The 72,089-nt window shown below is 43.7% G+C and overlaps 3 protein-coding genes across 4 annotated transcripts; 1 reads left to right on the top strand and 2 right to left on the bottom strand.

Moving 5' to 3' along the window:
* The first annotated feature begins 32,713 nt into the window (after window positions 1-32,713).
* LOC133418370 (uncharacterized) lies at window positions 32,714-38,364 on the top strand. Of its 2 annotated transcripts, XM_061706989.1 has the most exons (4): window positions 32,714-32,764; window positions 33,077-33,388; window positions 33,696-34,001; window positions 37,692-38,364. In XM_061706989.1, the coding sequence occupies exons 1-4, from the start codon at window positions 32,716-32,718 to the stop codon at window positions 37,700-37,702; spliced, it is 678 nt and encodes a 225-aa protein (XP_061562973.1). In that variant the 5' UTR covers window positions 32,714-32,715; the 3' UTR covers window positions 37,703-38,364. The 2 variants fall into 2 exon arrangements, with proteins under 2 accessions (XP_061562973.1, XP_061562972.1); XM_061706988.1 differs by lacking the exon at window positions 37,692-38,364 and having other exon boundaries at window positions 33,696-34,323.
* A 6,891-nt stretch (window positions 38,365-45,255) lies between these two features.
* LOC133418457 (uncharacterized) lies at window positions 45,256-49,804 on the bottom strand. Its single transcript, XM_061707148.1, has 5 exons — window positions 49,539-49,804; window positions 48,544-48,837; window positions 48,083-48,205; window positions 46,545-46,570; window positions 45,256-46,107 (listed from the first exon to the last, which is right to left on the bottom strand). The coding sequence occupies exons 1-5, from the start codon at window positions 49,651-49,653 to the stop codon at window positions 46,021-46,023; spliced, it is 645 nt and encodes a 214-aa protein (XP_061563132.1). The 5' UTR covers window positions 49,654-49,804; the 3' UTR covers window positions 45,256-46,020.
* A 1,559-nt stretch (window positions 49,805-51,363) lies between these two features.
* LOC133418584 (uncharacterized) lies at window positions 51,364-53,160 on the bottom strand (the record flags this gene model as incomplete). The annotated part of the gene is made up of 4 exons (XM_061707352.1): window positions 53,110-53,160; window positions 52,499-52,807; window positions 51,895-52,215; window positions 51,364-51,626 (listed from the first exon to the last, which is right to left on the bottom strand). Coding segments are annotated over exons 1-4 (942 nt in total), but the record flags the coding sequence as incomplete, so codon positions are not given.
* Window positions 53,161-72,089: the final 18,929 nt, after the last annotated feature.

The following is a 72,089-nucleotide window of genomic DNA, read 5'->3' as shown; positions in this document are numbered from 1 at the left end:
GAAATAAACTATTTTAAAGGGACAGTTCTTGTATTAAAAGGGTATCATTATAGAGCCAGGGCTACACTGGTATTGCATTGTTATTTCACTGGTGTTGCAGTAGCACTGAACTGGTATTGAACTGGTGTTCCCTAAACTGGTAATGCACTGGTATTTCACTGGTGTTGCACTGGTATTGAACTGGTAATGCACTGGTGTTCCCTAAACTGGTATTTCACTGGTATTTCACTGGTGTTGCACTGGTATTGAACTGGTATAGGCCTATGCTGCAGGGGGGACTGACATGATCCACTGGGCGATTCCTCTCACCTTTCTTCTCCTCTCCTCTTCCCTTCCTCTCTTCTCCATTTCCATTTTTATTTATTATAAGTATCTCATAACTATCATTTTTGTCCATCGCTCCTGTAGTTTTTGTGCTGGCCCCCCTTTTCTTTTCTTTTTTTCTCTTTTGTACATGGTGCAGCATCCTCTGCCGGTGGCGAAGAGCATCTCTGAATGCACAACACCGGATCCTGCAGCGTGGGAGTGAGAGAAGCAGGGTAACGGCCCGGTCAGGCGGGGGAGAGCTTTGTCCGTCAAGACTCCTCTCCCTTGCCCTGCCCCTTCTCAACCTTTCCCCGACCCTGAACCCCAACCTGGGGCTTGCTGATTGGGCCGGAGTTTCGGGAGCTGCGTGCTGGCCTGCGGTCCCCACCCCCGGTCATCCCGCTGCAGCTTCCACCTGCCTGCGGTCCCCACCCCTGGTCATCCCGCTGCTGCTTCCACCTGCCTGCGGTCCCCACCCCCGGTCATCCCACTGCAGCTTCCACCTGCCTGCGGTCCCCACCCCCGGCCATCCCGTTGCTGCTTCCACCTGCCTGCTGTGTGCTGCTGACGTCCCTGACCCCCCAGTCTGGCCCTCGGCAGGAGGATCCCCCCTTATGATCCAGGTCCTGGTCCAGGTTTTTTCCTCCTAAAGGGGAGTTTTTCTTGCCACTGTTTGGCTTAAGGCTTTTCTCCCACTAGGGGAGCTTTTACCTGCCATTGTTTATGTAATAATTGCTCGGGGGTTTATGTTCATGTTCTGGGTCTCTGGAAAGCATCTGGAGGCAACTTTTGTTGTATTAGATGCTATATAAATAAAATTGAATTGAAATTAATTGAATTCAATTGAATTCAATATAAATACAATAATGTGCTCTGTTGCTACTTTGTTACAAGGGTTACAGAATTGGCGAGCAAGCCAGGAGCCAGTTAGTTACAATATCAATACTGAAATGACGTCCAATATGGATTTTGTACAAAGGTCGGCTGTTAAAATCCCGATTGGAGTCATTGTTAGTGGGTTACCTGCTAGTGCAGGTGCGTTGTGTTAATTGGCTCTGATGGTAATCAGCGCCAATTTACACAAATATTAGCTGCCTTACAGTCAACTTAACAGGTTTTTACAATGTTTTCATTCACCGCTGAGTCGATGTATGAGTGAGCTTTACAGCTCTTCACCTCGGCAGACCCGCGAAAATAATCTGCTCTTTCAAACTGTTCCAGCGGATGGTAGGACATTTTAGCTCTGCAATGCACATGAGACTTTTTTTTCTTCTTTATTGAACACGATAAAACAACATAGAACAGTTATTAAACATCTTCTCGTAAGGATGATAGTATAGTTAGTTGACATAATATGAGATGCTGTCAAATATAGAGCTATATAGAAAAAAACAATTAACTATATGTTGAAATAAAACAAAAACAGGGGGTTTTATAAAGTGCAAACTATAAAAGTATCACAGTATTTAAAATCAGCCAAACAAAAGTGCCAAAAAGAGGAGCAAGGACTGAGGCATCAAAAAAGCAAAAAACAAGATATATCATCCCAAATCTTTTTAGCCATTTTGTTGGAGTCTATTTTTCTTAGGGATAAAAAGAATAATTTTAAATAATTTTAAAACCAGCCAAAGGAGGGTTTGCTATTCCTCCACTTACTACAATAAATATGATATTTACCCATGAGAATAACTATATTTATCATGTCAGATATATTCGACTTCAAGTTATCTATATAGAAATAAATATGAGAGCTATCAAAGACTGGTATGTCCTCTATTCTAAGTAGTAACCAGTTTCTTAATTCTAACCAGACGTTTCTGAACACAGGACACATAAACGCACATGAGTCGACCGTTTCGTGACACGCAGCGTTGTGACAGGAAGTGGAAACGAGGGCTGATCAGATGAGGCTCATGGAGATTACTGATTGATTTAACAGATGGACGACATGTACTCCAAATGATTTTTTTAGATACACAATTAACAGTTTTTAGTGCTTATAAATTAAAATGAATTATTTATTTACTTTCAAATAAAATTAGTCGTAGTGTCCTTGGGCAAGACACCTTACCCACCTTGCCCTGTGTGAATGTGTTTGAATGTGTATGAATGTTTGGTGGTGGTCGGAGGGGCCGTTAGGCGCTATATTGCAGCCACCCTTCCGTCAGTCTGCCCCAGGGCAGCTGTGGCTACAAATGTAGCTTACCACCACCGGAGAGAATGTGTATGAATGAATAATGATTTCTGTAAATCGCTCTGGGTGCCTAGAAGGGCGCTATATAAATCCAAGTCATCATTATTATTATTAAAATTAATTGTTTTAAGGATTTGAATGACTAGTTTACTGTGCAAATGAAATAAACTATTTTAAAGGGACAGTTCTTATATTAAAAGGGTATCATTATACAGCCTGGGCTACACTGGCATTGCATTGGTATTTCACTGGTGTTGCAGTAACACTGCACTGGTGTTGCTCTGCCCAGGGACTACAGGCGGAAATTAGCAATTGTTGCTATAACCTGGCTCAAAGCATCTCTTCTTGTTTTACAAGATTAATGTTTTTTTTTGTGCATTGTCCCTGTTTTAAATAAATAAATTCAATCAATTCAATCAATGGTATTCCCTAAACTGGTATGCACTGGTATTCCACTGGTGTTGCACTGGTATTGAACTGGTATAGGCCTATGCTGCAGCGGGGACCGACATGATCCACTGGGCGGTGCCTCTCACCTTTCTTCTCCTCCCTTCCTCTCTTCTCCATTTCCATTTTTATTTATTATAAGTATCTCATAGCTATCATTTTTCTTCATCGCTGCCGTAGTTTCTTGTGCTGGCTCCCCTTTTCTTTTCTTTTTTCTCTTTTGTACATGGTGCAGCATCCTCTGCCGGTGGCGAAGAGCATCTCTGACTGCACAACACAGGAACCTGCAGCGTGGGAGTCAGAGAGGCAGGGTAACAGCCCGGTCAGGCAGGGGGGGAGATTTGTCCGTCAAGACTCCTCTCCCTGGCCCTGCCCCTTCTCAACCTTTCCCCAACCCTGCACCCCAACCTGGGTCTTGATGGTTGGGCCAGAGCTTCTGGAGCTGCGTGCTGGCCTGCGGTCCCCACCCCCGGTCATCCCGCTGCAGCTTCCACCTGCCTGCGGTCCCCACCCCTGGTCATCCCGCTGCTGCTTCCACCTGCCTGCGGTCCCCACCCCTGGTCATCCCGCTGCTGCTTCCACCTGCCTGCGGTCCCCACCCCCTGTCATCCCGCTGCAGCTTCCACCTGCCTGCGGTCCCCACCCCCGGTCATCCCGTTGCTGCTTCCAACTGCCTGCTGTGCTGTTGACGTCCCCGACCCCCCAGTCTGGCCCTCGGCAGGAGGATCCCCCCTTATGAGCCGTGTCCTGCTCATGGTCTCTTCCCCCCTAAAGGGGAGTTTTTCTTGCCACTGTTTGGCTTAAGGTTTTTCTCCCACTAGGGGAGTTTTTACCTGCCATTGTTTATGTAATAACTGCTCGGGGGTTTAGGTTCATGTTCTGGGTCTCTGGAAAGCATCTGGAGACAACTTTTGTTGTATTAGACGCTATATAAGTAAAATTGAATTCAATTGAATTCAATTGAATTCAATATAAATACAATACTGTGCTCTGTTGCTACTTTGTTTCAAGGGTTACAGAATTGGCGAGCAAGCCAGGAGCCAGTTAGTTACAATATCAATAGGCGGGTGACGTCAGACGCCGGTGAACACGCGTGAGCGAGCGGCGAGCTGAATCAAACAAAAAACTACTAAATAAGGATTAAATAAATAAGGATTAAATTATACTGCAGATTAATTACAAACGGGAAAAGAAAATTGCTATTTATAAGGAAGATTGGAGTTTGGGCAAGTTTTGGGAAAAGTGTGGTTGCTGTATCTAACAAATCTGGAAAATATGTCGGGACCTCGGACAAGACAAACCAGTGACATTAATCTACAAGAGGAGTTTAAAGCTATCCATGAGAGAATGGCTTCAATGCAAGCTGCTCTTGAAATGCAGCTGGATAAAAAAGTGGACACATTACGTGACACAATGAAGAAGCTGGCGCATGAAAATATGGAATCAATGAAAAAGCAAATGGAGAAAATGGGCAAAGAAATCAGGGACAATCTGGATGTGGAAGTTGGAGTTTTGTGTGCAAGAATGGAGACGATCGAACAGAAAATGTTGGACAAAACATCTAAGAAACCCAGATTTGACCCTGAAGTTTCCATTATTGTGGCGGGCCTGTCATCTGATAACAACGAGGATGCGACGGAGAAAGTACGAGAGCTGCTCGCTGCTGGATTGCGGTGTGACCCGATGCCAGAGCTGGTAGCCGTGGAGCTCCTGAGGCCGCGCGGCTCCAGACCCGAACCCGGTATCATTAAGGTGGAGTTCCGTACGGTGGAAGAGAAGGTCGCGGTTCTGCGGCTGAAACATCTGCTGCGGGAGAACCGGAGCTTTGAAAGGGTCTACATAAGATCAGCTAAATCCCACGCCGAGCGTCTCATCGAGCTGAATTTTCGCACCCTGCTGCGTGAGATACCGGCTGTCGGGAAGGATTTCTACATTGCCGGTAACGGCAGAATGATCAAACGCTCTCCTGTTGATACTTCTTTAAAGAAGAAACGAGCAGCCCCGTCCCAGTCTGTAAGTAAAACGACTTTTTCTCTTGTCCACTGGAACATTAATGGATGGACAGCTGCCAATTGTGAATTGAGATCTCAAATACTGATATCAAAAAACCCTGACTTTATTTCTCTCAATGAAACTCATTTATCATGCCCCGTCATCTGCTTGGAGGGTTACACCTGGTTTGGCCACAATAGGAGCTCTCATGTTAGAGCCCCCAGAGCTTCTGGAGGGGTCGGGTTTTTCGTTAGAAACACTATTTTTGAAGACTATAAAGTGGACATTGTGGATAAAACCATAGATGGGGTTATTGGTTTGCGTTTTGAGCATCGTGTCACGGAATATGTTTTTGTTATCTTCTCCTGTTATTTGCCTCCAGAGGGGTCGACACGGGGGAGGGACTCTGTGGCTTTTTTCAGTCACCTGTTGGCACAGTTATATTCTATAAATTATGACGCTGTTTATGTGTGTGGTGACCTGAATGGTCGCATCTCTGATAAAGAGGACTGTATTCCAGACATTGATGGTATTGGGCCAAGAACTGTCTTAGATACAGGGTTTAATAATCATGGAGAAAGTTTACTTGAATTTTTGAAAGACTCCAAATGCTGTGTCTTAAATGGCAGACTGTCTCCTTCAAAAGACAACTTCACATCTATTTCAACAAGGGGGTTGGCAGTTGTGGACTATATTATAACAGCTCATGACTGTTTTGATACTTGTGTTGATTTTGAGGTGTTAACGTCCAGTGAGCTGGCTGAAAGCATAGGATCTGATTGTATAGGTTTGATTAATGATAAAAGTAGATTACCGGATCACTCTTTGCTTTCCTTAAAATTTTCAGCAAATATTAGTTATTATTATGAAGAGCATATCCCTCTTTTAGACCCAGCCCAGCGTACAAGACCTCGGAATTTCCCCCCAACTTTTCTGTCTTCTGAATTGTGCTGTTTAGCTCTGAAACGGCTGATAGATGATCTCTTGTCCTGTCAGAAATCCCAGGATAATATTGACAAATTATATGGACGGTTTTGTGATTTATTATATAAGGAGTTGGATACGGTATGTATTAAAAAATCATCCAAATCTAACAACTGTAAGAAAAAGAACAATGTCTGTAGGAAAAATAAACCTTTTTGGAATGCTGAACTTGACAATTTGTGGAAAAATCGAAAATCTGCTGAGAGGAGATACCTTAAAAGTAGAAATCCTTTACAGAGAGCTTCTCTTAAAGCTGAATTTAAACATTGCCAGTTCCTTTTTGATAAAAAGATACGATTTTACAGAAGACAATATGATCGCGGATTGGCTCTTAATCTGGAGCACCTCCAAATTAAAAATCCTCAGCTTTTTTGGAAAGAAATAAATAAACTGGGACCCAAAAAAGACTTGAAAATCCCTATGGAAATTGTACTAGAAAATGGTGACCTTGAGCATAAGGCTGACCTGGTGCTCAATAAATGGGAAAATGATTTTACTACTCTATTTTCTGGTATTAATAGTACAGACGGTTTTGATGAGTCTTTTTTGGAAGACATTCGTATGAAAAAAAAGTCCCTAGAAGAGAAATTTGAACAAGAAAACTATGAGCCCAATCAGCTTTTAAACTCTGATATTACACTAGAGGAGGTTCGTAAAGCTGTTGAAGGTGCTAAAATGAGAAAAGCTTCTGGCATTGAGGGTCTCTCTAATGAAGTTTTGAAAGCACCTAAACTGTTACAGTTTCTGACTTCTTTCCTACAAGTATGTTTTAAATCTGCTACTGTTCCCTCTGATTGGTATAAATCAATTATCAAACCGATTCCAAAGTCAACTAAAAACGACCCTAGGGTCCCTCTTAATTATAGAGGAATCAGCCTTTTAAGTACAGTTTATAAACTGTTTTCTAATATTTTAAACTCTAGGCTGTATCAGTACCTAGAGGATGAAAACATTTTAGTGGAGGAGCAGAATGGATTCAGAAAACATAGATCTTGTCTTGATCATATTTATACTCTTTGTACTGTAATAAGAGCTAGAATTTTTGAAGGAAAGTCTACTTTTGTTTGTTTTATTGATTTTCAAAAAGCTTTTGATTGTGTGCACAGAGATTTGTTGGAGTTTAAACTTGTGACGGCTGGGGTTGATGGTTTATTTTACAAAGCGGTTAAGGCATTATATAAAAATCCAGTGGCATGTGTTCAGGTAAACAGTATGAGAACAGGATGGTTTTCTACTCCACTGGGAGTCAAACAGGGAGATGTTCTCTCTCCTACCCTCTTTTCTTTGTTTATAAATGATTTAGCGCAACAAATTAAGAATGAAGACATCGGAGTAAAAATAGATGACATGAAATTGAATTTACTTTTGTATGCGGATGACATTGTTATCTTGGCAGAGAGGGAGGATGAGTTACAGTCCCTGTTAGACATTGTGGATAACTGGTGTCGGAAATGGAGATTGTTAATCAATCAAGGAAAAACCCAAGTTATACACTTTAGAAAACCTGGAGTAAGTAGAAGCACTTTTAATTTTAATGTTGGAGTTGAACCTTTATGTTACACGAACATTTACAAATATCTTGGCTTCACCCTGGATGAACACTTACAGTTCAAAGAAGGTATTAATATCCTCGCTGATACGGCAGGCAGAGCATTAGGTTCTATTGTCAGTAAAATGAAGAATTGTAAAAATCTTAGTTATACCACCTTTTCAAAGCTTTATGAGGCCTGTGTTTCTCCAATTCTTTTTTATGCAGCGGGGGTATGGGGGGGTAAGGAATTGTCCAGAGTGAATGCCATTCAAAATCGGGCTATTCGATGTTTCTTAGGTGTGCACAAATTTACTCCTGTGCTGGCTTTCCAGGGTGATATGGGTTGGGAGCCATGTTTGATTAAGCAGAAGGGGGAAGTGCTTAGACTTTGGAACCGTCTGTCGTCTATGCCAGAGGCTAGAATAGCCAAAAAGGTTTTTCATTGGGACAAAGCACATAACTATCCTTGGTGTCAGGGAATAAATGCCATCTTTAGTGAAACTGATCTACAACATGTTTTCATAGATGGTCAGCGGTGTAATGTTCGGTTTGTGAAGCGTATGTTATTCTCTGAATATAAAGAAAAATGGGCCAACGACATCTGGCATAAACCCAAACTCAGAACTTACCGGTTGATGAAGAGTACTTATTGTCCTGAACCGTATGCGACCTTACCCCTTGATAGATCCAAAAGATCATTGTGTGCTCAGTTGCGAACTGGGATTCTCCCTCTGGCCATAGAAACAGGTAGGTATAATTCTGTTCCTGAAGAGGAAAGATTGTGTAGTGTTTGTGACCTGAATGTTGTTGAGGATGAACTTCATTTTTTGTTTTATTGTCCATTGTATGATGAAGCCAGGAAGTTTTTATTTCAAAGAATGCAAGATTGTAAACCTGAGTTGTTTTGGAGTGAAGATGATGTTAAATTGGAGTGTTTTTTTAAAGAGGAGGTTTTCTCTGTGGCTACTTTTGTAAAGAAAGCCTGGAAACAGAGAAAGGACAAATTATATGAAAATTGAGAAAAGATCTGATCTGTAATGTATAAGTGGATATTATAATTTTGTGTTTGTGTTTTTGTTTGTACGTAGTTGATGTTTGTTTGCTGGCGTAGGGTATCTGTGTCTTGTAAGCCCTTATGGGCTGGGCACCTTAAAGGTGTATGACACATAAATAAAAATAATTCATTCATTCATCAATACTGAAATTACGTCCAATATGGATTTTGTACAAAGGTCGGCTGTTAAAATCCCGAATGGAGTCATTGTTAGTGGGTTACCTGCTAGTGCAGGTGCGTTGTGTTAATTGGCGCTGATGGTAATCAGCGCAAATTAACACAAATATTAGCTGCCTTACAGTCAACTTGACAGGTTTTTACAATGTTTTCATTCACCGCTGAGTCGATGTATGAGTGAGCTTTACAGCTCTTCACCTCGGCAGACCCGCGAAAATAATCTGCTCTTTCAAACTGTTCCAGCGGATGGTATGAGATTTTAGCTCTGCAATGCACATGAGTCTTTTTTTTCTTCTTTATTGAACACAATAAAACAACATATATATTGAAATAAAAGACAAACAGGGGTTTTTATAAAGTGCAAACTAAGGGTTTGCTATTCCTCCACTTACTACAATGAATATGATATTTACCCATGAGAATAACTATATTCATTATGTCAGGTACATTCGACTTCAAGTTATCTATATAGAAATAAATATGAGAGCTATCAAAGACTGGTATGTCCTCTATTCTAAGTAGTAACCATTTTCTTAATTCCAACCAGTTTCTGAACACAGGACACTGTGACGGGGTTCTTTCCAGAAAAAAAACTCTCCAATCAAAAAAAAACTGGCAGTCGGATAATATTAAGTACAATATTATATTTTATTGTTGCCGGCCTTCAAGATGCAAAGGTGCATCTTTTACAATAATGCAAAAAAATATATATACTGCAGTGGAAAAACGAAATTAATTGAAAATGCAAAAAAAATAAAACATTCGAACAGGAAGTTTTTCAAAAAGTAAAAGTTTATACTTCTGAGATGCTGCCTTCTGTACAGCTGATTTTACCCTGTCCAAGCCAAACCGGCTTCATTTATACTTTTAACCCCTCCCACTACACATGTAGCCCCTCCCACTACACGTTTAACCCCTCCCACTACACCTGTAGCCCATCCCACTACACCTGTAGCCCCTCCCACTACACCTGTAGCCCCTCCCACTACACCTGGATTCAATCACTGATCCCTCTGTTTGGCAATCAGACTGAATGGGCCACAGCTGACAACCATGCGGTGTGTGTGTGTGTGTGTGTGTGTGTGTGTGTGTGTGTGTGTGTGTTTGTGTGTGTGTGTGTGTGTGTGTGTGTGTGTGTGTGTGTGTGTGTGTGTGTGTGTGTGTGTGTGTGTGTGTGTGTGTGTTTTGGCGGGCTTGGCTCGCAGGGTGTAATGATGCGTCTAGTGCAGCATGCTAGAGAGACGTTGCATGTAGGGATGCATGTGACCACACTCCCTTAGTTCCTGCCGCTGACCAACTCAGTCTGGGTAAAGGGAGCCGAGTGCGTAAGCCTCCCGAGGTCAGTACATAGCCTCTCCTTCACCAAGACCCCTCCCTTGCCTCCTCGTGGCAGCACACGGTAACTGGAGTCTCGCGACTCCAGGCTAAAAGGTAGGGGATCGACCCGCTGCCTTGTGGGTAAGTCCAGGAATACAAAGGCTAGGGGAGCACACACTAAGAGAAAAGCACTGTGACGGAGGCACACATAGGCGGGCCACGACAGACAGGGGTTCCGGCAGCTTCCTGCAGTCATGAAGAGGTGCTGGTTGTCCTGGGTTTTCCCCCTTGCCACTAGGTCCCATCTCTCTGTGGTGAAGACAGTGCAACTGGGAATTGTGCATCCCCAGTGGCACTCTAAACAAATCATGCACAGGTCTCTACTTATGACCTGGTGGATCCAGAACAGCAATGGATTCTGAACTACAAAGTCTGGCGGCGCCAGGATATCTGATGACGGGGGCAGGTTAGGATGAAAGTGGGAGCCTCTAGTTAGATGCCTGCACGTCAGCGATACAGGGCTATAATGGTCGGATCAGCTGGGATCTGAGTGGCAGCTGATTTCGGCAGACCCCTGTATGTCTGAGCAGCCCTATTTAGGAGCCACACTGCTCACCCCAAGTGTAGGGGAAGGCCTAGAAAAGGTGGCCTAAACATTGCCCACTCTACACTTCCCGGGTAGGATACCGCACCTACCGGGACATTCCAATACTGCGGTCGAAAAACAATGAAGAAAAAAGTTCCCCTGAAATTGGCTACATGGAACATCAGAACCCTTCTGGACAACAACCCTGACAGGCCACAGAGAAGGACTGCGCTTGTTGCCTCTGAGCTCAGACGCTATGGCATTGACATCGCTGCCTTGAGTGAGACCAGACTTCTGGACGAGGGATCCCTGATCGAAGAGGGCCAGGGATATACCTTTTTCTGGAAGGGATACCCTACAGGAGGTCCGCATCACCATGGTGTCGGTCTTGCCATAAAAAACAGCCTGCTACCCAGTCTCACTGAAACACCTACCGGCATAAGTGAAAGACTTATGTCTGTCCGTATTCCCCTGGCAAAACAACGCTTTGCGACTCTTCTCAGCGCATATGCCCCAACTCTACCATCTGAGAATGAGGCAAAGGACCGCTTCTACCAGGAACTAGATGAGGCCCTACAGCGCATCCCCAGCAGTGACAAAATCCTTCTGCTTGGTGATTTTAATGCCAGGGTAGGGAAAAACCACCTAATATGGAAAGGAGTGATTGGGAGGCATGGCATCGGGAAGGTCAACGGCAATGGCATGAGATTACTCAGTCTCTGTGCAAAGCATGACCTGACAATCACCAACACAATCTTCCAACAGAAAAATAAATACAAGGCTTCCTGGATGCACCCACGCTCCAAGCAATGGCATCTGCTGGATTACATCATCGTGAGGACATCAAGGACGTGCATATCACCCGTGCAATGCCAGGTGCTGACTGCTGGACTGATTACCGCATGATCATCGCCAAGCTGCGAGTGACAGTACGACCCCCTGTTCGTCTTCGTAAAGCTGGCAAGAAGAGGTTGGACTGTGCCCGACTTGAAGAAGCCGAGGCCCGGAACAGCCTGCGATCTTCCATTGCAGGGAAGCTGCAGGAAATCGACTCCTTCCTGACCCCTGAAGGCAGTATGGATGACAGCTGGACCCGTCTGAGCTCGAAGCTTTACGAGGCCGCAGCTCAGTCTATTGGATACCGCCGGAGGAGGCATCAGGACTGGTTCGATGAAAACTCAGAATCAATCAAAAGCATACTGGACACCATGCACAAGGCACATAATGCAGTCTTGAACAACCCTACATCTGGCCGGCTAAAGCAGCAGTGGAGAACATCTAGGAAAGAGGTGCAGTCCGTTCTACGGAAACTGAAGAATGACTGGTGGACTGACAAGGTTCAAGAAATCGAACATTTTGCAGTGAAGAACGACATGCACAACTTTTATAATGCTGTAAAAACACCAACCTTCTCTGAAGTCCGGCCTGCAGTTAGGTCACTGAAGAACAACAAGACCCCTGGCCCTGATGGCATCCCTGCAGAGATCCTCAAACAGGGAGGCTATTTCTGCACCAGAGCAATCTTCCACTACATCGCTGGCGTATGGAAGCATGGAGCGGTCCCCCAACAATGGCGGGACGCAAATGTTGTGACCATATATAAAGGGAAAGGTGAGAAGTCTGTCTGCGGTAATAGTAGGGGAATATCCCTCCTGTCTGTCGCTGGCAAGGTCCTTGCCAAAGTGATGCTGTCAAGACTCATAAGGAGCATAACGGAACACCTATTTCCCGAGTCTCAATGTGGCTTCAGGAAAAACCGCAGCACTGTGGACATGATTTTTACAACTCACCAACTACAAGAGAAGTTTAGAGAGCAACACCAAGACCTACACATGGCATTTGTGGATCTATCGAAGGCTTTTGATACGGTCAACAGAGACCTGCTCTGGGCGGTCCTTCTCAGGGTTGGTTGCCCGAAGAAGTTCGTAAACATCCTGCAAAGTTTTCACAAGGGGATGATGGCTCAGGTGACAACAGGAGGACAGGAGTCGAGGCCTTTCAAGGTATGCACTGGTGTTAGGCAAGGATGTGTACTTGCACCAGTACTATTCAACATCTTCCTCATGTGCGTCACCTGGCTGCTGCACAAGGAGGTTGAAGGAAGCAGTGGTGTGTTGGTGGACTACAGGTTGGACGGGAACCTATTTAACATCAGAAGGCTGCAGGCTGCTACCAAGGTCAAAACTGTCAACATAGTGGAGCTACAGTATGCAGACGATTGTGCCTTCGTGGCACATACATCGGAGGCTCAGCAGACAACACTAACAGCTGCTGTAAAGGCCTATAGCAGACTAGGTCTCACTGTGAACACTGTGAAGACAGGGGTACTCTGCCAGTGGAACTCCCCTCCCCCAACTCGACCACCATCACCTGTCTTTAACATCGATGACAAGCCTCTTGCAGTAGTCCCAGACTTGAAATACCTTGGGAGCATCCTATCCGAAAACTGCAGCATGGACAATCTGCCTCAGCCTCCTTTGGTAGACTCCGTAAGAGGGTGTATATGAACAAAGACCTCAACATTCACACCAAAGTAGCAGTCTACCAAGCCATTTGTGTCTCCACACTCCTGTACGGCTGTGAAGCCTGGACCCTGTATCGCCGACATGTACAACAGCTGGAGAACTTCTACATCAAGTGTCTCCAACATTTACATTTTCCCCTGAAGCCGAGGTGTGGCGACTGCCCCTGATCTAAATAACAATAAAATTTAATTCAATACCATTCCGTTTTCATCTGTAATATTATAAGACAGTGTGCTTAAATGTTAAATGAATACTGCATTCAAACTTACACATTGACTGCAGCAACTTTCTCCCACGCCTTTGCTTCTGCAGCTGTTTTTTTTTCTCCGAAATATGCTCTCATACTCGCCATACGCACGTATTAACACTTCTAACTACAGTGGCGTGAAGTATGTGGATCTTTTGTTGTCGCCGGTTGCCATGGTGAATCGTTGTATCAGGGCTCCATTGATGATGGCTTTTTATTTTCTTCATGCACGCGCTTAACTCAAGGTTAACAAACTCAGCGTTGATTAAACTAACTCATATCCTGTTCTGGAACCGAAAACTCTGAGTTTCCTATCTCAGGGTAAGTTAACTCAGAGTTCAGGTTTAGACTCAGAGTTTGATGAACCTGCTTTCTGGAATACCCCTCTGATCACTGATTTCAGTACGTTCAAATAAGCAGAAGTTTCTGTTTCTGTTTCTGAGAAATAAATCAAAAACAAGAATGTTTTGCTCTTTTTTATTATTATTATTTTATTGGAAACCAAATCTATTGCTATTATACAACAAATCCACCTTAAGGGTCAACTGAAATGTAACAACAGTAAATCTTCAACAGAAACACCTTTGCATGTTCACTTTTAAACAATTCAGGGTTGTTTCCTGTAACTTTGACTTGTTGTCATATATTTCAGGAAACAAAGACACATTGGGGGTTGGAGGTTTTACTTTACCCAGAAACAGGAAGTTCCACCTTAAGAAACAGGAAATTCCACCTTCACGAACAGGAAGTTCCTTCATCACGTACAGACCTGCAGCAGAGAGAAGCATCATTTCATCCAGCAGAGACAGAATGACACCACGACTGCAGCTCTTCATCACTTTACTGCTTCACTTTGAAGGTAAACATCAACTCTGACTCATGTTTTAGGGTTTAATATGATTTAAAAAGACTGTAAAAACCACTCTGAAGTTGTTGTGTACCGTTGAACGTTGCTGTTTCACTAAATGTGTTTTCTTTAATGAAACTCACCTCTGTTAAAATCAGACCACTTAAAGACGACGTTACATAACTCTGAATGTTTCACCAGAGATTATTTGTGTTGAAGTCTCTTCGCTGTGCTGATAAACATAAATATGTAGGTTAAATATGTTTCTTGAGTCAGGTTGATGTGTGAAGTGTAAAACTTTTCTCAGAGTGTTTTTCTCTGCAGCAGGAATCAGTGGTGGACGAATCGTTCTCTATCACAGAGCTGGAGATGACGTCGTTTTACCGTCTGATGTTTATTCTTCACATTACCAATGTTCTGGTGTTGACTGGAGTCATTACAACGATGGAGATGTAAAGGACATCGTTCGTCATGGAACTATTGATAAGACGTCACCTGGAGCTGACAGGATGAGTTTGAGCAGTAACTGCTCTCTGATCATCAACAGCATCACTGCTGAAGATGCTGGTCGTTACAGGTGTTGGATTAGAAAAGTTTTTGGTTCCACACATGTGTATCTGAGTGTTTTAACAGGTGAGTGTTTTGACTTAATAACATCCTGACTGTCAGTTTGAATCCTCCTCATCAACTCTGAGTGAAACTCTGTTAAAAGCGTGTGTGGATTTGTCAGTGACATGAACGTCTGGTGTGTTTGGGATCGTCCCCAACATGATGGATCCTCTCAGAGGAACTGGATCACAAACACCTGAGGTTTATTTACACGTTGAAATATTTGATGTTTCCATCAGAGAATCACTCAGTAAAACTAGATCAGTAAAATGAGGAGTTTCTCATATTCAAGTGGCTGAAATAACAGTTTTTTGTGTTCTTCCAGTCTCTCCATATCCACCAGATGTTGATCCAGGAAGGGATGGAGATGTGACATTACACTGTTCTCTGATGAGATACTATCGTCTGAGTTCCTGTGAGCAGAACAGCATCATCTGGGTGGATGAGACAGGAAGTGTGCTGCTTGGTGAAGGTGATGGGTTTGTGTCTGGAGGACAGAACAACTGTGTTTCTGATCTGATGGTGAAACATCAGAGACGCTCCAAGAGAAGATTCACCTGCCAGGTTGTTGAAGGAGACAGAGTGGAGATAGATGCTGAATACACGCTGGACTTTACAGGTAAGACCCTGAAATCAAGGAGGTAATAAAAACTGGATGTCATCATTCAGACTTTACACTTTTAATCAGTTAAAGTGTTAATATTGACTTTGTGACCATTTTGTTGAATCCTTTGATTCCAGATGAAACCGGATTGATTATTGGATGGGTGGTCGGGGGGCTGATGGTAGTTCTGGTCAGCATCGTTATGTTTACCATTTACAGGATCAAAGTTAAAAGGAACAATCCCAGAAATCAAACAGGTGTGTTTGACTGGCCAGTCAGGTTGTTATTGAGTTTCTGAATTTAGATTGAGTTGAAATCTGAAACAAAATCAACAAACAGCATTTTATCAAACTGGAATAAAGCAGTTAATGTCAAGAAGGTTGTAGTGAGGACCGAGATGCAGGAGAGCAGGATACAAAACCCAGGCCAACACATAGTCCAAGTTCGGGAGGCCGTCCTCGGGGCCGGGCCGACCGGGGAGAAAGTTCAGGAGGCCGTCCTCAGGACCTTATCTTGGGCTGTGGTGTGGAACTTGGCTTGAAGGGACAAAGAGTCCGAGGGGCTGGTTTCAGGGGACAAATAATCCAAGTGGCTGGTTTGGGGGGACAAAGAGTCCGAGGAGCCGGCTGAGGGGGATGCCGGGTCCTCGGCAGAGGCCTGGGCGTCGGCCGAAGTGCATCCGGGACCATCATTGGAACAGCAACAGGAACTGATGCGTCCGGGACCACCACTGGAACAGGAACTGATGCGTCCGGGACCACCGCCGAAACAGGAACTGGTGCGTCCGGGACCACCGCCGAAACAGGAACTGTTGCGTCCGGGACCACCGCCGGAACAGGAACTGGTGCATCCGGGACCACCGCCGGAACAGGAACTGGTGCGTCGGGACCACCACTGGAACAGGAACTGGTGCGTCCGGGAACACTGCCGGAACAGGAACTGGTGCGTCCGGGAACACTGCCGGAACAGGAACTGATGTGTCCGGGACCACCACTGGAACAGGAACTGATGTGTCCGGGACAACCGCCTAAACAGGAACAGGAACTGATGTGTCCGGGACCACCGCCTACACAGGAACAGGAACTGATGTGTCCGGGACCACCACTGGAACAGGAACAGGAACTGATGTGTCCGGGACCACCGCTGAAACAGGAACTGGTGCGTCCGGGATCACCGCCGGAACAGGAACAGGAACTGATGCCTCCGGGACCACCACCGAAACAAGAACTGGTGCGTCCTGGACCACCGCCAGAGCAGGCTGGCGTTGTCGTCATCGTCTCGCCCGGAGCTGAGAACCTCTGGTTCCCCCTCCAGCCCGGCGTGTTCCCCAGATGAGGATTCCTCTTCCTCCACCTCCTGCCAACCAGGAATCCAGAGTTCTGCCTCCCGGTACACGTATTGCCAGATGGCAAAACTTTCTCCCGCTGGGTCCATGCTGGCTGCTCCGTTCTGTCACGAAGGTTGTAGTGAGGACCCAGATGCAGGAGAGCAGGATACAAAACACAAAACATTAACAAGAATCCAAAAATTACAAAAAACCTGGCTGTGGAAACATGGAGGTAGAAACATTCTGGACCAGCAGGGAGCAGAGGAAAGACAAGACCAGATCTACACAAGGGTTAACGAGACACAGATTCAGACGATCAGGGCAGATGGAAACAGGAAGGTCAAAACAGAACTCAAACACAAAGACATGGGGTTCAAAATAAAACAGGAAAGTGTCAAATCTTGACAGTTAAAGATGTGATTGTTTGTGAAAGTTAATCAGAAGTTAGATTATTATTAATAATAATGACAGGATAAAGATAATAAATGTGTAATCTTGTCAACTAACTCTAAGAATTTAACATTCTTTTTTCCAGATGTTGAGTTGCCAATGCAGCAGTATGTGAGTAACTTCACTAATATTTAATATTTTATATATATCTACCTTTAAAATATAAATATGTATGAAATATCCAGTTTCATCAATCGCTTTCTGTTTGTTGATTTCTATCAACATTTGCTGGTGATTATTCTTGATTTTCTGTTAATAAACCTAAACACAAGAGAGTCAATCATTATTGTTGTCTTAGTTGACTAACAAGACGTTAAATAAACATTTATAGCTGCTAACTTCGATAAATGTTATTAATGGATGATTTTCTGGTCTTTATTCAGATATTGATAGTAAAAGAGTTTATAATTGCAGATCAATTTCATAGGAATCATTAGGAACGGTCCATTATCATGTAAATATGATCTTGATCTCCCTTTGGTGGTGAAAACATGAATTACAAGAACATTGTACGTTTCCACAGGTTAACAAGGATGAAGATGATAATGATGTGGTGATCTATGAAAACGATGAAGACCTGCCTGCTTCTGTCCGATCCACAGATCAATAAATCAGCTGTGTGTGATGAAAACATTAGCGTTAGCCTGGCTACAGAGCAGCAGACGGATGTTTGGTCTCTGAAAGCTCAGCTCTGTTTATGACAATCCTAGTGTTTAGTCTTCGTCATTTTGTGATCTTCAAGAATCCTCTGCAGCTTTTCCTCGGTGTCTCTCCTGCATCGAGGAGCCTGATGGATGTTTGAGCCGCTAGCATGCTAACGATGTATTAAATCTCCTGAACTGGGATCATCTCTCTTTATTCCAGATAGTCTCATGCAGATATTATTCATGTTTGTAAAATACAATTTTTCCATCTCCGTAATGTCACAAAGATTAGGAACATCCTCTTGCAGAGTGACGCGTGTTCTGACCTAGTTGGAACCATTTTAGTTAAATATTTAGCCACTAGGGGGCACTTGTCTCATTCGTGAGCCTCGTGGTCTGTTTTGCACCATCTTGCGGCCATCTTGGGTTTTCTTTATTGACTGTGAGCAATTGTAGAGCTGAGCGGGCAGTGGATCACATCCATCATTTTTTGGAGAATCAGTTAATGAAAGCATTGTCTATAAGTACGGTTTTAAGATACATATATTATATTATTGAAGTTACATTTGTTTTAATCTGAGCTTGTATTTTGTTTCATGCTGTTTATCAGTTGTAGTTCAGTCAACTAAAATAATTTGTAGTGCTCTGTCAGCTATATTGCAGCTTTATATTTGTAGCCTCACGTGCTTTATACCTTTTAAGGTGCCGTCAAATATGTTGATCGATGGGATTTATCCAATAGGTGATCATTGTTGTATTATTTTTATTTCAGTTTTAACCAATTCATATGCTGTACACAATAAAGCCATCATTATTCGCTACAGTGTGTGGAAGGAGTTATCTGTCTGCCTAGTTGAGGAAGGGGGTGTTACGGGGTGAGGTTTTGGACCCAAATGCAGCACACGGAGCACACGGTGATAGTTTGTCTGGTTTGCTTTATTACCCTCAACGGGGACGAGGAGCAGGCAGGAATGCAGGACAAGGATCAGGCAGCAATCAGTGTCAAGTTCGGAAAACAAGGTCGGGCAACGGAGAGCAGGAGACAAGGCAGGATCCAGGAACAGGCAGGGTCCGGGAACAGGCAGGGTCCAGGAACAGGCAGGGTCCGGGAACAGGCAGGGTTCGGGAACAGGCAGGGTCTGGGAACAGGCAGGGTCCGGGAACAGGCAGGGTCCGGGAACAGGCAGGGTGTCACCAAGGCAGAACAAAAAACAGGAATCCAAAAAACTAGAGGAGTACATGGAGGGAGCAAACAGTACGGACCAACAAGGATCATGCCCTGTAGTGGACATATACATTATTGCATTAAAATGACTTATTTGCCCTCTAGTAGACATAAGTTACTGCATTTAAAGGAATTTATTTGCCGTCTAGTGGACATATCAGTTACTGCATTTAAATGTATTTATTATCCCTCTAGTGGACACATAAATTACTGCATTAAAAATACTTTTTTTGAACCCTAGTTGACATATAAGTTACTGCATTTAAATGCTTTTATTTGCCCTCTAGTGGACATATAAGTTACTGCATTTAAATGCATTTATTATCGCTCTAGTGGACACATAAATAACTGCATTAAACTTTATATAATTGCCCTCTAGTGGACCCATAAATAACTGCATTAAAATAATTTATTTGCCGTCTAGTGGACATATAAGTTACTGCATTTAAATGCATTTATTATCCCTTTAATGGACACATAAATAACTGCATTAAACTTAAATAATTGCCCTCTAGTGCCTTGATTCTTAACCATAGGGCCGCGGCCCAAGTGTGGGCCGCGGCCCTTGTGGAATTACTCAAGACTGACATGCGTTGTGCATGAGTGAATGTATTTTATTACATTTCGTTAAGGCAAAGACCATATTTGTTCATGTTAATTGTTTAGTTACTATGTATGTAGCAGTTTTTGTATTAAAAAGGTGAATTTCCCTGAGATAAAGTTAATTTTCACAAGACTTATTGAAGGTAATGAGCTAATAAGAAATTGTTTGTTGCTTGTAGGCTATATTATTTTGTAGCTTTATTAAGATTTTGGTTTGAATGTATTTTACCATTTGTGTACTGCAGGTTAAAGCTAAAGTAACTTAAGTGTGCAGTTTACAGATATGATTTAAAATATGGTTTAAACTTAACAGTTTGCAAAGAAGTGTTGTGTAAAATGTGATTTAAAAAGATAACTAAAAGCTCTGGTTTGAGGAAACACTGTATCACTGGCCTGATCATTTATCCTTTATTGTTCCAGTGCAACATACGCCAACACGATGGAGAAATACCTAAAACGGAAAAATGAAGACGACAACCCCACCAAAAGTAAATTCATGCGCAGGTACAACTTCATCAAGTACGGCTTCGTAAGCCCGAAACAGACTCAGAGCAACGCTGGAGGCTACTCTGAGAGTGAGCCTTTCCCCCATTCTACCCAGACTGGACCTGATTGTGTCTCAGAGGCCCAAGTGTCTCATTAAGAGCTGCAGATAAAAAGGGAATTGTATTTTTTTGTTAATATGTATATGAAAGAAAATAAAGATTATTCTGGTTCTGCTATGCACAAATATAGTTTCATTTGCACTTTATTTCAATTTTATTTACAGTTTATTTAATTTAAAAACATTATTTTGAATGTATTTATTTTACTTTTTATTAATAATAATGGCTTGGTTTTATATAGCGCCCTTCAAGGCAACCAAAGCGCTTTTTACAGAGACCATTATTCATTCATACACATCCTCACCGGTGGTGGTAGCTACGTTTGTAGCCACAGCTGCCCTGCAGAGTGACAGAAGCGTCAGTCGGCCCCTTCCAACCACCACCAAACATTCAAAAACATTCACACGGGGCAAGGTGGGTATGGTGTCTTGCCCAAGGACACTACGACAGCCACTGGGACGGAGCGGGATTTGAACTGCCGACCTTCCGATCATTGTACGACCCGCTCTACTGCCATCCATTGATTGATTTATATGTATATATATTTTTTATTCTGAGTCCTTCCTTTTTTATTTAAGTAAAATCTAATTATTGATCTTTTTTTATTAATACGCTAGATTTGTCCTAGTATAAATCAAGCTTGACGTGTGCATGTTAACATTGACATGTTTCATAAAAGTCCATGAAGATCATTTTATTTGACAAGGTTTTTGCTTGCCCTCTAGTGGACATATAAGTTACTGCATTTAAATGCATTTATTATCGCTCTAGTGGACACATAAATAACTGCATTTAACTTTATATAATTGCCCTCTATTGGACACATAAATTAATATATTAAAATAACTTATTTGCCCTCTAGTGGACACATATATAACTGCATTAAAATTACTTATTTGCCCTCTAGTGGACACATATATAACTGCATTAAAATGGCTTGTATGCCCTCTATTGGACATTTAAAATACTGCATTTAAATGCATTTATTTGCCCTCTATTGGACACATAAATAACTGCATTAAAATACTTATTTGCACTCTAGTGGACATATACATTACTGCATTAAAATTACTTATTTGCCCTCTAGTGGACATATAAGTTACTGCATTTAAAGGCATTTATTTGCGCTATAGTGGACACATAAATAACTGCATTAAACTTTATATAATTGCCCTGTAGTGGACACATAAATAATTGCATTTAAATAATGTATTTGCCCTCTAGTGCACATGTAAGTTACTGCATTTAAATGCTTTTATTTGCCCTCTAGTGGACATATAAGTTACTGCATTTAAATGCATTTATTATCCCTCTAGTGGACACATATATATCTGCATTAAAATGACTTTTTTGCCCTCTAGTGGACATATAATTTACTGCATTTAAATGCATTTATTATCCCTCTAATGGACACATAAATAACTGCATTAAACTTAAATAATTGCCCTCTAGTGGACACCTAAATTACTGCATTAAAATGACTTATTTGCCCTCTAGTGGACATTTAAATAACTACAATAAAATGCATTTATTTTCCCTTTAGTGGACATATAATTTATTGCATTAAAATGACTTTTTTGCCCTCTAGTGGACATATAAGTTACTGCATTTAAATGCATTTATTATCCCTTTAATGGACACATAAATAACTGCATTTAACTTAAATAATTGCCCTCTAGTGGACACATATATAACTGCATTAAAATGGCTTATATGCCCTCTTGTGGACATTTAAATTACTGCATTTAAATGCATTTATTTGCCCTCTTTTGGACATATAAGTTACTGCATGTAAATTACTTTTTTGCCCTCTAGTGGACATTTAAATAACTGCATTAATATTAATTATTTGCCCTCTAGTGGACATTTAAATAACTGCATTAAAATGACTTATTTGCCCTCTAGTGGACACATAAATGACTGCATTGAAATGCATTTATTTGCCCTCTAGTGGACACATGAATTACTGCATTAAAATTACTTATTTTCCATATAGTGGACATAAATTACTACAATAACCCTGGACAGCTCCATCTGCGACCGGCTTCGTCACCCGCGATGCCTCACTGAGAGGCATCGCAGGTCCTTCCTCCCGCTGCCATCAGACTTTACAACCAGGCCTGCTCTCACTAGCTAACAGACAATAAATAACATGTGCAATAACAAGATGTGCAATAACCATATGTGCAATATCTGTCTGTCTAACTCACACTCACTCTACCTACTTTTTTGCACTGTTTTTTTTCCCTTCGCACTACTTTTATTTCCATCGCAATATATATACTGTCTATATCTTGTATTTATATATATTTTTTACTTTTTACTTTTTTACCCCCTTCCCTGCATGTGTGTGTTAAATTACTGCTGCTAACATTTGAGTTTCCCCATTGAGGGAGAAATAAAGGACTATCTTATCTTATCTCTTATCAAGCCACAGACATTTCCGTGTTATCCAACTGTGTCCGTATTTATTTTCCTCCAACGCCGAACAAACAGTCAAAAGCAAGAAAAGATATTCACTCTCAGTTTGTAGATATTTCAAGCGGTCAACAAAAAATGACACTCTCCCTCCTCCCCCGCTCTCCATGCAGCCGCCGCGGTGAACAGGTGAATATTCATCCATTCATTTATTACTCCAATCACCCGCTTGTAGACGTCAACAAAGTCGGGGGCTGCGTGACGTCATCATATCACAATTAACCGTTAAATCTTCAAAACTAAAGCAGATCAAACAAAATGTCTTTCTGCACAAACCAGCACTAACGCAGCACAAACAAACAAGACCATTTTGGTTAATTTTGAACAAAGTCGGGAGGCTGCGTGAACTTAGAATGACCTTTGAAATATAACGTGATATCTTAAAAATTAAAGCATCACAAATGGAAATTCCTTCTGCACAAACCAGCCCCCCCTCCTTACCGCCACCTTACTGTGGTGGAGGGGTTTGTGTGCCCGAGTGATCCTAGGAGCTATGTTGTCGGGGGCGTTACGCCCCCGGTAGGGACTCCCATGGCAAACAGGTCCTGGGTGACGGGCCAGACTAAGAACGGTTCACAAACGCCAATCATGAGGAGGAATAAACCATGGACCGCTACATCGCCCGGATCGGCATCACCGGGGCCCCGCCCTGGAGCCAGGCCTGGGGTTGGGGCTCTATGGCGAGCGCCTGGTGGCCGGGTCTTTGCCCGTGGGACCCGGCCGGGCTCAGCCCGAAACGGCGACGTGGGCCCGCCTTCCTGTAGGCCCACCACCCGCAGGAAGGACCGTTAGAGGCTGGTGCCTTGTGGACTGGGTAGCAGTCGTGGCGGGGCCTCGACGACCCAATCCCTGGACCAAAACCCTCACAGTGGGGACATGGAATGTCACCTCGCTGGGGGGGAAGGAGCCGGAGCTTGTGCGTGAGGTTGAGAGATACCGGCTAGAGATAGTCGGGCTCACCTCCACACATAGCTTGGGCTCTGGAACCCAGCTCCTTGAAGGGGGCTGGACCCTCCACTACTCTGGAGTTGCCCAGGGTGAGAGGCGGCGGGCTGGTGTGGGCTTGGTTATAGCCCCCCAGCTCAGTCGCCATGTGTTGGAGTTCACCCCGGTGAACGAGAGGGTCGCTTCCCTGCGCCTTCGGGTCGGGAAAAGGTCCCTCACTGTTGTTTGTGCCTACGGGCCGAACAGCAGTGCGGAGTACCCGGCCTTCTTGGAGTCCCTGGGAGGAGTACTTGATAGTGCTCCAACGGGGGACTCCATTGTTCTACTGGGGGACTTCAACGCTCACGTGGGTAATGACAGTGATACCTGGAGAGGCGTGATTGGGAGGAACGGCCTCCCCGATCTGAACCCGAGCAGTGTTTTGTTGTTGGACTTCTGTGCGAGTCGCAGTTTGTCCATCACGAACACCATGTTCAGCCATAAGGGTGTCCATCAGTGCACGTGGCACCAGGACACCCTGGGCCGGAGGTCAATGATCGACTTTGTTGTCGTTTCATCTGACCTTCGGCCGCATGTCTTGGACACTCGGGTGAAGAGAGGGGCTGAGCTGTCAACTGATCACCACCTGGTGGTGAGTTGGATGCGCTGGCGGAGGAGGAGGTTGGACAGACCGGGCAGACCCAAATGGATTGTGAGGGTCTGTTGGGAATGTCTGGCTGAGCCCTCTGTCAGGGACATCTTCATCTCCCACCTCCGAGAGAGCTTCTCTCGGATCCCGGGGGAGGCGGGGGACATCGAGTCCGAGTGGACCATGTTCTCTGCCTCCATTGTCGACGCGGTGGCTCGAAGTTTTGGACGCAAGGTCTCCGGTGCCTGTCGTGGCGGCAATCCTAGAACCCGGTGGTGGACACCGGAAGTACAGGATGCCGTCAGACTGAAGAAGGAGTCTTACCGGGCTATGTTGACCGGTGGGACTCCTGACGCAGTAGATAGGTACCGGCAGGCCAAGCGAGCCGCGGCTCGGGCGGTCCTGGAGGCAAAAAACTCGGGGCTGGGAGGAGTTCGGGGAGGCCATGGAGGAAGACTTTCGGTCGGCGTCGAGGAAATTCTGGAGGACCGTTCGGCGCCTCAGAAGGGGGAAGCAGTACTCTGCCGGCACCGTTTATGGTGTTGGTGGGGAGCTGTTGACCTCGACTGGGGACATCGTCAGACGGTGGAAGGAATACTTCGAGGATCTCCTCAACCCGACTGACATGCCTTCCACTGAGGAAGCAGAGGGTTGGGGCTCGGAGGCGTGCTCATCCATCACCCAAGCCGAGGTCACTGAGGTGGTTCATAAGCTCCTCAGTGGCATCGGGGGTGGATGAGATTCGCCCTGAGTACCTCAAGTCTCTGGATGTCGTAGGGCTGTCTTGGTTGACACGCCTCTGCGACATTGCATGGAGGAAGGGGACAGTACCACTGGGGTGGCAAACCGGGGTGGTGGTCCCTCTGTTTAAAAAGGGGGACCGTAGAGTGTGTTCCAACTACAGGGGGATCACACTTCTCAGCCTCCCCGGGAAAGTCTACGCCAGGGTACTGGAGAGGAGATTACGGCCGATAGTGGAACCTCGGATTCAGGAGGAACAATGCGTTTTTCGTCCCGTACTGGAGCAGCTCTATACCCTCCGCAGGGTGCTCGAGGGTTCGTGGGAATTTGCCCAACCAGTCTATGTGTGTTTTGTGGATCTGGAGAAGGCATTTGACCATGTCCCTCGTGCCATTGTGTGGGGGGTGCTCAGTGAGTCCGGGGCCCTCTATTAAGGGCTGTCCGGTCTCTGTATGATCGGAGCAGGAGTCTGGTTCGCATTGCCGGCAGTAAGTCAGACTTGTTCCCGGTGCATGATGGACTCCGGCAGGGCTGCCCTTTGTCACCGGTCCTGTTCATAATTTTTATGGACAGGATTTCTAGGCGCAGCCAGGGGCCGGAGGGGATCCGGTTTGGGAACTTCAGGATTTCATCTCTGCTTTTTGCAGATGATGTTGTCCTGTTGGCTTCATCAGACCGGGACCTCCAGCATGTGCTGGGGCGGTTTGAGGCCGAGTGCGACGCGGCAGGGATGAGAATCAGCACCTCCAAAGCCGAGGCCATGGTTCTTCATCGGGAAAGGGTGGCGTGCCTTCTCCGGGTGGGTGGAGAAGTCCTGCCTCTGGTGGAGGAGTTCAAGTATCTCGGGGTCTTGTTCACGAGTGAGGGAACAATGGAGCGTGAGATTGACAGACGGATCGGTGCAGCGTCCGCAGTTATGCGGTCGATGTACCGGACCGTCGTGGTGAAGAAGGAGCTGAGTCGAAAGGCGAAGCTCTCGATTTACCGGTCAATCTATGCATCTACCCTCACCTATGGTCATGAACTTTGGGTAGTGACCGAAAGGACAAGATCACGGATACAAGCAACTGAGATGAGTTTCCTCCGCAGGGTGGCTGGATGCTCCTTTAGAGATAGGGGGAGGAGTTTGGTTACCCGGGAGGAGCTCGGAACCGAGCCGCTACTCCTTCATATTGAGAGGAGTCAGCTGAGGTGGCTTGAGCATCTGTACCGGATCCTCCTGGATCCTCCCTAGGGAGGTGTTCCAGGCATGTCCCTCCTCCCTAGGGAGGTGTTCCAGGCATGTCCCTCCTCCCTAGGGAGGTGTAGCCAGGCATGTCCCTCTGCCCTAGGGAGGTGTTCCAGGCATGTCCCTCCTCCCTAGGGAGGTGTTCCAGGCATGTCCCACCGGGAGGAGACCCCGGGGAAGACCCAGGACACGCTGGAGAGACTATGTCTCTCGGCTGGCCTGGGAACGCCTTGGACTCCCCCAGGAAGAGCTGGAGGAAGTGTCTGGGGTGAGGGAAGTCTGGGCATCTCTGTTGAGACTGCTGCCCCCACGACCTGGTTCCGGATAAGCGGAAGAAAATGGATGGATGAATGGATAAATAACCTTGCGACCCGGGAACGGATAAAGCGGAAGAAGATGAGTGAGTGATGAGATGAGTGAGACAAACCAGCACTAACAAAGCACAAACGATTGAGAATATTTTCACTGAGTTTTGCAGCTTCACGCAGGTGTTAGCCCACTGTGTCATCTTTATAATCCTGCAAAGTCTCACCTGTTGCTTATTTGTTTTGCAGCCAACTCTGCAGAGATGTGCTTCCTTTAGCTGCCTCCTTGAATTGTCCGTCTCTCTCCCGGATGCGTCTCTCTTCCGTAGGCATTTCGAATTGTCTTCATTTTAATTAAACATACAAGATTAGATGCTGTCTAATCACATTGAGTGAATGATTTGAATGCTGCATTATTTCCATCATCCATCTTGCTTGATAAAACAAAATCAGCAGCTGGCAGTCGGATTATTTAGGCTCACGAAACGTCCCAATCTCGAGATTGGATTTTAGAGAAGTTGATTGTGATCATTTGTTTTTTTGTGTAGGCTGTGTGTGTGTGTCTGCTGTGTGTGTGTCTGCTGTGTGTGTGTCTGCTGTGTGTGTGTGTGTGTGTGTGTGTGTGTGTGTGTGTGTGTGTGTGTGTGTGTGTGTGTGTGTGTGTGTGTGTGTCTGCTGTGTGGATGTCTGCTGTGTGTGTGTCTGCTGTGTGTGTGTGTGTGTCTGCTGTGTGTGTGTCTGCTGTGTGTGTGTGTGTGTGTGTGTGTGTGTGTGTCTGCTGTGTGTGTGTGTGTGTGTGTGTGTGTGTGTGTGTGTGTGTGTGTGTGTGTGTGTGTGTGTGTGTCTGCTGTGTTTATGTCTGCTGTGTGTGTGTGTGTGTGCTGTGTGTGTGTCTGCTGCTAACGTCCCTGATGATCCAGGTCCTGGTCCAGGTTTCTACCCCCCCCCAACCCCCCCCCCCCCCCCCTCCCCCGTTGTTGGGGGATAATGTTGTGGGTCTCTGGAAAGCGCCCAGAGACAACTTTTGTTGTATTAGACGCTATATAAATAAAATTGAATTGAATTGAATTGAATTGAATTGAATTGAATTGAATTGAATTGAATTGAATTGAATTGAAGCCTCAGCTCCCTGATTTCAATCCATGAACAAAAACAGAAGCTGGTTATTCTCCTACATGTCTCTGCACAAACAGGCTGTTTTATACAATTTCAATTCAGCTAAAACTCAGCTAAAAATCTTTTTTACGTTGAAGTGTAAGAAAGAAAAGAAGTCAGAAGAAATAACTTTACATATTCATCTTTTTTATAAAAGGAGATTTGACTGATTTCAGTATTTTACCAAAAACAAAAGTGCTTCTTTTATTCTTCTGTTTCTGAGAAAACGGTTCAAAGTCGAGGCAGAAGGGGAAGGTTTGCTTCCTCTTTTCATGTTTACATGAAACCAAATATATCATTCAATTAGAATAAGCTGTGTGAAATGAGAAATGAGAAGGAGGATTATTCCGTAACAATTGGACCTAAACAGTGAAGCTGAAACTCGTAATCTGAACAGCTCAAGTTCCAGTTCGTTATCTGCAGATCTGAACAAGTTCTTTATCTGCAAATATGTCACGTTCAGTTCAACGTTCTCACAGAAATGAACGTGGTCAATGAACACGTTCATGCACAATACAGGAAGTTGCATCATCACATGGGCCTACAGACCTGCAGAAGAGAAAAAGTATTTATATCACTGAACAGAGACAGATCGACACCACGACTGGATTTGATGGGAAATAAAATATTGTTGTGCGTACAACAAAAATACGTTTTTGTGTATCAGTTTGTGGAATTCAACTGTGGAACATGTAACTGAAAAATGTTTTTTGATGTTGGTTATCTTTGTGTGGTGGAATGTAACCTGGATTTGTTTTCTTGTCTTTTTTCTTGAGTTAAAACAATGTACAAACATAAAACAATTTAAGAGGAAATATAAAGAAATAGTTTATTTGAAGTATAAAAGTGAAGATCAAAGATTAAAGATCAGCAGCTGTGTGTGTTCTGCTATTCTGTCATGCTGTCTTTGTATGTTTATATACTTAGATATACGTATTATATTTATATCATAGTTATATTATATTTATGATAGAGCTTACATCTTGTATTGAATATACAATACATTGAAAATGAATATTGTCTCAGTGTGTACTGTAACTACGCCAAAACCCTGTCGGACTCCGTAGGTTTCTCTGGCCCCCTCCCCAATCTGACCAGCGATGACATGTTTAGTCGCATGCTCTCGCTCCGCCGCTGGTTGTATCGGTGGTGTTCAGAAAACGACGTAGCCTTCATTGACAATTGGGAGACGTTCTGGGGAAAGCCCGGTCTGATTAGAAGAGACGGCATTCATCCCACCCGGGTTGGTGCTGCTCTTGTCTAGTAATTTGGCCTGTTTCATTAGACCCTCTCCCTGACATCGCAGGGTCCAGGCCAGGATGCATAGCTGTAGTTAAACACATTTCTCTGCTGCTTCTCGAGGACCAACGCCTGCCAACAAAACTGTAGGATTGCATTATGTAATTGGCGACTCTAAAACTATAGGATTACATGATGTAATTGGTAACTCTAACCAGGTGCCTAGCAAAATAGAAGTGGTTGCAGTTCCCCGCCCTCCACAAGTTCACCAGGTGCGGCGTTATAGAGGCGTTAACCAAAATAATCTTGTAAAAATTAAAACCAATGCACATTTGGTACCAATAAGAGACCGAAAAATTATGACTACTAAATATACGATTGCTAAGCTCCAAGTCTCTGTTAGTAAATGATATAATTACAGAGAGCAGGAGTGATATTTTCTGCTTAACAGAAACATGGTTACAGGAGGAAGAGTATGTTAGTTTGAATGAATCGACTCCGCCCGGCTACTTTAAACATTACATTCCTAGAAACACGGGCCGAGGCGGAGGAGTTGCAGCAATTTATAACTCCAGTCTCCAAACAAAATTTTAACCTAAGGGCAATTATAATACATTTGAAAGCCTCACGCTTAGTCTGAAATTTCCGAGCTGGAAATCAGAGAAGCCAGTTGTGTTAGTGGTAGTGTATCGGCCCCCTGCTGGTGCTTATCTAGAGTTTCTGTCTGAATTTTCAGATTTCCTTTCTGGATTATTGATCAGTGCAGATAAATTCATCATAGTGGGTGATTTTAATATTCATATGGATGTTGAAAGCGATAATCTTAAATTAGCTTTCAATTCTCTTCTAGAATCAATGGGTATCTCACAAAAAGTGGATAAACCGACGCACTGTTTTAATCATACTCTCGATCTCGTTCTCACCTACGGTGTTGAAACTGATGATCTGTTGGTGTCACCTGTAAACTCCCTTTTATCCAACCATTACTTAATAACGTTTGAATTTAATATTGTTGATGTTGAAGTGCAAAATAGGAGGTATTATTTTAGCAGATGTTTGTCTGATGAAGCTATTGCTAAATTTAGGGAGGCCATTGCTCATCTTGCAACAGTGGAAAATAGTGATAGTGATGTAGTCGAGGCCAGTGACTTGGGTTCTACCTCTGCAGATGTTGATTTCCTTGTTAGTAACACTGCTGATTTGTTTTTCAACCGCAGTCCCTGGGCAGGTTGATGGCAACTACACTGTGCACTTCATAAGGGCACATAAGAACACATAAGAGCACATAAAACACTTAATAATAAAAACAATAAATACGTAAAACATTAAACAAATAAAACACGCTTCATGTTATTTGAAAAGGTCACAGAGTATGGTCACACACTTGATTGTCTTTTAACCATGATTTTAACTCAATTTTAAATGAATGATATGTGTCATTGTTTCTGATAGATGTTGGCAGACTGTTCCATGTATGAGATGCTCTTACTGAAAATGCTGACTGACCAAAAGTAGTCCTCCTCCTAGGTATTATGCAGTCCCCTCTTGCTGCAGACCTAGTACTATTGTCTGTTGTCTGTCATGTGTGTCAGGTTGCTGGTAAACCAAAACAGACGGTTCCGTTAGCGCCATTGTATCCAATCCCGGTTGTAGCTGAGCCTTTTTGAAATGGTTATTTTTGGTTGTGTTGGTCCACTCCCACGTAGCAAATCTGATAATTGGTTTCTGCTGACTATCATGTGTGCCACACACGGTTTCCTGAGGCTTTACCACTGCGTAAAATAACAGCTCCCGCTGTGGTGAAAGCCTTGATTAAGTTATTTTCCGTGCTCGGGTTGCCAAAAGTTATTCAGACTGATCAGGGGTCAAATTTCATGTCACGCATCTTCGCTCATGTTCTCAAGCAGCTTGCAGTAAGCCACGTTCACTCGAGTGCGTATCATCCAGAGTTGCAGGCGGCGCTTGAACGATTTCATCAGACACTCAAGTCAGTGTTACGTGCATACTGCTTGGAATTTGGAAAAGACTGGGATGATGGAGTTCACTTGATGTTGTTTGCAGTAAGAGAGGTGGTACAGGAATCCTTAGGATTTAGTCCCTCTGAGCTGGTGTTTGCTCAATCTGTGCGTCGCCGCTGAAATTACTGAAAGAGAAGTGGTTGGCGATTATCTGGCTCCGCCTGTACTTAAGAGGGACGGGAGGAGCAGGTCTGTCTCTCAGACCAGGCAGCCTCACCTTGGTGCCAGGGTTGCTCCCGTGTTTCTTTTGTTTGTTGCTTTGAGGACGGGGGTCTGTCAGTTTGGTTTTCTTTCCTCGGTTTTTGTTTTGAGGTTAGGTTCCTGCTCTGGTTAGGTCAAGGAGGAGGTTCTGGGTCCGACGGCCCACTGCGTGGTTGGCTCAGGCTTCCCTCATGGTCTTTTACTTTATTGTTTTGTTTGGTCAGGCCTCCAGACCCTTGTTGTTAAGTTATGGTGTTTTCCTTGGTTCGTGAATAAACCTGCTTTTATTATTATTACTTAAACTCGAGTGTGGTGTCCTTTTTTTATGTTCTGGTTACAGAGTTGAGCCGAGTGTTCCAACTTGTGATCGTAACAGTGTACAGAAGTGAACAAGAGATGTGCTGAGCTGATTTGAAATGATTAGATCATAATCAAATGTTAATAATTAATTTATTGCAGTTCCATCAGACACATCCAATCCAAACAGTCATGAACAAACACAAACAATGAAACTACAGTTTTAGCCCCATTTATGCTTGTCAGGTCCAGACTGAAACCCTCAGCAACTTGGCTAAATCTGCTGGATATTACCAAAAGACAGAGACATCAGTTCAGGTTAAAAACCCACGAGGAGAGAAGTCAGAGGACGTACAGTCACAACCCTCCAAACATCTGTCTGTCTCTGCTTTGTCTCCTATTTTTATTACTTTGGGAAGGCCCTGGTTACACGAGCACCAGCAGCATAAAGGTGGTGGTTAAGGCTGCTCATGCACAGTGGGAAATTATTAGCTCACAATAGAAGAATACTAGCAGTCAGTTAATACCTTCAGTCCAAGATGCAGTCAGGCCTCCCCTTCCGCTGGTGCTGCTTGAAAGAACACTTTCACACACGAATGGTTGATAAGAGGATGTGCGCTACTCCCACGTTCCTCTGCGGTGATGAGAAACTGCAGCTTCGGTTTTTCAGCAGCTTCAGTTGACACGTATAAAGCAATAACCACAAGATGAATATTCAAAGTTATGGCATAATCATGAAAAATGATAACTTCAACATTTATCTATATCTATATACAGAATTATTCTAACAACATCCTCAGTTCACTGATTTCAGTACGTTCAAACAAGCAGAAGTTTCTGTTTCTGAGAAAATAAATCAAAAACAAGAATGTTTTGCTCTTTTTTTATTCTATTGGAAACCAAATCTATTACTCTTCGACAACAAATCCACCTCAAGGGTCAACTGAAATGTAACAAAAGTAAATCTTCAACAGAAACAGCTTTGCATGTTCACTTTTAAACAATTCAGGGTTGTTTCCTGTAACTTTGACTTGTTGTCATATAAGTTTTTTTCTGAATATATTTCAGGAAACCAAGACACATTGGGGGTTGGAGGTTTTACTCTGAAGATGGATTTAGTGGTTAAGTTGCGCAGAAACAGGAAGTTCCACCATCACGTACAGACCTGCAGCAGAGAGAAGCATCATTTCATCCAGCAGAGACAGAATGACGCCACGACTGCAGCTCTTCATCACTTTACTGCTTCACTTTGGAGGTAAAGATCAACTCTGACTCATGTTTTAGGGTTTAATATGATTTAAAAAGACTATAAAAACCACTCTGAAGTTGTCGTGTAACGTTGAACGTTGCTGTTTCACTAAATGTGTTTTCTTTAATAAAACTCACCTCTGTTACAATCAGACCACTTAAAGATGACGTTACATAACTCTGAATGTTTCACCAGAGATTGTGTGTGTTGAAGTCTCTTCTCTGTGCTGAAAAACCTAAATATGTAGCTTAAATATGTTTCTAGGGTCAGGTTGATGTGTGAAGTGTAAAACTTTTCTCAGAGTGTTTTTCTCTGCAGCAGGAATCAGTGATGGATTGATCATTCTCCATCACAGAGCTGGAGATGACATCATTTTACCGTCTGATGTTGATTCTTCACATTACCAATGTTCTGGTGTTGAATGTATTTACAACTACGATGTTGAAAAATACATCGTTCATAATGGAACTATTGTGAAGACGTCACCTGGAGCTGACAGGATGAGTTTGAGCAGTAACTGCTCTCTGATCATCAACAAAATCACTGCTGAAGATGCTGGTTTTTACAACTGTCGGAATGACTATGATTTTGATTATGGTTCCACACTTGTGTATCTGAATGTTTTAACAGGTGAGTGTTTTGACTTAATAACATCCAGACTGTCAGTTTGAATCCTCCTCATCAACTCTGAGTGAAACGCTGTTAAAAGCTTGTGAGGATTTGTCAGCGACATGAACGTCTGGTCTGTTTAGGATCGTCCTCAACATGATGGATCCTCTCAGAGGAACTGGACCACAAACACCTGACGTTTATTCACACGTTGAAATATTTGATGTTTCCATCAGAGAAATACTCAGTAAAACTGGATCAGTAAAATGAGGAGTTTCTCATATTCAAGTGGTGGAAATAACAGTTTTTTGAGTGTTTTTCTCTACAGCAGGAATCAGTGGTGACATTGTTCTCCATCGCAGAGCTGGAGATGACGTCGTTTTACCATGTCACATTAAATCTTCCGACGACTGTTCTAATCTTGACTGGATTCACAACGACACTCAAAATGCAGATGAACACTTCAAGGTTCGTTATGGATATATTGAGGAGGAGTCACCTGGAGCTGACAGGATGATTTTGAGCAGTGACTGCTCTCTGATCATCATCAGCATCACTGCTGAAGATGCTGGTCTCTACACCTGTAGGGATGGATATGGTGATTCCACACATGTGTTTCTGAATGTTTTAACAGGTGAGTGTTTTGAAGGGAAGATGTATATCTGTTTTAGGAGTAAAACTGTGGAACTCGTTAGAAAATGACCTTAAACTAGCAAATTCAATAAAAGCATACAAGATATTATTCAAAGCAAAGGTAATGGACACATATATAGAAACACAATAAACAAACAATGAAGAATGCACACATGCACGAGATAAAATGACAACTTAAATTTGTTTTGCCGGTTTCCTTAGCATCTTTTCACTTTCTGTTTTCAGAGCTATCATTATTATTATTATCATATTATTGCTATTATTATTATTATTATTACTATTACTATTATTATTACTATTATTATCATCACCATCATTATTATTGTTATTATTATTATTATTATTATTACAACTATTATTATTATTATTATTATTATTATTATTATTATTATTATTACTATTATTATTATTCTGTGTAGACTTATGATACTTCATTTGTTTTTTTGTATATTTTATTCTGTTAAAAGGTGGGCAAGATAAGCTTTACGCTTCAAGCCCAGACCTTTTCGGTCAAATCACAATGTTGACCAGGGAAAAACCTGTGTTATCTTGTTTGTTGATTTTTCATTTTTGTTTGTGACTGACCGAAATAAATATTTACTACTACTACTACTTAATAACATCCAGACTGTCAGTTTGAATCCTCCTCATCAACTCTGAGTGAAACGCTGTTAAAAGCTTGTGTGGATTTGTCAGTGACATGAACGTCAATTGCAGCCTCACTCACATCGTGCTATTATGAACACTACACTTTAACAACGACTGGATCAATTCAGCCAATGCGCCTTTATGCATCCGTTTTCTGCACCACAGAAAGCAAGAGGTTAGAGAGTTAGAGAGCAGAAAAAGCATATCTGACAAACGGAATTTAACTCATTCTGTTCACTTCATTCACTATGTCAGTGCAACAATAGCACAGGGACATCCCAGTTTAACTTCAAACAGTTAAAGTCCAAACGCAAAAAGGAGAGGGAGGGAGCAGAAGACAGAAAGAGAGAGAGAGTAAAAAAAGTCAAATATTTCCCTTAAACAGATGTATAAGAGGGTAGGGTGATTTGATATCTCACTTTAAGATGAACTTGCATAATTAATCCATCAGTGGCTAACGGCCTCGTTAATAGCCCGACTCCCTCCACTGCTGGGGCAACATTGGACCATCATTTACCATCTTTAAAAAAAAAAATTGCAGGGTTGACTGCTTCCTTTTCATTTTTGTAAGTTAGTAAAACTGCAGCGCGCTAAAGACAAGATTGATAGCGACCACTGTCGTCAGGGACGCTGGAACATTTCAATATATGAGAGGGAACAAGTGTTTGGAAAGATAATACCTAGTGAAATAGATCATGTTGTTCTGACTTGCATTTGTAGTTATTTTATATGTATTAAATAATAGAATAATCAATAGAAATAGACAGAGTAATTCCATAAATGTATTTAAAAAAATACCTTGCCGTAACCAATTGACACCCTGGTCTCAGAGGAACTGGACCACAAACACCTGACGTTTATTTACACGTTGAAATATTTGATTTTCCATCAGAGAATCACTCAGTAAAACTGGATCAGTAAAATGAGGAGTTTCTCATATTCAAGTGGCTGAAATAACAGTTATTTGTCTCCTTCCAGTCTCTCCATCTCCACCAGATGTGGATAAACTCCAATAAAGTTAGTTAAAGTGTTAATATTGACTTTCTTACCATTTTGTTGAATCCTTTGATTCCAGATTATACCGGATTGATTATTGGATGGGTGGTCGGGGGACTGATGGTGGTTCTGGTCAGCATCGCTATGTTTCTCATCATTTACAGGATGAAAGTTAAAAGGAACAATCCCAGAAATCAAACAGGTGTGTTTGACCGGCCTGTCAGGTTATTATTTAGTTTCTGAAGTTAGATTGAGTTGAACTCTGAAACAAAATCAAACAGCATTTTAGAAAACTGAAATAAAGCAGTTAATGTAAATAAGGTTGTAGTGTAGTGCTAATTGGTCTAAATCCACAGTTTTGTGTGTTAACTGCAATTTTAGGAATATAGCCAATACTAAATTACAATCAGGGAACATTAGATATTTAGGCATAAACATCTCCCCTAGGCTTAAAATGATGGTTTTACCAAAAGTAAACTATTTTTTCTCAATGATACCATTCAAACCCCCTCTTTCCTGGTTTAAATCATTGGACTCATATGTATCTGTGGAAAAATAAAACACCACGTATTAGTTTGAAGACATTGCAAAAATCCAAAGAATGTGGAGGTTTAGAGTTACCTAATTTCCAGTATTACTTCATAGCCAATAAATTACAGTACATTGTAAAATGGTCGAAAAAATCATCCTTTAGATAGTCAATGGCTGGACTCAGAGCAAGTGTTTTGCAATGAGCTAGAAATCTCAGAGTTACCATTTATTAGTCAAAGCATTGAACATCATCAATGTTTCAAAAGCATTAATATTAGCACAACTCTGACAGCCTGGCGGGAATTGCTTAAAGTAGCTAAGATTTCACTTTTTCCATGTGTTGATTCCCGCCGGGGACTCTGTGGGCGCTGAAGTGCGTGTTAGTTCCCCCATGACTTCAGCACCACACCCTGGGTGGGGTTGGAGAAACGGCCTTTCTGTGTGGAGTTTGCATGTTCTCCCCATGTTCCCTTATGGTGCTTTTCCACTAGCACCTACTCAGCCCGACTCGCCTCGGCGTGGCTCGTCCCAGCTCTACCCGTTTTGTCCTCGTTTGTTTGTCCACAGCCAGGTGAGAAGTGGGCGGGTTGGGGTGAAGCGGCTGTGACGTACTCGATTGCGCAACAGCTTTGTTCGTGTCGGCGCAGATGAAAAATCAGCTGGAGCCGCGAGCGGCTGAGAGTAAAACAGAGCTCCTGGTGGATCTGATCGTTCCTTATCGCCCGTCTACATCCCTTTTTTAATTCTCTCGTCAGCACCAGGTTTATGAACATCTGCACCTCAGAGTTGGATCACCAAACAGACGTTTACGCTTTATAATAAAATCGCTGCGAGCCGCCAGTCGCTCTCGCGCTGACTCCCGCTTCCTGATTAGAACGTCTGACGGCCCCGCCCCCCGACCAATCAGTGGCGTGTATTGTGGTGACGTCAGATATAGTGCTGGCTCAGCCCGGTTAGAACCTCTGCAGAATGGTTACAGAAAAAGTATCTGCTTGGCGCGGCTCCACCCGCCTTGGCCCGTAGTGGAAAAGCGCAAGACAGGGGCGTGGCGGGTAGAAGCGAGCTGAGTAGATACTAGTGGAAAAGGGCCACAAAGGGTCACAAAAACATGCAACAGTCCTGGGCTCTACTGCCCCCTCTGGCCAACCGGGGAACAGATGGGGTGGGGAGGATCCGGCCGGAATAACGTGATCCTTCCACGCGCTACGTCCGGCCGGAGAATCCCCACCCTGTCTGGTGAAAAGAAGCTGCAGCTCACTCCTCAGGTTAAGGAGGAGACCTGAGCTCAGTGCAGGAACTCCCGGGGTTGGTAGAGGATGGAAATGCCCAGGACTGTTACTTAGATAGGAGCACTGGGTGATGAAAAAAAAATGGGAATAATCGGGGATAAAAATATTTAAGGAAAAAAAGAACGGTCCATTATGATGTAAATATGATCTTGATCTCCCTCTGGTGGTGAAAACATGAATTAAGAGAACATTGTATGTTTCCACAGGTGAACTATGAAGACGATGAAGACCTGCCTGCTTCTGTCCGATAATCAGCTGTGTGTGATGGAAACATTAGCGTTAGCCTGGCTACAGAGCAGCAGACGGATGTTTGGTCTCTGAAAGCTCAGCTCTGTTTATGACAATCCTAGTGGTTAGTCTTCATCATTTTGTGATCTTCAAAAATCCTCTGCAGCTTTTCCTCGGTGTCACTCCTGCATCGAGGAGCCTGATGGATGTTTGAGCCGCTAGCATGCTAACTATGTATTAAATCTCCTAAACTTGGGTCATCTCTCTTTTTTCCTGTTAGTTTCATGCATATATTAATCATATTTGTAAAATAGCATTTTTCCATCTCCGTAATGTCACAAAGATTAGGAACATCCTCTTGATCTCCATCCTTTTTTGGAGAATGAGGGAATTGTCTGTAAGTACGGTTTTAAGATACATATATTATATTGAAGTTACATTTGTTTTAATCTGAGCTTGTATTTTGTTTCATGCTGTTTATCAGTTGTAGTTCAGTCAACTAAAATCATTTGTAGTGTTCTGTCAGCTATATTGAAGTTTTATATTTGTAGCCTCACGTGGTTTATACCTTTAAGGTGCCGAGAAATATGTTGATCGATGGGGTTTATCCAATAAGTGCTCATTGTTGTGTTCTTTTTATTTCAGTTTTAACCAATTCATATGCTGTACACAATAAAGCCATCATTATCCGCTACAGTGTGTGGAAGGAGTTATCTGTCTGCCTAGTTGAGGAAGGGGGTGTTACGGGGTGAGGTTTTGGACCCAAATGCAGCACACGATGGTAGTTTGTCTGGTTTGCTTTATTACCCTCAACGGGGACGAAGAGCAGGCAGGAATGCAGGACAAGGATCAGGCAGCAATCAGTGTCAAGTTCGGAAGACAAGGTCAGGCAACGGAGAGCAGGAGACAAGGCAGGGTCAGGGAACAAGCAGGGTCCGGGAACAGGCAGGGTCCAGGAACAGGCAGGGTCCAGGAACAGGCAGGGTCCGGGAACAGGCAGGGTCCGGGAACAGGCAGGGTCCGGGAACAGGCAGGGTCCAGGAACAGGCAGGGTCCAGGAACAGGCAGGGTCCAGGAACAGGCAGGGTGCGGGAACAGGCAGGGTCCAGCAACAGGCAGGGTACAGGAACAGGCAGGATCCGGGAACAGGCAGGGTCCAGGAACAGGCAGGGTCCAGGAACAGGCAGGATCCAGGAACAGGTCCAGGAACAGGCAGGGTGTGGTTGTTGAGGACCCAAATGCAGGAGAGCAGGAGGCAGGAGTTGGCAAAAAGGCAGGATTTATTGAACAAAGCAAAACCAAAAACGCTGCAGAGCAGGATCACTAAGGCAGAACAAAAAACAGGAATCCAAAATACATGGAGGGAGCAAACAATACGGACCAACAGGGAGCATGCCCTCTAGTGGACATATAAGTTACTGCATTAAAATTACTTATTTGCCCTCTAATGGACACATAAATAACTGAATTAAAATGACTCATTTGCCCTCTAGTGGACACATAAATTACTGCATTAAAATTACTTATTTGCCCTCTAGTGGAAATTTAAATAACTACAATAAAATGCATTTATTTTCCCTTTAATTGACATATAATTTATTGCATTAAAATGCATTTATTTACCCTCTAGTGGACACATAAGTTACTGCATTAAAATAACTTATTTGTCGTCTAGTGGACACATGAATAACTGCATTAAAATGACTTATTTGCGCTGTAATCGACATTTACATTACTGCATTTAAAAATATTTATTTGCCCTCTAGTGGACATATAAATTACTGCATTGAAATGCATTTATTTGCCCTCAAGTGGACACATAAATTACTGCATTAAAATGACTTATTTGCCCTCTAGTGGACATATATTACTGCATTAAAATGACTTATTTGCCCTGTAATCGACATATACATTACTGCATTTAAATGTATTTATTTTCCCTCTAGTGGACACATGAATTACTGCATTTAAATGCATGTATTTTCCCTCTAGTGGACACATGAATAACTGCATTAAAATGACTTATTTGCCCTCTGGTGGACAGATAAATTACTGCATTAAAATGCATTTATTTGCCCTCTAGTGGACATATAAATTACTGCATTAAAATGCATTTATTTGCCCTCTAGTGGACATATACATTACTGCATTTAAAATACTAATTTCCCCCTCTAGTGGACACATAAATCAATGCATTAAAATGCATTTATTTGCCCTCTAGTGGACGCATGAATAACTGCATTAACATGACTTATTTGCCCTCTAGTGGATACATAAATTAGTACATTTAAATGCATATATTTGCCCTCTAGTGGACATATAAATGAATGCATTAAAATGCATTTATTTGCCCTCTAGTGGACACATAAATTACTGCATTAAAATGACTTATTTGCCCTCTAGTGGACACATAAATAACTGCATTAAAATGACTTATTTGCCCTGTAATCGACTTATACATTACTGCATTTAAATGCATTAATTTGCCCTCTAGTGGACAAATAAATAAATGCATTAAAATGACTTATTTGCCCTCTAGTGGACACATAAATAACTGCATTTAAATGCATTTATTTGCCCTCAAGTGGACACAAAAATTAATGCATTAAAATGCATTTATTTTCCCTCTAGTGGACACATACATTACTACATTTAAATGCATATATTTGCCCTCTAGTGGACATATAAATTACTACATTGAAATGCATTTATTTGCCCTCTAGCTGACACATAAATAACTGCATTAAGATGACTTATTTGCCCTGTAATCGACTTATACATTACTGCATTTAAATGCATTAATTTGCCCTCTAGTGGACAAATAAATAAATGCATTAAAATGACTTATTTGCCCTCTAGTGGACATATAAATAAATGCATTTATTTTCCCTCTAGTGGACACATAAATAACGGCATTAAAATTACTTATTTGCCCTCTAGTGGTCACATAAATTAATGCATTAAAAAGAATTTATTTTCTTTCTAGTAGACACATACATTACTACATTTAAATGCATATATTTGCCCTCTAGTGGACATATAAATTACTGCATTGAAATGCATTTATTTTCCCTCTAGTGGACATATACATTACTGCATTAAAATGACTTATTTGCCCCGTAGTGGACACATAAATAACTGCATTAAAATGCATTTATTTGCCCTCTAGTGGACACATAAATAACTGCATTTAAATGCATTTATTTGCCCTCAAGTGGATACATAAATAACGGCATTAAAATGACTTATTTGCCCTCAAGTGGACACATAAATTACTACATTTAAATGTATTTATTTGCCCTCTAGTGGAGACATATATAAATGCATTAAAAGGACGTATTTACCCTCTAGTGGACACATGAATTACTCATTGAAATGCATTTATTTGCCCTCAAGTAGACACATAATTAACTGTATTAAAATGACTTATTTGCCCTCTAGTGGACACATAAATAAGGGCATTAAAATGACTTATTTGCCCTCTAGTGGACACATAAATTACTACATTTAAATGCATATATTTGCCCTCTAGTGGACATATAAATTACTGCATTAAAATTACTTATTTGCCCTCTAGTGGACACATAAATAACGGCATTAATATGACTTATTTGTCCTCTAGTCGACACATAATTAACTGCATTAAAATGACTCATTTGCCCTCTAGTGGACACATGAATAACTGCATTAAAATGACTTATTTGCCCTCTAGTGGACACATAAATAACTGCATTAAAATGACTTATTTTCCCTCTAGGGGACACATAAATAACAGCATTAAAATGACTTACTTGCACTGTAGTGGACACATAAATTACTGCATTAAAATGACTTATTTGCCCTCTAGTGGACACATATATTACTGCATTAAAATGCATGTATTTGCCCTCTAGTGGACATATACATTACTGCATTAAAATGCATTTATTTGCCCTCTAGTGGACAAATTAATTACTGCATTGAAATGCATTTATTTTCCCTCTAGTGGACACATATATAAATGAATTAAAATGACTTATTTGCCCTCTAGTGGACACATGAATTACTGCATTTAATTGCATTTATTTTCCCTCTAGTGGACACATACATTACTGCATTAACAGGACTTATTTGCCCTCTAGTGGACAAATAAATTACTGCATCAAAATGACTTATTTGCCCTCTAGTGGACAAATAAATAACTGCATTTAAATGCATTTATTTGCCCTCTAGTGGACACATAAATAACTGCATTTAAATGCATTTATTTGCCCTCTAGTGGACATATACATTACTGCATTAACATGACTTATTTTCCCTCTAGTGGACACATAAATTACTGCATTTAAATGCATTTATTTGCCCTCTAGTGGACACATAAATGACTGCATTTAAATAACTTATTTGCCCTCTAGTTGACACATAAATTACTGCATTAAAATACATTTATTTGCCCTCTTGTGGACATATACGTTACTGCATTTAAATGCATTTATTTTCCCTCTAGTGGACATATACGTTACTGCATTTAAATGCATTTATTTGCCCTCTAGTGGACATATGAATTACTGCATTTAAATGCATTTATTTTCCCTGTAGTGGACACATATATAAATGCATTTAAATGCATTTATTTGCCCTCTAGTGGACATATACATTACTGCATTAACATGACTTATTTGCCCTCTAGTGGACAAATACATTACTGCATCAAAATGACTTATTTGCCCTCTAGTGGACTGTGGCCGGGTGGAGAAGTTGACGGGACACGCACCTGTGTCCCATCCACCTGAGTGGCTGCCACGCCTCCACCCGGCCTGCCTTTATAAGACTGAGTCCTGTGAAGCTGCTGTGGGATGTTTTGTGCACATGTGGGTGTGAGTTTACTAAATAAAACAGGGTTCTGCACAACCTTCGTGTCTCTCCATCCTTCGGGCGGGCCCCCGTGGCACGCACCCTGCCACATCTGGCACCCAACGTGGGGCTTCGAAGGTGGATGAGAGAGGCATGGAGCGGGCCCTGGACGCGCTCGCCCAGGCCATGGCGGGCATGACGGCCATGTTCTGCGACCAGGGCGAGCGGCAGCTGGCCGCAATGGAGGCGCTCATGGCCGCGGGGAGACCCACCCCTGCGCCAGCAGCGCGGGAGGAGATGCCAGCGCCGCAGCTAAGCGGCCGGGAGGCAGGAGCTGCGGGCCGCCAGGCGACGGCTCCCGAGATGGCGGGACCGACGGAGCGACCCATCCCTGCACCCCGTCTGAGGTTCGCCGCGACAGCGCTGGTGGCGCAGCTTAGGAGCCGCGAGGCAGAAGCTGCGGGCCGCCAGACGACGGCTCCTGGGATGGAGTCAGCGGCGGAGATGGAGGGGGAGGCGGAGTTGGCTGGGAAGGCGACGGCGGGTCCCGCAGAGACGGGGCCGGACCTGCGGCCAGAGCAGAGTGTGGGGGAAGAGGCGGTCCTGGAGGCGGACCAGCAGCCGGCGCAGGGCTGCGTCACCAAGGAGGGCGTGGTCCGGGACGCACCAGCTCCAGGACGGGGCTGCGCCGTGAGGGACGCGGTCGTGGACGCTCCGTGTAGCCCCAGGCCACCATGGGCCCGGCACCGAGAGCGTCTTCCACGGCGGGCGGGCCGACGCCGGGGGCGACCCCCCCGACCGTTGCGCTGGTCAGGCCGACGCCGGGGACGACCCCCCGACCAGGAAGGCCCGGAGGGTTCCGGGGTTCCTCTCCCGCTCCGAGGGGGCGGGGGGGGGGGGAGTAGGCTCGTTCCGGACGGACCCCGGCTCGAGATTGGCGTTGGGGGTGTGTGGCCGGGTGGAGAAGTTGACGGGACACGCACCTGTGTCCCATCCACCTGAGTGGCTGCCACGCCTCCACCCGGCCTGCCTTTATAAGACTGAGTCCTGTGAAGCTGCTGTGGGATGTTTTGTGCACATGTGGGTGTGAGTTTACTAAATAAAACAGGGTTCTGCACAAGCTTCGTGTCTCTCCATCCTTCGGGCGGGCCCCCGTGGCACGCACCCTGCCACATCTGCGTCCCTCACGGCGCTAGAAGCGCTGGTGGCCGCGGAGCGACCCACCCCTGCGCCACGCTCGAGGTTCGCCGCAGCAGCGCGGGAGGAGCTGGCGGCGCCGCAGCTGAGAGGCCGGGAGGCAGAAGCTGCGGGCGGCCAAGCAACGGCTCCCGAGGCGGCGGGACCCCCGGAGCGGCCCACCCCGGCGCCACGCCTGAGGTTCGCCGTGGCAGCGCTGGCGGCGCAGCAGCCCACAGGCCGGGAGGCAGAGGCTGCTGGCCGCCAGGCGCAGACGCCAGGCGTGGCAGCCACTCAGGTGGATGGGACACAGGTGCGTGTCCCGTCAACTTCTCCACCCGGCCACATATATATATATATATATATATATATATATATATATATATATATATATATATATATATATATATATATATATATATATATTAGGGGTGTAACAATATATCGTGCCACGAAATTTCGCGATACAAAAACGTCAACCTGTATCGCAATATTGGGTTATTAATATTCATCTATTGTGTTGACTAGTCGCGCATCCGACCGCGGCCGCGCGGACCAAAATCTTCCTCCGCTCAGAAGAAAGTAGTCCCATTTTGCGGTCCTGTTTTGAGTTCTGAACCTTTACTGATGTAAGGCTGGTGTAGAGTTAAGCCTTACCTTATTAAATTAAACCTTTTTCGGGTCGTGAGTAGGATAAACACGGGACAACTTCTGCGTGAGTTTGCGTGTACTTCAATGTCCACTCAACAGTGTAGGATTTCAGAACATCAACACAGCACCTAGTGCCGTACTGTGGCGTATCACTCCGCCCAATCTAAAACAGACTAATCACTACAGATAAACTGACTAGTGTCCTTATAGTCCCTGATTTACATCAGAATATAAAGAATATATTTATAAAATAATGAACCCTGAATTACCAAAATAACCTTCTTAACTAAAATAAATCTCCTCTTACACTTATAAGGTGAGCATGAATCAATATTTTTTATGATGTAAAATTGTATGTATTTATTTACTTGTATTTATTTATTTAATTTTAGTTGTTAAATTTCTGGAAAAGAAAAAAAGTAAAATCATACATGAGAGAAACTATTCAGTTTGTGGCAAAATATTTGTACTTGTATGAAACTGAAGATCATAATGTTTGTGGAAAATGGTTGGCCTGGGTTTCTCTTTAAAACTTAAACAGTTATAAAGCATTACAAACTGAAACAATAGGTCAAACGCACAGCATTGTTTTGTATTATGTGTCTTTCAAATAAAAGAACATTTTTTCCAATCATATATTCCTCTATCAAGGTTGTTAAAAAATACTGCTATAATATCGTATCGTATTGTTATCGTGACCTCAATATCGTGTATCGTACCGTATCGTGAGATTAGTGTATCGTTACACCCCTAATATATATATATATATATATATATATATATATATATATGCACCTCACCCCTCACCCCATAACACCCCCTTCCTCAACTAGGCAGACAGATAACTCCTTCCACACACTGCAGTGAATAATGATGGCTTTATTGTGTACAGCATATGAATTGGGTAAAACTGAAATAAAAAGAATACAACAATGAACACTTATTGGATAAACCCCATCGATCAACATATTTCACGGTACCTTAAAGGTATAAAGCACGTGAGGCTACAGATATAAAGCTTCAATATAGCTGACAGAGCACTACAAATTATTTTAGTTGACTGAACTACAACTGATAAACAGCATGAAACAAAATACAAGCTCAGATGAAAACAAATGTAACTTCAATATAATATATGTATCTTAAAACTGTACTTACAGACAATTCCCTCATTCTCCAAAAAAGGATGGATGTGATCCGCTGCCTGCTCAGCTCTACAATCGGTCACAGTCAAAAAAAGAAAAACCAAGAAGGCGGCCTACATGGTACAAAACAGAACATGAGGCTCATAAATGAGACAAGTGGCCCCTAGTGGCTAAATATTTACTAAAATTGTTCCAACTAGATCAGAACACGCGTCGCTCTGCAAGAGGATGCTCCTAATCTTTGTGACATTACGGAGATGGAAAAATGCTATTTTACAAACATGATTAATATATGCATGAGACTATCAGGAATGAAGAGAGATGATCCCAGTTTAGGAGATTTAATACATCGTTAGCATGCTAGCGGGTCAAACATCCATCAGGCGCCTCGATGCAGGAGTGACACCGAGGAAAAGCGGAAAAGAGGAAAAGAGTATTTTTGAAGATCACAAAATGATCTGTATCCAGGCTAACGCTAATGTTTCCATCACACATAGCTGATTTATTGATCTGTGGATCGGACAGAAGCATACATGTCTCCAACGTTTTCATAGATCACCACATCATCATCATCTTCATCCTTGTTCACCTGTGGAAACATACAATGTTCTTGTAATTCATGTTTTTACCACCAGAGGCAGATTAAGATCATATTTACATGATAATGGACCGTTCTTAATGGTTCTTGTGAAATTGATCTGCAATTATACAATTAATCTACAATCATAACTCTTTTAGCATCAATATCTGAATAAAAACCAGAAGAATCATTCCTTAATAACATTTACGAAAGTGAGCAGCTATAAATGTAATGTAATGTCTTGTTAGTCAACTAAGACAACAATAATGATTGACTCTCTGGTATTTTATGTTTATTAACAGAAAATCAGAATAATCAGCAGCAAATGTTGATAGAAATGAACAAACAGGAAACAGGAAACGATTGATGAACCTGGATATTCCATATATATTCATATTTTAAAGGTAGATATATATAAAATATTAAATATTAGTGAAGATACTCACATACTGCTGCATTGGCAACCGAACATCTGGAACAAAGAATGTTAAATTCTTGGAGTTAGTTGACAAGATTACACATTTATTATCTTTATCCAGTCATTATTATTATTAATAATAAGACTTCTAATTAACTTTCACAAACAATCACGTCTTTAACTGTCCGGATTTGACATTTTCCTTTTTTATTTAGTTCTGTCTTGACCTTCCTGTTTCCATCTGTCCTGATCGTCTGCATCTGTGTCTCGTTAACCCTTGTGTAGATCTGGTCTTGTCTTTCCTCTGCTCCCTGCTGTTCCGGACTGTTTCTACCTCCATGTTTCCACAGTCAGGTTTTTTTGTAATTTTTGGATTCTTGTTAATGTTTTGTGTTTTGTATGCTGCTCTCCTGCATCTGGGTCCTCACTACCACCTTCCTGACAGAACGGAGCAGCCAGCATGGACCCAGCGGGAGAAAGTTTTGCCTTCTGGCAATTCGTGTACCGGGAGGCAGAACTTTGGATTGCTGGTTGGCAGGAGGTGGAGGAAGAGGAATCCCCTTCTGGGGAACACACCGGGCTGGAGGGGGAACCAGATGTTCTCAGCTCCGGGGGAGATGATGACGACAACGGCAGCCTGTTCTGGTGGTGGTCCCGGACGCATCAGTTCCTGTTCCTGCGGTGTTCCCAGTTGCATCACTTCCTGTTCCGGCGGTGGTCCCGGACGAATCAGTTCCTGTTCCGGCGGTGATCCTGGACGCATCACTTCCTGTTCCGTAGGTGGTCCCGGACGCATCAGTTCCTGTTCCTGTTCCGGGGGTGTTCCCGGACGCATCAGTTCCTGTTTTGGCGATGGTCCCGGACGCATCAGTTCCTGTTCTGGCGGTGGTCCCGGACGCATCAGTTCCTGTTCTGGCGGTGGTCCTGGACGCATCAGTTGCTTTTCCGGCGGTGTTCCCGGACGCATCAGTTCCTGTTCCGGCGGTAGGCCCGGATGAATCAGTTCCTGTTCCTGCTCGGGCGGTGGTCCCGGATGCATCAGTTCCTGTTTCGGCGATGGTCCCGGACGCATCAGTTCCTGTTCTTGCAGTGGTCCCGGACGCATCAGTAACCTGTTCCGGCGGTGTTCCCGGAGGCATCAGTTCCTGTTGCTGTTCCAATGATGGTCCCGGATGCACTTCGGCCAACTCCCAGGCCTCTGCCGAGGACCCGGCATCCCCCTCAGCCGGCCCCTCGGGTTCTTTGTCCCCCCAAACCGGCCCCTTGGACTCTATATCCCTCCAAGCTAAGTTCCACTCCACAGCCCAAGCCAAAGTCCCGGGGACGGCCTCCCGAACTGTTTCGCCGGTCGGCCCGGCATAGAGGACTGCCTCCTGAACTTTGACTGTGTGTTGACCTGGTTTTTCGTATCCTGCTCTCCTGCATCTGGGTCCTCACTACAACCTTCTTGACATTAACTGCTTCATTCCAGTTTGATAAAATGCTGTTTGTTGATTTTGTTTCAGAGTTCAACTCAATCTAACTTCAGAAAACTAAATAACAGCCTGACAGGCAGGTCAAACACACCTGTTTGATTTCTGGGATTGTTCCTTTTAACTTTCATCCTGTAAATGATGAGAAACGTAGCGATGCTGACCAGAACCACCATGAGTCCCCCGACCGCCCATCCAATAATCAATCCCGTATCATCTGGAATCAAAAGATTCAACAAAATGGTCAGAAAGTCAATATCAACTCTTTTTTTTTTTTTTTTTAAATGTTATTTTGGGCTCTAGTGGCCCTTTATTGGAGATGCAGACTGGAAAGGGGTAGAGAGAGAGATGGGGAAGACACGCAGCAAAGGTGCGCGGGCTGGATTCGAACCCGCTACCGCTGCAGGAGGAGGACTGTAGCCTCAGTATATGGCCCGCTGCTTAACCCACTGCGCCACCAAGCGGCCCTCAATATCAACTCTTTAACTGATTAAAAGTGTAAAGTCTGAATGATGACATCCATTTTTCATTATCTTCCTGATGTCAGGGTCTTACCTGTAAAGTCCAGCGTGTATTCAGCATCTATCTTCACTCTGTCTCCTTCAACAACCTGGCAGGTGAATCGTCTCTTGGAGCGTCTCTGATGTTTCACCATCAAATCAGAAACACAGTTGTTCTGTCCTCCAGACACAAACCCATCACCTTTACCAAGCAGCACACTTCCTGTCTCATCCACCCAGATGATGCTGTTCTGTTTACAGGGACCGAAGTAACGGTCTCTCACCAGAGAACAGCGTAATGTCACGTTTCCATCCCTTCCTGGATCCACATCTGGTGGAGATGTAGAGACTGGAAGGAGACAAAACACTGTAATTTCACTCAAAAAACATCTTTCTATGTGCGGAACTATTCTTCATCTTACCGTTTCAGCTTTGCTGAGTTATGTAAGGGATAATGCCTGACGAGGTGTACATTATCAGAAATATATGGAGGACGGGGGGGTGTGAACCGTCGGCGGTTTGCCTCTGTGAAGTCCATATATTTCTGTTAATATCCACCTGGAAGGGCATTATCCCGCTTATACCACGGTCACTTACCAAAAAACAAAAATATTAAGAGGGTCTGACTAATACCTGGAACAGTCACTACCGTCCCATAAGAACCTGGTAGTTTTACCACCTGAGGGTCTGACTAATACCTGGAACAATCACTACTGTCCCATAAGCTCCTTAATGGACACAGTGTTGATTCTCCAGTAACTAGGACGGACCTGAGATACGACTTAGCAACGGAAGATATTCTAGTCCGCTAAGCTCCGCTCAGCTATGCTACAGTAACAAACAGGACATAGATTTGTTTCACAGAATCAAAGTCCACAGATAGTTTCCTAAATTGTTTTATCAAGCTACAAATATTATCAATCACTGTTTTTTTCCTCCGTCCCGTTCAACGGCAGGATCCAAAGAGGGAAACCCTTCCTGGGACGGACAAACCCAGCAAGGGTTGGGTGTTTTTGGTTGCACTGTTTCCCACACAGTCCAAATACTCACTTGTTAAAACACTGAGATACACAATGGTGTTGTACTTGTCCCTCAGCCGGCTCTCGTAGAGACCAGCGTCTCCAGCGGTGATGTTGGCGATGATCAGGGAGCAGTTCCTGTCCATCCTGCCAGCTCCAGGCCACGTCTTCTCAGCTCCTCCAGAACCAAACTCCTCATGAGACGCTGAACTTGTGTGTCTGCTGTAAATCCACTCAACATCGGAGCAGTTGGAAGCCGATAAGTCAACGTTATTCTGCAAAGCTACGTCATCTCCAGCCCTGTGGTAGAGAATGATTGTTCTCACGCCGGTTCCTGCTGCAGAGAAAAACACAACGTCTTTAACTCAACACACCAAATAAGAGATTTTACGCAGATATTTAGGTTTCTCAACTCAGAAAAGCAACATTGGACTTTAACAAGCCCAACTCCCAACACTTATTTCCTTTTCATTAACTCCACTCCACTCCTAGTTTGCCACTCCTGTAAATTTGCCTATCCAAGTTATACCCAAAGTTAATTGAAAGTTGTTCTTGAACCGTTTGAAGTACATGGATGGTTTTGGTCTCTTTTGAAAGGTAACTCTCTGAAGTTTTTCCCCCAACTGTAAGAATCAATGTAACGGCTACTAGCATTGAGTCATATAAGTTTGAACACAGTGAAATAGAAGGTTTTTATGTCCGCCGGAATGTTTTTTTTTAACCAGATGTCTGCAGATGAATCTGTGACTTATTAGCTGGAAAAGACAATGGTCCTACAGCCTGAAGCCTTATCTAGTGCAAGTTCAAGTTTGATAACAATACCACAAAAAATGTGTATTTTACACATGTTTCTGTAAGATTATGTCTAGACCTTTCCAAAAATGGCCATTTGGAGACGCCAAAAAGACACTTGGATAACCAAGTAAAATACCTGGATAAAAGGGCAGAACTCTTTCAACGTACAGTCAGAGTTTTGGCCTCTAATGAAAGTTGACGGTTAGAGGTATCCTATCATGTATCCAGATTCACTATCAATATTGATGATATATATATATATATATATATATATACAGTATATATATAAATAGATAAATACATATAAAAGAGTCAAAACACGGACGAACGTTTCATTTGCTGCAGTGATTCACTGCTTTGCATTGACTTCCCAGCTGTGGGTTTTATTCCCACCCCCTGAAGCACATCGTTGTGTTCAGCATTTCATTGGCTATACAATGTGCCAGTCATCAGGGCAATTGCTCCAATTGGCTAATTTTTTTTCTTGACAAAAGGGGGACATGCACTTAATTTGCATAAAGGCGCTCATTCGCTATGTAGGCTGTGGAGGGGACAGGGAAGCTCCTATTGGTCGGATGAGGTGTCAATCAAAAGGACAGGGAAGCTCCCGTATGTTCGAATCAGCTGTCAATCAAAAGGACAGGGAAGTTCGTGTATGGTCGAATGAGGTTTCAATCAAAAGGGGGGGGGGGGGGGGGGGGGTGCAGCCTCCATTTTGAGACTGAGAACTCTGGTCTGGAGACGTGCACAGCGGAGGTTACAGCACTTACTGTTTGTGGTGTTGATTTTTACAAGCTGCTATGATTATATCCTGAAATGGTTTTTATATTGTTATATAATTATATTTCTGGAATCACAAGAATCTTAGCTTTCCAAAGATATGTCGCGTGAGTACCTCACATAACATATGAGCCGTGTAAATGACCTAGTTTTTAAAATTATAGACTGATTATGAACTGATTATGGACTGTCAGAGCAGCAACGGGTTTCCAGTTCACCTAGTTTCCTTGTCTTCATGATTTCAGGGTCTTACCTGTAAAGTCCAGCGTGTATTCAGCATCTATCTCCACTCTGTCTCCTTCAACAACCTGGCAGGTGAATCTTCTCTTGGAGCGTCTCTGTTTCACCATAAGATCAGAAACACAGTTGTTCTGTCCTCCAGACACAAACCCATCACCTTCACCAAGCAGCACACTTCCTGTCTCATCCACCCAGACGATGCTGTTCTGCTCACAGGAACCCAAAACACTGTGTCTCACCAGAGAACAGCGTAATGTCACATCTCCATACCTTCCTGGATCCACATCTGGTGGAGATGGAGAGACTGGAAAGAGACAAAACACTGTTATTTTAGCCACTTGACTATGAGAAACTTCTCAGATGGAACCATCAAATATTTCAACGTGTAAATAAACGTCAGGTGTTTGTGGTCCAGTTCCTCTGAGAGGATCCATCATGTTGAGGACGATCCCAAACACACCAGACGTTCATGTCGCTGACAAATCCACACAAGCTTTTAACAGCGTTTCACTCAGAGTGGATGAGGAGGATTCAAACTGACAGTCTGGATGTTATTAAGTCAAAACACTCACCTGTTAAAACATTCAGGAACACACGTTGTGTGTGGGAGGAACCAACAGTTTTTCTAATCCAACAGTTGTATTGACCAGCATCTTCAGCAGTGATGTTGTTGATGATCAGAGAGCAGTCACTTCTCAAACTGATCCTGTCAGCTCCAGGTGACGTCTTCACAATCTCTCCATCATTAACATTGTAGTGTGATTTTATATGTTGAATGTTGACGTAAACCCAGTCAAGTGTAGGACAGTGGCCGGAAGAAGAATGAACGTTAGACGGTAAAACGGCGTCATCTCCAGCTCTGTGATGGAGAACGATTTCCTCATTGATTCCTGCTGCAGAGAAAAACACTCAGAAAAGTTAGAAAAGTCAATTTTACTGATCCAGTTTTACTGAGTGATTGTCTGATGGAAAATCAAATATTTAAACGTGTAAATAAACGTCAGGTGTTTGTGGTCCAGTTCCTCTGAGAGGATCCATCATGTTGAGGACGATCCCAAACACACCAGACGTTCATGTCACTGACAAATCCACACAAGCTTTTAACAGCGTTTCACTCAGAGTTGATGAGGAGGATTCAAACTGACAGTCTGGATGTTATTAAGTCAAAACACTCACCTGTTACAACATTCACACACGTATACATCGAACAGTATTCATCTCCAATCCTACACCTGTAACAATCATCATCTTCAGCAGTGATGTCGTTGATGATCAGAGAGCAGTTACTGCTCAAACTCATCCTGTCAGCTCCAGGTGACGTCTTCACAGTACTTCCATAAAGAAACGTGACATGTCTGTTTGCCTTTAGATCTTTGTAATGAATCCATTCAACATCAGAACATTGGTTGGATGATGAACCAATGTTAGACGCTAAAATGACGTAACCTCCAGGTCTTGTAAGCCAATACTGTACACCACAGATTCCTGTTGCAGAGAAAAAGTTTTACACGTCACACATCAACCTGACTCAAGAAACATATTTAACCTACATATTTAGGTTTGTCAGCACAGAGAAGAAATTTCAACACACATAATCTCTGGTGAATCATTCAGAGTTATATAACGTCGTCTTTAAGTGGTCTGATTGTAACAGAGGTGAGTTTTATTAAAGAAAACACATTTAGTGAAACAGCAACGTTCAATGGTACACGACAACTTCAGAGTGGTTTTTACAGTCTTTTTAAATCATATTAAACCCTAAAACATGAGTCAGAGTTGATCTTTACCTTCAAAGTGAAGCAGTAAAGTGATGAAGAGCTGCAGTCGTGGTGTCATTCTGTCTCTGCTGGATGAAATGATGCTTCTCTCTGCTGCAGCTCTGTACGTGATGGTGGAACTTCCTGTTTCTTAAGGTGGAACTTCCTGTTTCTGGGTAAAGTAACACCTCTGACCCTGATGTATCTTTGTTTCCTGAAATATATGACAAGTCAAAGTTACAGGAAACAACCCTGAATTGTTTAAAAGTGAACATGCAAATGTGTTTCTGTTGAAGATTTACTTTTTTACACTTCAGTTGACCCTTAAGGATTTGAGTCTGTCTGTTCTCACACTTCGGTAAATCCTCTGGACACACAACCAGCAAGAGTTCAAATTCAAAGTTTAGATATTTTGTTCGTTTTCGATTATTTCCAACATGTATAAAAAACAAGAAAAAAGACAAGAAAACAAATCCAGGTTACATTCCACCACACAAAGAAAACCAACATCAAATCACATATTTCAGTTACATGTTCCACAGTTGAATTCCACAAACTGATACACAAAAACGTATATTTGTTGTATGCACAACAATCTTTCATTTCCCATCAAATCCAGTCGTGGTGTCGATCCGTCTCTGGTCAGTGATATAAATACTTTTTCTCTTCTGCAGGTCTGTAGGCCCATGTGATGATGCTACTTCGTGTTTTGTGCATGAACGTGTTCATTGAACACGTTCATTTCTGTGAGAAAGTTGAACTGAACGTGACATATTTGCAGATAAAGAACTTGAACTTGTTCAGATCTGCAGATAACGAACTGGAACTTGAACTGTTCAGATTATGAGTTTCAGCTTCACTGTTTAGGTCCAATTATTACGGAATAATCCTCCTTCTCATTTCACCAGCGGGCGGCACGCACATTTAAAATACTCGACGAGACCACGTCTTCACACTACATTACCCACAATGCAGTGCACACACTAGCATAACAACGGGCACCATCTCCATGGCAACGGCAGCCCTGTTCAGGAACCAGTGTTGTACCAGTTCAGTACCAGTGCAATACCAGTTCAATACCAGTTTAATACAAGCAGAGTACCAGTGCAATACCAGTTTAATACAAGTACAGTACCAGGGCAGCACCAGTGCTGTACAGGTGCAATACCAGTTAAGTACCAGTGAAAAGCCAGTTCATTACCAATGCAATGCCAGTGCAGTACCAAACCAAATCAAATCAAACTTTATTTATAAAGCACCTTTCATGCATGGAATGCAGCACAAAGTGCTTTACATAAAACAAATACAAACATAGAACGTGTTAATGCCCTGCCCCCCTCCCCGCACACACACACACACACACACACACACACACACACACACACACACACACACACACACACACACACACACACACACACACACACACAGACACAAACAGACACACACACAGACACACACAGACACACACAGACACACACAGACACACACAGACACACACACAGACACACAGGCCCCGTTTACACATAGCCGGGCATCTGCAAAACCGAAGATATTTTCCTACGTTTGGACCTGTCATCTACATGAAAAAGCAAATAAACAAAGGTTTAAAAAAACTCCGGGCAAAGTGAAGATTTTTGTGCGGGCGTTGTTTACTTATTTTATTTTACACGCCCAACTACTGCTCCAAAAGCACAGGCGACGGACAAGATTGCGTGTAAACTTACACGGAACAAAAACGGAGGTGTTTTCATGCGTTTTTTTGCCGTTCGTTTACACAAAAACGAAGCTCAAAGCCCCCAAAAACGATCATTTCTGAAAACTCCGGCCAAAGTGGAGATTTTCAAAAACTCCGTTTTCACGTTTGCTTGTAAATGGAGGAAAACGGAGATTTAGGCTCAGAACGTCACATTATGAGACAGAAATGTCACTGCGTCATGTGTGCGGCCTGTGTTTACAATTTGTTTGGCCACTGTCAATATTTTCCTGTATTTTACCTGTTTTATATTCTAAAGTCACACTTAAAAGTAACTCCACTTCTCTGTTACTCCAAACGAAAGACTCTCGTTCCGTCTTGGAAGTAACTGGCAGTCCGCTGATTTATGGTTCTGCGTTACACCAACGCAGAGCCTACGGCGTAGGGTACGCGGCGACGCGCACCCTACGTAGGCTACGCCGTCGATTTAACGCGGAACCATATTATTCAGGCTTCACACGTGTCATTTGTTGATGTTTTTTTGCTGGATGCCGATTGGCTAGCATTTACTTTATTTCTCTCGTTACACTGCCCCCTGCAGGTTTGGATGGTCATAGCACCTTAACAGCGTTTTCATGCGGGTTCGTGTAAACGAGGATATTTTTGAAAACGTAGAGGGGGAAATATCCGTTTTTGTAAATACCCGGCTATGTGTGAACGGGACCACAGACAGACACACACACAGAAAGACACACAGACACATACGCAGACACACACAGACACACACCGATACACACAGACACACACACACACACACACACACACACACACACACACACACACACAGACAGACACATGGACACACACACAGACACATACAGACACACACCGAGACACACACACACAGACATACACACAGACACACACACAAACACACACACAAACACACACACACACACACACACACACACAGACACACACACACACACACACACACACACACACACACACACACACGGACACAAACACAAACACACACACACACACACACACACACACACAGACACAAACACACACACACACACACACACACACACACACACAGACACACGGACACACGGACACACACACACACACACACACACACACACACACACACACACACAGACACACGGTGTAGACAGGGCAGTTCAATACCAGTTTAAAATCAGTGGGCGTAATGTCAGGGTTTGACATTTTCCTGTTTTATTTTGAAGCCCGTGTCCTTGTATTTAAGTTCCATCTTGACCTTCCTGTTTCCATCTGCCCTGATTGTCATCACCTGTGTCTCGTTATCCCTTGTGTATATCTGGTCTTGTCTTTCCTCTGCTCCCTGCTGGTCCTACTTTTTCCTCCCTCTGTGTTTTTCCTGAGACCAGTTTTGTCGTTTTTGATCCCTGTGTAAATCTCTAGTTTTTTGTATCCTCTTAGGCAGTGCTTTTTGTTACTTTTAAAATAAATCCTGCTTTTTGTGAACTCCTGCCTCCTGCTCTCTCCTACATCTGGGTCCAAACACCAGCCATATCACAACACATTTGATAGAATCATTTTCATTTTTCATCAGTATATGTCCGTGTATCAGGGGAGACACAATCCGGTCTGTTGCACTATTTGGACGCCCTCAGGGTTTTTGCTGAATCAGGGAATGTCAAACCTGCAGGACAGCAGCTCTGCAGGACCCGGACCGAGGTCCACCGTCATATTTGCAAGTGTTCACCCTTAAAACATACTTAACATGACACAGCTTATTTTAATTGAATGTTATATTTGGTTTCATGGAAACATGAAAAGAGGAAGCAAACCTTCCTCTTCTGCCTCGACTTTGAACCGTTTTCTCAGAAACAGAAGACTAAAAGAAGAACTTTTGTTTTTGGTAAAATACTGAAATCAGTCAAATCTCCTTTTATAAAAAGATGAATATGTAAAGTTATTTCTTCTGACTTCTTTTCTTGCTTACACTTCAATGAAAATCAAAAATATTGGATTGTATAATACAGCCTGTTTGTGCAGAGACATGTAGGAGAATAACCAGCTTTGTTTTTGTTCACGGACTGAAATCAGTGAGCTGAGGGTTTAATTCAATTCAATTTGATTTTATATAGTGTCTAATACAACAAAAGTTGTCTCTAGGCGCTTTCCTGAGAAACCTGGCAGACACACACACACACACACACACACACACACACACACACACACACACACACACACACACACACACAGCAGACACACACACAGCAGACACACACACACCAGAAACACACACACACATACACACACACACACACACACACACACACACATAGCAGACACACACACACACACACACACACACACACACACACACACAGCAGACACACACAAAGCAGACACACACACAGCAGACATACACACAGCAGACACACACACACACACACACACACACACACACACACACACACACACACACATACAGCAGACACACACAAAGCCTACACAGAAAACAAATGATCACAATCAACTTCTCTGAAATCCAATGTCGAGTTTGGAACGTTTAGTGAGCCTAAATAATCTGACAGCCAGCTGCTGATTTCGTTTTATCAAGCAAGATGGATGATGGAAATAATGCAGCATTCAAATCAATCAGATATATATAAAGATATAACGGTTAATTATGACACGATGACGTCACGCAGCCCCCGACTTTGTTGACGTCTACAAGCGGGTGATTGAAGTAATTGAATGAATGGACGAATATTCACCTGTTCACCACGGCGGCTGCAAGGAGAGGGGGGGCGGAGGGAGAGTGTTATTTTTTGTTAACCGCTTGAAATATCTACAAACTGAGAGTTAATATATTGCCTTGCTTTTGACTGTTTGTTCGGCGTTGGAGGAAAATAAATACGGACACAGTTGGAAACACAGAAATGGCGTGTGGTTTGATAAGAGATGAGATAATCCTTTATTTCTCCCTCAATGGGGAAACTCACATGTCAATGGGGAAACTCACATGTTAGCAGCAGTAACTTAACAAACACATATGCAGGGAAGGGCGTAAAACAGTAAAAAGTAAAAAATATATATCATTACAAGATATAGACAGTATATGTACATAGCGATGGAAATAAAAGTAGTGCGAAGGAAAAAAAACAGTGCAAAAAAGCAGGTAGAGTGAGTGTGAGACAGACAGACAGACAGATATTGCACATATGGTTATTGCACATCTTGTTATTGAACATGTTATTTATTGTCTGTTAGCTACTGAGATCAGCCTGGTTATAAAGTCTGATGGCAGCGGGGAGGAAGGACCTTTGATGCCTCTCAGTGACGCATCGGGGGTAACGAAGCCGGTCGTGGATGGAGCTGTCCAGGGTTATTGTAGTTATTTATGTGTCCACTAGAGGGCAAATAAATGCATTTCAATGTAATAGCATATATGTCCACTAGAGGACAAATAAATGCATTTAAATGTAGTAACTTATATGTCCACTAGAGGGCAAAAAATGCATTTTAATGCAGTAATTTATGTGTTCACTAGAGGGCAAAAAATGCATTTTAATGCAGTAATTTATGTGTTCACTAGAGGGCAAATAAGTCATTTTAATGTATTTATTTAAATGTCCACTAGAGGGCAAATCAATGCATATCAATGCAGTAATTGAAATGTCCACTAAATAAGTCATTTTAATGCAGTAACTTATGTGTCCACTAGAGGGCAAATAAATTAATTTAATACAGTAACTTATATGTCCACTAGAGGGCAAATAAGTATTTTTAATGTGTCCACTAGAGGGCAAATACGTCATTTTAATGTAGTAATTTAAATGTCCACTAAAGGGCAAATAAATGCATTTTAATGCAGTAATTTATGTGTCCACTAGAGGGCAAATAAGTAATTTTGATGCAGTAATGTATTTGTCCACTAGAGGGCAATTATAAAAAGTTTAATGCAGTTATATATGTGTCCACTAAATAAGTCATTTTATTGTAGTTATTTAAATGTCCACTAGAGGGAAAATGAATGCATTTTAATGCAGTTATTTATGTGTTCACTAGAGGGCAAATAAATTAATTTAAATGTAGGAACATATATGTCCACTAGAAGACAAATGAATACATTTAATGCAGTAATTTGTGTGTCCACTAGAGGGCAAATAAAATATTTTAATGCAGTATTTTATGTTTCCACTAGAGGGCGAATACATTATTTTAATGTAGTAACGTATATGTCCACTAGAGGGCAAATACGTCATTTTAATGCAGTAATCTATATGTGCCCACTAGAGGGCAAATAAGTAATTTTAGTAACGTATAATTAAGTAACGTATATGTCCACTAGAGGGCAATTAAATAAAGTTTAATGCAGTAACTTATGTGTCCACTAGAGGCCAAATAAGTCATTTTGATGCAGTAATGTATTTGTCCACTAGAGGGCAATTATAAAAAGTTTAATGCAGTTATATATGTGTCCCCTAAATAAGTCATTTTAATGTAGTTATTTAAATGTCCACTAGAGGGAAAATAAGTGCATTTTAATGCAGTTATTTAGGTGTCCACTAGAGAGCAAATAAGTTAATTTAATGCAGTTATATATATGTCCACTAGTGCGCAAATAAATTACTTTAATTCAGTAATTTATGTGTTCACTAGAGGGCAAATAAGTCATTTTAATGTAGTTATTAAAATTTTCACTAGAGGGCAAATCAATGCAGTAATTTATGTGTCCACTAGAGGGCAAATACATGGATTTAAATGCAGTAATTTAAATGTCCAATAGAGGGCAAATAAGTCATTTTAATGCAGTAATGTATGTGTCCACTAGAGGGCAAATAAATTAATTTCAATTTAGGAACATATATGTCCACTAGAGGACAAATAAATACATTTAATGCAGTAATGTATGTATCCACTAGAGGGCAAATAAAAGATTTTAATGCAGTAATTTACATTTCCACTAGAGGGCAAATACATGATTTTAATGCAGTAATTTATGTTTCCACTAGAGGGCAAATAAATTATTTTAATGCAGTAACTTATACGTCCACTAGAGGGCAAATACGTCATTTTAATGCAGAAGTCATAGGTCCACTAGAGCCGTGATTCCCAATCCCCGGTCCCCGGACCGGTACCGGGCCGTAGAGCCGTTACTACTGGGCCGTGAAATGGCTTGTGTTCCGATCATAATTAGGGCTGCAACGATTCGTCGACGTTGTCGACAAAAAACGATAATCAAAATTATCTGCAATTGTCACCAGACGTTCTTTTCCAATGGAGTGAGGCATCTCACTTCACTTCACCTCATACAATCTCTGCCGACAGCCGCGCAGCACAACAGCTCAGCGCAGCTTTTTTTTTTTTTTTTTGCATCTCAACGCAGCTGCGGGTAACAAAACTTCAAAAGTTTGGGAGCATTTTAGCCTGTATACGGCGAATAAAAAGAAAACTCGCAAGGTTTGCAAAGCAGACATTGCTTATCATGGGAGCATGTTTGTAATGCACGAGCATTTGAAGAGAAAAAGCACCTCGCTCGGACAGTTGAACGAAATGGACTTGTCTTGGTAAGATATTAAGCGTATTTTGGCTTTAAAAGAGAGCTTTAACGTTATGCCTGACTGTGCCTGACAAAAGTATTTTAAATTAAATGCATGCAGACCGATGAAGAGCCACCATGGACCCCTCTCTGCAAAAGAAGCAGACGTGTTCCTGCAACAGGAGACTGCCCTCACTGAGTCAATAGATGCTGATCTGTGATACGAGCAGCTCTCCATTGTTGATGGTGACGAGTTTCAACAAATGATACACCAGTTCAACCCAGAGTACGTCCTGCCATCCAGAACCCATTTACCCACTTGATGGAGAAAAAATTTAAATGATTTAAATGCAGTAATTTAAATGTCCAATAGAGGGCAAATAAGTCATTTTAATGCAGTAATTTGTGTCCACTAGAGGGCAAATAAATTAATTTAAATTTAGGAACATATATGTCCACTAGAGGACAAATAAATACATTAAATGCATTAATGTATGTGTCCACAAGAGGGCAAATTAGTAATTTTAATGCAGTAATTTATGTGTCCACTAGAGGGCAATTAAGTAATTTTCATGCAGTAATTTATGTCTCCACTAGAGGGCAAATAAGTGATTTTAATGTAGTAATTCATGTGTCCACTAGAGGGTAAATAAGTAATTTTAATGCAGTAATTTATTTGTCCACTAGAGGGCAATTAAGTAATTTTAATGCAGTAATTTATGTCTCCACTAGAGGGCAAATAAGTGATTTTAATGTAGTTATTTATATGTCCACTAGAGGGCAAGTAAGTCATTTTAATGCAGTTATATATATAATAATATAACTGCATATATATATATATATATATATATATATATATATATATATATATATATATATATATATATATATATATATATATATATATATATATATATATTTATATATATATATATATATATATATATATATATATATATATGTCCACTAGAGGGCAAATAAAGGCATTTTAATGCAGTAACTTATATGTCCACTAAAGTGCAAATAAGTAATTTTTTTTGTTCTGCCTTGGTGATCCCGCTCTGCAGCGTTTTTGGTTTTGTTTTGTTCAATAAATCCTGCCTTTTTGCCAAATCCTGCCTCCTGCTCTCCTGCATTTAGGTTCTCAACAACCACATCGTGACATCCTGCCTATTCCTGGATTCTGCCAGTTCCTGGACCCTGCCTGTTCCTGGACCCTGCCTGTTCCTGGACCCTGCCTATTCCTGGATTCTGCCAGTTCCTGGACCCTGCCTGTTCCTGGACCCTGCCTGTTCCTGGACCCTGGCTGTTCCTGGACCCTGCCTATTCCTGGATCCTGCCTGTTTCCGGACCCTGTCTGTTCCTGGATCCTGCCTCGTCTCCTGCTCTTCGTTGCCTGACCTTGTCTTCTGAACCTGACACCGGTTGCTGCCTGATCCTTGTCTTGCATTCCTGCCTGCCCTTCGTCCCCGTTGAGGGTAATAAAGCAAACCAGACAAACTACCACTGTGTGCTCCGTGTTCTGCATTTGGGTCCAAAACCTCACCCCATAAGACCCCCTTCCTCAACTAGGCAGACGGATAACTCCTTCCACACACTGTAGCGAATAATGATGGCTTTATTATGTACAGCATATGAATTGGGTAAAACTGAAATAAAAAGAACACAACAATGAACACTTATTGGATAAACCCCAGCGATCGACTTATTTCACGGTACCTTAAAGGTATAAAGCACGTGAGGCTACAAATATAAAGCTGCAATATAGCTGACAGAGCACTACAAATGATTTTAGTTGACTGAACTACAACTGATAAACAGCATGAAACAAAATACAAGCTCAGATTAAAACAAATGTAACTTCAATATAATATATGTATCTTAAAACCGTACTTACAGACAATGCTTTCATTAACTGATTCTCCAAAAAAGGATGGAGATCAAGAAGATGTTCTTAATCTTTGTGACATTACGGAGATGGAAAAATGCTATTTTACAAACGTGATTAATATATGCATGAAACTAACAGGAATAAAGACGTGAGAGATGATCCCAGTTTAGGAGATTTAATACATCGTTAGCATGCTGGCGGCTCAAACATCCATCAGGCTCCTCGATGCAGGAGTGACGCCGAGGAAAAGCTGCAGAGGATTTTTGAAGATCACAAAATTAAGACTAAACACTAGGATTGTCATAAACAGAGCTGAGCTTTCAGAGACCAAACATCCGTCTGCTACTCTGTAGCTAGGCTGACGCTAATGTTTCCATCACACACAGCTGATTTATTGATCTGTGGATCAGACAGAAGCAGGCAGGTGTTCATCGTTTTCAAAGATCACCACATCTTCATAATCTTCATGCCTGTTCACCTGTGGAAACATACAATGTTCTTGTAATTCATGTTTTCACCACCAAAGGGAGATCAAGATCATATTTACATGATAATGGACCGTTCTTAATCAGGGTGCTTGCGCAAGTCTTGAAAGTCTTAATAAGTATGGAATTTTGAAACACTGTTTTCCAGACCTTGAAAAGTCTTGAATTTTGTGTGAAAGTCTTAATAAAGTATGGGGAAAAAAATGTACGGTAGAATTTTACAGTAATATGCTCAAAGGCATTGTGAAATTAACAAAATAGAAAGGTAGGCTATAAAACGTATAATTTTACTAACTAGTCACGTACTGTCTTCGCTTAATGGAATGATATCCAATCAACGCTTGCTGAGCCTACTCTGGAACTTTACTCTGGAACATTTGTGATGTCACTGCTGAGGTCGATTGACACAGCTAGCCTAGTGGTCAACAGAAATGGGTTGTTGCGTCTTTTCCAATTTATGTACGTAATTATTAAGTACGTAAAGTTAAGGTCTTGGGAAAAAAAATATTGGTTTTAAAAAGGTCTGGGAAAAGTCTGGAATTTTAATTTGGAAAAAGAGCAAGCACCCTGTTAATGGTTCCTGTGAAATTGATCTGCAATTATACAATTAATCTACAATTATAAACTATTTTATATCAATATCTGAACGAAAACCAGAAAAATCATCCGTTAACATTTATGAAAGTTAGCAGCTATAAATGCTATTTAACGTCTTGTTAATCAACTAAGACAACAATAATAGAATAGAAGAATAGAATAGAAAGCCTTTATTATCATTATACTGGTACAATGAAATTAGCCAGCAGCTCCGTAAAAGTGCACACATGCAAATACAAGTACTGTATACAACAAAATGAAAAAAAGGAAACATATATATATATATATATATATATATATATATATATATATATACACACTATAAAAAAGAGTGAATGGGAGGATAAAAATGTACATGAATGGGTGGAGGAATATTGCACTTGAAAGGATGGAAGAGTATTGCACATAGATAGGTAAGGAATATTGGAACATTATGGATAAAAAATAGAAAATATTGCACAGTATGAGGTAGTTTATTGGTTTAGAAAGTTCACAGCTTTGGGGAAGAAGCTAACCCTGAGTCTGTTTGTTCGGGTTCGTATGGACCTGAAGCGTCTGCCAGAGGAAGAAGAAGTGGAAACCGGGGTGGTTGTTGTTTTTTAAAATGTTCCTTGCCCTGTTGAGGCAGCGGGAGCTGTAGATGTCAGACAGGGAGGGCAGAGGGCAGCCCATGATCTTCCGTGCTGTGTTTGCCACCCTCTGCAGCCTATTCCTGTCTGCTTCCGTGCAGCTGGAGTGCCAGTGCCACACTGTCACGGCGTGGGTCAGCAGGCTCTCAAGGGTGGAACGGTAGAAGGCCACCAGCAGCTGTGTATTTAGGTTCTCCTTCCTCAGCACCCTCAGGAAGTGCAGCCGCTGCTGAGCCTTCTTGACCAGTGCAGTGGTGTTGAGAGACCAGGAGAGGTCTGCAGTGATGTGGACGCCGAGGAACTTGAAGGACTGCACTTGCTCCACACATTCACCGTTGATGTCCAGAGGGGCGGGGGCGGCTCTGTTCCGCCTGAAATCCAGGAATAGTTCCTTGGTTTTGGTGATGTGCAGTGCCAGGTTGTTCAGTGCGCACCACTCGCCAAGTTTAAGGACCTCATCTCTGTAGGCCGCCTCGTTTGCCCCTGTGATCAGCCCCACCACCATTGTGTCATCAGCAAACTTGACAATGACGTTCTCTGGGTGGGCGAGGCTGCAGTCCGATGTGTAGAGCGAGTACAATAGTGGGCAGCACACAGCCCTGAGGAGAGCCAGCGCTGAGAGAGGGAGTACAGTAGTGGGCCCAGCACACAGCCCTGAGGAGAGCCAGTGCTGAGAGTGCGGGGGGAGGAGAGGTGAGGACCGAGCTTCACGCGTTGGGGTCGGTTCACCAAAAAGTCTTTAATCCAGGAGCAGGTGGGTGGTGGGATCCCCAGGGTGGATAGCTTGAGGATTAGAATGTCCAGTATTATTGTGTTAAAGGCTGAGCTGGAGTCGACGAAGAGCATCCTCACGTAGCTCTCTTGTTTCTCCAGGTGACTCAGCGCGGAGTGGAGTGCGACGGTTATGGCGTCTTCCGTTGATCTGTTTGCCCTCTACGCAAAGTCGTGTGAGTCCAGGGTGGGGGGGAGACAGGCTTTGATGTGCTTTAAGACCAGTTTCTCAAAGCACTTGGTGATGACTGGGGTGAGTACTACAGGGCGGTAGTCGTTGAGAGTTGCAGTGGGTGATTTTTTTGGGGATCGGGATGATTGTAGCTGATTTCAGGCAGGGTGGGATAACAGCTTGGGCCAGAGACAGGTTGAAAATTGTCGTGAAGACCTGAGAGAGCTGGTTGGCACAAGCCCTGAGCACCTTCCCAGGTACCCCATCTGGACCTGCAGCTTTCCTGGTGTTCACTGCACGGAGCACCCGTTTCACATCCTGCTCCTCAAGAGTGAGTGGGGGGTGCTGGTGGCTGGTGGGGGCTGTAGTGGTGGTTGTGGTTGTGGTGATGTGGTTGAGAGCTGTGTTTGGGACTCAAAGCGGGCAAAGAAGCTGTTCAGCTCCTCTGCCAAGGCCGCATCTGAGTCCCCGGGTGACACAGCACAGCCTTTGTAGTTGGTGATGGTCTGAATGCCCTGCCATACCTGCCGGGGGCTGTTAAGGTGGTCCTCTAACTTCCTCTTATAGTCCGCTTTGGCAGCCTTGATGCCTCTCCTCAGGTCAGCGCGAGCGGCGTTGTACAAGGCTCTGTCACCTGACCTGAAGGCTGAGTCACGGGCTCGGAGGAGCCTGCGGACCTGGCACGTCATCCAAGGCTTCTGATTTGGGAATACACGGATGCACTTTTTAACCGTGACATTCCCAATGCAGTAATTTATGTAGGAAAGCACTGTGTCTGTGAATGTTGCCAGGTCCTCTTGGTAAAAAGCATCCCACTGCATTTGTTCAAAACGGTACGGCTCTGTATGCATGCTTTATGTTGGAATAAACATGATCCAGAGTGTTTTCCCCTCTTGTTAGGCATTTTACATGCTGGTAAAATTAAAACAGTCTTTAAATTTTCTTTATTAAAGTCCCCTGCGATTATGTGGGCGCCATGTGGGTGTGCGCGCTGGTGTTTATTGATGAGGCTAAGCAGCAGAGACAGACCCATGCATACGTTAGCGTCCGGTGGTATGTATATCGCAGTGATGACAACAACAGCCAGCTCTCTCGGTAGAAAAAAGGGTCTGCATCTCACCGCCATGAACTGCAGGTCCAGAGAACCGTGGCTGTCCAGTATAGTGCTGTTATTACACCAACCTTCATGAACGTAGATGCAGAGCCCCCCTCTCCTGGTCTTCCCAGAGTCACTGTTCCTGTCCCCTCTGTGTAGCGTGCCGCCGGTTAGCTGTACCGCGGTGTCGGGGATTTGTGCGTGGAGCCAAGTCTCTGTGATGATGAGCACACAGCATTCACGATCATAGCGATTTCCAGCCAGCTGTAGTTGCAAATCGTCCGTTTTGTGTACCATGGATCTGGCGTTTGTGAGATAGAGGCTCGGCAGCGGAGGTTTTTGTGGCTGGTTCCTTAGCTTAGCCAGTAGCCCGGCCCGGCAGCTCCGCTTCTGCTTCCTCTCGCGCCGCCGTCTGCGTCGCCTGCCAGATCCGACAACAATCCACGGAGATCCCGCTGGTCTGGCTATCTCGTCCAGAATGTTGTGAGTGCATTTAAAGTCACTGGAGATGGTCGATTTCTGTCGGAACCCGATGTCAAGTCCAAGTCCAGTCGACTGTAGTATGCAGAAGTATAAGAAAAGAAAAGTGCAACACACAAAAAGTATTAAAAAAAACACAAATAGGGAGAGCTGTGAGCCGCTGCATCTGCACGCGCCGCCATCTTAGAATGTATTGAGAAAGGTAATGATTTACTCTCCGGTATTTAGGTTTATTAACAGAAAATCAAGAATAATCAGCAGCAAATGTTGATAGAAATGAACAAACAGGAAATGATTAATGTACCTGGATATTTCATACATATTTATATTTTAAAGCTAGATATATAAAATATTAAATATTAGTGAAGATACTCACATACTGCTGCATTGGCAACTGAGCATCTGGAACAAAGAATGTTAAATTCTTAGAGTTAGTTGACAAGATTACACATTTATTATCTTTATCCTGTCATTATTATTAATAATAATATAACTTCTGATTAACTTTCACAAACAATCACATCTTTAACTGTCCGGATTTGACATGTTCCTGTTTTATTTTGAAGCCCGTGTCTTTGTGTTTGAGTTCTGTCTTGACCTTCCTGTTTCCATCTGCCCTGATCGTCTGCATCTGTGTCTCGTTAACTCTTTTGTATATCTGGTCTTGTCTTTCCTCTGCTCCCTGCTGGTCCGGACTGTTTCTACCTCCATGTTTCCACAGTCAGTTTTTTTGTAATTTTTGGATTCTTGTTCATGTTTTGGGTTTTGTATCCTGCTCTCCTACATCTGGGTCCTCACTACAACCTTCCTGACAAAACGGAGCAGCCAGCATGGACCCAGCAGGAGAAAGTTTTGCCTTCTGGCAATACGTGTACCGGGAGGCAGAACGCACTAGTTTCTGTTCCGGCGGTGGTCCCTGATGCATCAGTTCCTGTTTCGGCGGTGGTCCCGGACGCACCAGTTTCTGTTCCTGTTCCAGTGGTGGTCCCGGAGGCATCAGTTTCTGTTCCGGCGGTGGTCCCAGACGCACCAGTTCCTGTTCCGGCGGTGGTCCCGGACGCACCAGTTCCTGTTCCGGCGGTGGTCCCGGAAGCACCAGTTCCTGTTCCGGCGGTGGTCCCAGACGCACCAGCTCCTGTTCCGGCGGTGGTCCCGGACACATCAGTTCCTGTTCCGGCGGTGGTCCCGGACACATCAGTTCCTGTTCCAGTGGTGGTCCTGGATGCACTTCCGCCGACGCCCAGGCCTCTGCCGAGGACCCGGCATCCCCCTCAGCCGGCTCCTCGGACTCTTTGTCCCCCCAAACCAGCCACTTGGACTCTTTGTCCCCCACAAACCAGCCACTTGGACTCTTTGTCCCCCCAAACCAGCCACTTGGACTCTTTGTCCCCTGAAACAGGCCCCTCGGACTCTTTGTCCCTCCAAGCCAAGTTCCACACCACAGCCCAAGCCAAGGTCCCGAGGACGGCCTCCCGAACTGTCTTGCCGGTCGGCCCGGCCCGGAGGATGTCCTCCCGAACTTGGACAATATGTTGGCCTGGGTTTTGTATCCTGCTCTCCTGCATCTGGGTCCTCACTACAACCTTTCTGACATTAACTGCTTTATTCCAGTTTGATAAAATGCTGTTTGTTGATTTTGTTTCAGAGTTCAACTCAATCTAACTTCAGAAACTAAATAACAACCTGACAGGCAGGTCAAACACACCTGTTTGATTTCTGGGATTGTTCCTTTTAACTTTGATCCTGTAAATGGTAAACATAACGATGCTGACCAGAACCACCATCAGTCCCCCGACCACCCATCCAATAATCAATCCGGTTTCATCTGGAATCAAAGGATTCAACAAAATGGTCAGAAAGTCAATGTTAACACTTTAACTGATTAAAAGTGTAAAGTCTGAATGATGACATCCAGTTTTTATTATCTCCATGATTTCAGGGACTTACCTGTAAAGTCCAGCATGTATTCAGCATCTATCTCCACTCTGTCTCCTTCAACAACCTGGCAGGTGAATCTTCTATTGGAGCGTCTCTGATGTTTCACCATCAGATCAGAAACACAGTTGTTCTGTCCTCCAGACACAAACCCATCACCTTCACCAAGCAGCACACTTCCTGTCTCATCTACCCAGATGATGCTGTTCTGCTCACAGGGACCGAAGTAACGGTCTCTCACCAGAGAACAGCGTAATGTCACATCTCCATCCCTTCCTGGATCCACATCTGGTGGAGATGGAGAGACTGGAAGGAGACAAAACACTGTAGTTTCTCTCAAAAACCTTCTTTCTAACATGTGATGAACTATTCTTCATCTTACCGTTTCAGCTTTGCTGAGTTATTTAAGGGATAATGCCTGACGAGGTGTACATTATCAGAAACATGTGGAGGACGCGGGGGCGTGAACCTTCGATGGTTTGCCTCCGCGAAGTCCATATATTTCTGTTAATGTCCACCTGGAAGGGCATTATCCCGCTTATACAACGGTCACTTACCAAAAAACATAAATATTAAATCAGTTATTTATGCATTAATGTGTTTTCAGGGTAAATCATTAGTTTTATAACAAGCCACAGCTGAGCGGCTGAGCGACTATTTAATCTCTCGTCTGCAGCCGTTGGAACCTGGTAGTTTTGACCACTTTAGGGTCTGACTAATACCTGGAACAATCACTACCGTCCCATAAGAACCTGGTAGTTTTTATTTATTTATCCTTTATTTATCCAGGAGAGTCCCATTGAGATACAATATCTGTTCTGCCAGGGAGTCCTGGTCAAGATTGCAGCAGAAAAAGTAATTCAGTTTCATATAAAAGAAAATACATACAAGAACAAGTATCTTAAAAAAAAAACATATTAAAACAAGAAACAAACAACCATAAAGACTTTTAACACCTGAGGGTCTGACTAATACCTGGAACAATCACTACCGTCCCTAAAGAACCTGGTAGTTTTTAACACCTGAGGGTCTGACTAATACCTGGAACAATCACTACTGTCCCTTCTTCTTCCAGCTCTTGGTGAAGGCGGACGCTTTTCTGCTCCTCTCCCTCCCTATCTGCCCTGCTACTGCTTTTTTCCTGTCTTGTCTTCAGAGCCTCTTGTGGCAGGGTGGAGGAGCAGCCACTCAGGTTGATTGGGAACACATGTCCCCTATCAACCTCTCCACCCTGCCTGCCTTCTTTAGGCGTGGCTGCACAGCAGCAATAGGCTGTTGACTGAAGCCGAAAGCACGTGTGTGGGTGAATTGAGAATAAAGGTGATCGTGCACTGAAACTCTGTGTCCTCTCTGTCCTGTCGGTTGGGCCCCCGTAGCACTCGCCGTGCTACACTGGCGCCCAACGTGGGGCCCGACAGGATGGAGGAGGGGGGCACGGAGCGGGCCCTGGAAGCGCTGGCCCATGCCCTGGCGGACCTAGCAGCCGTGCTTCAGGGCCAGGGTGAGCAGCAGCTCGCGGCACTGGAAGTGCTGGTGGCACCGCAGCCGGCAGGCCAGGAGGCGGAGGCTGCGGGACCCGCGGAGCGACCCACCCTGGCAAGAGGAGCTGGTGGCGCTGCAGCCGACAGGCCGTGAGGCAAAGGTTGCGGGCCGCCAAGCGACAGCTCCCGAGGCGGCGGGGCCCGCGGAGCGACCCACCCCGGCGCCACGCCTGAGGTTCGGCGTGGCAGCGTGGGAGGAGCTGGTTGCGCTGCAGCCGACAGGCCATGAGGCAAAGGCTGCAGGCCACTAGGCGACGGCTCCTGAGGCGGCCCCAGCGACGGAGGGGCCCGCAGCGTGAGCCAGCCCAGCGTCACGCCTGAGGTCCGTCGCGGAGACGGGGACGGACCAGCGGCCAGAGCAGTGCTGCGTTGGGGAGGAGGCGGTCCTGGAGGCGCCAGCTCCGGAGGCGGACCAGTGCCCGAAGCAGTGCTGCGTCACGGAGGAGGCGGTCCTGGAGGCACCAGCTCCGGAGGTGGACCAGCGACCGGAGCGGTGCTGCGTCAGGGAGGGAGTGGTCCTGGACGTACCCCGGCCACGGCCGCGGATGCCGTCTGGCCCGAGGCCACCCTGGGCCCAGTCCCGAGAGCAGCTGTCTCGTTGGCCAGCCCATCACTGAGGGCGACCTCCCGACCGTTCCCGCTGGTCGGCCCGATGCAGAGGGTGACCTCCCGACCGGGGGCGGGAGCCGGCCGAACCGGGAAGGCCCGGAGGCGCAGACTGCGGTTCCGGGCTTCCTCTCCCACTCCGAGGGGGGTGGGGGGGGGAATTGGCTCAGCCGGATGGACCCCGGCCTGAGGTTGGCGATGGGGGTGTGTGGCAGGGTGGAGGAGCAGCCACTCAGGTTGATTGGGAACACCTGTCCCCTATCAACCTTTCCACCTTGCCTGCCTTCATAAGGCATGGCTGCACAGCAGCAAGAGGCTGTTGACTGAAGCCGAAAGCATGTGTGTGGGTGAATTGAGAATAAAGGTGTTCATGCACTGAAACTCCGTGTCCTCTCTGTCCTGTCGGTCGAGCCCCCGTAGCACTCGCCGTACTACACCTCTCTTTTTCACTCCTCCGAAATTCTACAATCATGGAATTGATTAACTGGTCTCTCAGCACAATTGACCACATTTTTGCGACGAGAAGTCATGGGGTAAGGGAGCCCTCCTGCCCCGACGGGACATTTTTTGCCGGATACACAATGGACTCCTATAAACATTGGAAACCGTTGTGTTTGGCAATCACGTCTGTCGAGGATGTTGAAGATGCCTTCATAATTGGTTTATGATAGCAGGATTTCTTCTGATTGGAGGGGGATTCCTAGTCTATCGACAAACGCGTAAGTCGTCGACACCTGTTCTGGCCCTTTCCGAGCTGCCGGACGGGGCTGAGGGGATAAGCTCTGCGACTAACACTCAGACTTTAACGTTGGGAGAGCAAAACCGCAAGCTGGATGCGATTCTTGAAAAGAATCGCAGGCTAGCGGCGGTCTTTGAGCTCATTGGCAATATGGATAAGACCTTGGAGAAGTTGGAAGCTCGGCTTGGCGGGAATTGATCACAATTTGTCTGTTTGGAGTCGCCATTGAGGAACCAGATAGATAGATAGATAGATAGATAGACTTTATTAATAGACTCAGGGTCCATTTAAAAAAGACAAACACACATACAAATTTTAAAAAAGACAATCATGCCAGTGTTTCCACATTGCCAGAGACTTAAGGCAGACGGAAAATTACTGGAATCTGCCTGTCTTTTCAATACAATTGTTGATTCTATAATCTGACCTTGACAGAGCGGTTTGGCCGACCGCTCCAGTCACAATCTCTCTGGTGGAATGTAAACAAGGTGCTCTGCCCCCACTAACCCTCCCCCCTCCCAGGAACATCTGTGGACCTGTTTCAGAATTGTACTGAGCCGTCTGATAACATCAAGGACAATGGCTGAGGAGCAGACCTGGGGCGAAGTTTCACAGACTTACCGCTCACACACACACACTTACTGATAACCACCCCCCTCATCTCAACGCATTCCCGCCCCCCCCTCTTATCAGCCCCCCCAACGCAGTCTCCGGGTTTCGAGCGCCACATAGCTGCAGCGATCACTTGGATGCACTGTGCCGGGATCCTTTTTACCATCTGAGAGTCTGACTAATACATGGAACAATCACTACCGTCCCATAAGAAC

Source organism: Cololabis saira, chromosome 18 (genome assembly GCF_033807715.1).
Source record: "Cololabis saira isolate AMF1-May2022 chromosome 18, fColSai1.1, whole genome shotgun sequence".
Taxonomy (NCBI): Eukaryota; Metazoa; Chordata; class Actinopteri; order Beloniformes; family Belonidae; genus Cololabis; species Cololabis saira.
This window is presented reverse-complemented; position numbering and strand designations above follow the sequence as displayed.

Bases quoted from the DNA above. Each gene is read 5' to 3' on its own strand.
- LOC133418370 (XM_061706988.1), top strand. From the start codon at position 32,716: ATGACGCCACGACTGCAGCTCTTCATCACTTTACTGCTTCACTTTGGA. The intron at 32,765-33,076 runs GTAAAGATCAAC...TTTTCTCTGCAG, and splicing joins TTTACTGCTTCACTTTGGAG to CAGGAATCAGTGATGGATTG. The intron at 33,389-33,695 runs GTGAGTGTTTTG...TTTTCTCTACAG, and splicing joins GTATCTGAATGTTTTAACAG to CAGGAATCAGTGGTGACATT.
- LOC133418457 (XM_061707148.1), bottom strand. From the start codon at position 49,653: ATGGACAGGAACTGCTCCCTGATCATCGCCAACATCACCGCTGGAGAC. The intron at 48,838-49,538 runs GTGAGTATTTGG...GTCTCCTTCCAG, and splicing joins GTATCTCAGTGTTTTAACAA to TCTCTACATCTCCACCAGAT. The intron at 46,108-46,544 runs GTGAGTATCTTC...ATGTTTCCACAG, and splicing joins GGTTGCCAATGCAGCAGTAT to GTGAACAAGGATGAAGATGA.